Genomic DNA, 60,153 nt, shown 5'->3' on the forward strand with positions numbered 1-60,153 from the left:
TTCAATTAGTACAAATGGTATGAACAATGAAAGTCATATATCAATGGTTTTAACAACTCAGTGGTTCAAATGAAAAATTTTAAATAATTCAGTAATCATTTTGTAATCTTTTGAAGTTAAGTGGCCAAAACATAAATTTACTAATAATTTAATGATTTTGAGTTAAACTTATCTATGGTGACTTGACCCGATGGCCTGCTAGAAAAGTGAAAGGGCTTGGGTAAAAATATAGGCATGTTTTCTAAACAGGTCAGACCTGGAGTAAACTTTTTTTTTACCCAAGTCTATCCAAATTTGCAAAAAAAAAAAAGAAAAAAAGAAAAAGAACTACTACTTTTTTTTATTGTTTTGCAGTGTTTTTCATTATTTTGCTATTATATTGCTTTTATTTTATTGTTATTATTTGGATATTGTAAAACTCTTGTTTTATTGTTAGTTTTGTTACTATTTTAGTGCTAAGTTGTACTTATCTTAGTGTTATTTAATTTTCTTTCCATTTATTGGAAATCATTTATTTTAATATTTTTAGTGTATTTGATGTATTATATTTTAAATTTTTTTATATAATTTTTTTAATAAAAACAAGCTAGATTGAGTTTAAATTTTAATATTTTTATTTGAAATAAATTTAAACAAAAACTTAGACTCATTTTTCAAATCAAACTAAAATCAAATTTAAAAAACCAACTTCAATTTTTACTTACCTTGACTTGAATCCAATCTCACCCCATCTATAGAAAACTCTACTTTGGGTGCAGCTTACCCAACAAATTAATCAGTAAATTTTGTCAAAAATAAAGTGTGAAAATGCAATGATAAGAGTCATCATTCCACACTTGTCCACGGGAACAGGCTAACAGCTCGCAATAAATGTCATAATATTGCAGATCTTCCCTTCACCTTTTGGACTCTACCACTGTTTGTGTGGCCTGCCTCTACTTTTCCCACCCACTTTTTCTCCTCTATTTAAAACCCATTCCTATTCTACATTTTCCTCCAAAGAAAGAAAAAAAAAAGAAACTTTCTTTCCATCCAAAGAACATCTTTCTTTCTACCTCTGAAAATGGAGAGCGAAAGCAACAACAAAGTGAGCAATGGTTTGGATGGCAGCACAGGGGCAGAGAGCATGGCGAGAAGAGGGAATACGTGTGAGTTGATCCTGAGGGTTGTGGCTTTGGCGCTGACTGTTGCGGCAGCCATTGTTCTTGGTGTGGATAAACAGACTAAGGTGGTTCCAATTCAGATAGCCCCAACTTTGCCTACCGTCAATATTGCTGCCCAAGCTAAGTGGCATTATTTGTCAGCTCTGGTGTAAGTAATTATTTCACTTTGAAAACCTTTCAACCTCATATTTTTACTGAAATCCACAAGAAAAGTCAACAATTTTTATTTCTGTTTCCAAGCCAAAGGTTAAGTAGGAGAGAAAAAGAAACCCAAAACTGATTCAATCCAACAAGATTTAATGGTGCTTTTATAAAAAAAAAATATTAACTAAAACATTAAATAACAATTCAGGTAATTTTATATTATATATCATCTTTAAGAAATTATTTTTCAATTAATATTTTTATTAAAAAATAATTTGAATAAATGATTAAATTAATAAAATATATAAAGTTAAATTTATATTAATTTAAGGAATTTTCAATGTATTAATTGAATTAAATTTTGAATAATTATTTAATACATCTTAAAATTTAAGATTTTACCATATAATTAAAAAATAAAAAATTTATATTTAAAATAAATATATCAATAAGACGTGACAAAATCTCAACTTATTTCAACATAAATTTTATTTCGTGTTTGAGAGATTTTAAAACTAATTTAACTCAACCGTCAACTACTATTTTTTATTGGAATTAATTTAACCATGTATATGTTTTATTAATATTTTTTAAAAAATATGATTCTGAATAAATTATTATTTTAATAGTGAAAATGAGAGTATTAAAAATATGTTATAAATGGTGAAACCAGGTACGCAGTGGTAGCAAATATAATAGCAAGCATATATGCAGCAATTTCATTAGTAATCATGTTGGGATCCAGAAAAGGAAAGTCGAGCACAAGATTGGGTCAAATGGTGGGAGTGGTGGACCTTTTAATGGTGGGATTGCTATTTTCGGCCAACGGTGCCGCCTTAGCCATCGGGCTGATGGGGTACAAAGGCAACTCTCACGTTCAGTGGAACAAAGTTTGCAATGTGTTCGACAAATTTTGTGACCAAGTCGCTGTTTCCATTCTTCTTTCTTTACTTGCTGCCTTGGCTTTTACTGCTTCGGTAGCCATTACTCTTCTTAAGTTCCATAAGAGATTTGCATCTAAATCGTGAATTTCAGTTTATTTTTATTTTAATTGTTGTATTTTGTATGTTAACAAAAATAAAATATTTTAAATGTAATAGCATGTATGTGAATTATTGGCTGTCGTGATTTATCATTTTATTGCTATGGGTGGATTTTATTTATTTATAATAAATAAGCAATCGAGTTATCTATTCGAACTAAAAAAATTCAAGTTGATCTATTTAATTAACTTTTTATAATACATAGTATCAACAAAAGAAGAGAGAAGTTAGACGGCTAAAAAACTCATAGTATAATAAGGTTTTGAATAGAGAGAAGTCCGCTTATTAAATGATATGGGCAAAATACTAAAAAAAAGTCACTTTTTTTTTAAATTTATTGAAATGGGCCCAGTATTTTATTATTTACCGGAATGGGCCCTTTTCCTCTAAATTGTGTCCACGTCACCGCGAAGTCAAGGGACATGCTAGGAAATTGTGGCCACGTCAGCGCTCTTTGCTGACGAGGCAATAAAGCTCGTCCACGAAAGCGCGATTTGTGTGCATGTCAGGAAAGCGCGCTGACGTGGCCGTAATTTGTTGTCACGTAGTGCGCCTTTGGGGACGCGATTTGCTCCGTGCGTGAACAGTGCAAGGATCATTTTTTTGACCGTTACCCCCCAACGGTAAAAAAAATCTATAAATACCCCCACCCCTTATTTTTTTTCACAAACTAATCCTTTCTCAAATTTCCTCTCAATTTGCTCTCAAATTCCTTCCAAATTTCTCTGAAATCCATATTTAATCGCAATTTGCTCTTAAATTTCTCTTAAATCCCTATTTTTAAATAATTTTATTTTTAAAATTTTTTTTAAATCGTAAAAATTTGTACAATTTCAGCAATGGCCGAAGAATTGACTTGTCTTGATAAGCAGCACATATCCGTCAAACAAATGAAAATGGTAAGTGTTAAATTTAATTTTTAAATATTATTTAAGATTTTTTTATTTATGCATTTTTAGATAATTATTAATTTATTATTTGTTATAAAAGTCTGTAGATTGGATATTGGAATGCAATATCCGGAATATGCATGCTCCTCCATCACCGTTGGTAGAGAACTACCTGCGGGAAGCGGGTTTTTGGCACGTGGCGACGGTAGGCTAGGGATGCAAGGTGGACCCGAAACTTATCAGTGCGTTGATGGAGAGGTGGAGACCCGAGACACACACATTCCATCTTCCATGTGGGGAGTGCACTATCACGTTGGAAGATGTCAGTCTGTAATTGGTATTACCGGTGGACGGGTACCCAGTCACCGGGTATGCCCAATCTAGCGATTGGAGAGCGGTGTGCTATGAGCTTTTGGGCGCTATTCCGGAGAAAATAGACGGAGGTAAGATCGAGATGGGCTGGTTACGAGACACATTCCTGGATCCGGATGATGATTCAACTGAAGTAGAAAGAATCCGATATGCTCGGGCATACATTCTTCAGATAATTGGAGGTTATTTGATGCCAGACTTGTCACGGAGCCGCGTACATCTAAGATGGCTGCTGAAACTCGTTGATTTTAGAGCAATTGGTGAATTGAGTTAGGGGTCTGCCGTCTTGGCGACATTATATCAGGAGATATGCGGGGCGACGCTACCGACTAAAGCAAAAATCGGACGTTGCCTGTCACTACTGCAGTCACGGGCACGGTTTCACTTTCCATTTCTACGCCCTCAAGTGGACCACCCATATACATTCCCACTCATAACGAGGTAAATTTTATATTAGATTTTACAATTATTATGTAGATTTTAAAAAATAAAAGTATGCTAAAAATTTATTTAATTAGGTGGAACCATCCGGCAAGTTATGCTCGATTACCTACCTCTCTTGAAGATATACGGCTTCTATTAGACCAACAGTCGAAAGCACAAGTAAGTATTAAATAAAATTGATACTTCCATCATTCGCTAGTCGATTGGTATTTAGTATTTAGTAGTATATATATAACTAATATTTCTATCATGTTCATATAGTTTCAATGGACACCATATGAGGATCCGACAATTCGGACAGTAATTCCGGATGAGTTCTTACAAAATCCAAACGCTTGGCACGCGAAAGTCGCATTGATCAGCTATGCGACCGTGGAGATGCACCAATCAGACAGAGTGTTACAGCAATTTGGATGTAGACAACCGATTCCTGTGGCATTTGAGGTGTTTGATGATCACCACAAAATCGACCTACGACAACTGCATATGGATTGGCCGAGATATTGGTCCCACTATATCGAAATGTGGGAAGATCAGTATGAATATATACCTACTATGGAACCGATCATCGTTCCGGAGTTAGCGTGCGTGCCGGAATACATGTCATGGTTTAGGATCCATGGCAAGCCGTATTTACTGTCGGTAGAGGAGAGGCAGTGGCAATTATGTGTCCAAAGGGAAAGACGCGGGCTTTTAAATCCAAGACGACAGGATGATGACGCTGGCCCCACAACGAGGCCCAGACATTCACCCGGCCCATCATTAGCGGCCATTCAATCACCAGGCCCAACGAGATCATCGACTCAGTCACCCGACCCAGCAGTTCAACCGATGATACCCACAGCACAACCTTTTCAGATGATGCTAGGTGCATTTCTTAGCCCATTTATGTATCCTAACCCTTATATGTTTTCTTTTTCGAGTCTTATGGCAGGTTGCAGTCAATGGCCCTGTTCAGCTCCATTTCCTGTTACGCCGAGTGGACCGCCGATGTATAGGCCAGCGACGCACGAGGGATCGCAAGAGAGGCCGTCGGGGAGCTCTTCTTTTTACCAATTCCCACCACCGTATGGGTTTTAAACACCGTCGGCGTTGGTGATGCAAACACCTCCACATTCACTATTCTATCAAGGTGACTCATCTTCTCAACTCCGACAACCAGATTCCCTATCGGAAGAACCAGAATCCTCGCCGGAGGAACCACAACTGCTGCCGAAAGCTTGACAAAGAAGGAATCCAGCGCGTAACCGCCGACGGCTGCCATAAGGCACTGAATCCGGCGGGCACGGAGATTGAATTGTATTTTAATTTATTTGTACAAATATTTTGAATATTTTGATATTATTTAATGTAATAAAATAGAAATTTTTTTGAGTTATTACTTAAAAACCCTAAAATAAAAATTTATAAATTTATAATATATAATCAAATGCATAATTTAATTGACAAACCCTAAACCCTTAACTTAAAAACCATAACCCTAACCCTTAACTTTAAAACCCTAAACTTTTAACTTAAAAACCTTAAACCCTTAACTTAAAAACTCTAATCCTTGACTTTAAAACCCTAAACCCATAACTTAAAAACCATAAACCCTTAACTTAAAAATCCTAAACCCTTAACTTAAAAACCCTAACCCTTAACTTTAAAACCCTAAACTCGTAACTTAAAAACCCTAACCCTTAACTTTAAAACCTTAAACTCTTAACTTAAAAACTCTAAACCCTTAACTTAAAACACTAACCATTAACTTAAAAACACTAACCCTTACTTAAAACCCATAACCCTTAACTTTAAAACCCTAAACCTTAACTTAAAAACCCTAAACCCTTAACTTAAAAACCCTAACCCTTGACTTTAAAACCTTAAACCCTTAACTTAAAAACCCTAACCCTTAACATAAAACCCTAACCCTTAACTTAAAACCCTAACCCTTAACTTAAAAAACTTAACCCTTAACTTTAAAACCCTAAACTCTTAACTTAAAAACCATAAACCCTTAACTTAAAAACCCTAACCCTTAACTTTAAAACCTTAAACTCTTAACTTAAAAACCATAAACCCTTAACTTAAAAACCCTAACTTTTAACTTTAAAACCCTAAACCCTTAATTTAAAACCCTAAACCCTTAACTTAAAAACCTTAACCCTTAACTTTAAAACCCTAAACTCTTAACTTAAAAACCATAAACCCTTAACCTAAAAACCATAAACCCTTAACCTAAAAACACTAACCCTTGACTTTAAAACCCTAAACCCTTAACTTAAAAACCCTAACCCTTAACTTTAAAACCCTAAACCCTTAATTTAAAAACCCTAAACCCTTAACTTAAAAACACTAACCCTTAACTTTAAAATCCTAAACCTTAACTGTAAAACTCTAAACTCTCAAATTAAAAACCTTAAACCCTTAACTTAAAAACCCTAACCTTTAACTTAAAAACCATAACCCTTAAATTTAAAACCTTAAACCCTTAACCTAAAAACCCTAAACCCTTAACTTAAAAACCTTAACCCTTAACTTTAAAACCCTAACCCTTAACTTTAAAACCCTAACCCTTAACTTAAAAATCCTAACCCTTAACTTAAATATAATTTGATAATTTTACTAACCATTAATACAATTATCAATTAATAATTTTACATTCACATAATGTTAGATTTGAAAAATTGTTTTGACTGGTATTAACAATTAATAATTTGATATAATTTGATAATTTTACTAACTATTAATACAATTATCGATTAATAATTTTACATTCACATAATGTTAGATTTGAAAAAATGTTTTGACTGGTACTAACAATTAATAATTTGATATAATTTGATAATTTTACTAACAATTAATACAATTATCAATTAATAATTGAAAAAAATATAATTTGTTTACAATTACATTCAACTATTGCGGTTAGGGCATGATCAACTTATGTGGCCTGGATTCCTACACCATCTGCACAACTTCTGTTGACTGGCTGTTTTTTGGATATCCATATTGTTACGTATTCTAGTCGAGCAAGGTCGATCCTTTGGTTTGCGATGCAATTTTCTATCTGGTAACAGTTTAAAAGGAGCAAGAGATACGGGCGGCCACTTACGTTCATCTGGGACCGGTGGGAAAACGTGTCTCCAGACGTTGTACATATTTTCTAATTTGTACACTTCGTCCACATAGCTCATTGGATCCAGATGGAGATTCTGATAAGCTCCAATAACATGAGCGCATGGATAATGAAGTGCATCAATCATCCCACAGTCGCAAGTCCTATTTCGCAAGTGTACACGATATTGCCCGCCAACAACATCTTGGTGCGGCCTGTCAAACTCTGTCACACGAAACCATAAGTTGTCTCGATCGTGACACACTGTGTGCATGGTGTTCGCCCGCGCCTTGGCCTTGTTAATTTCTTGAACTACCTTACTGCACCATACATGGTGCCGCCAAATGAAAATATGTCTCTCGCACAACTGATGTTATCGGTAGATGGCGCGTTCCTTTTAGAATAAAATTTATGTATTCAGCCAGGTTTGAGGTCATATGACCATATGTTGCAAAGGTAGTCCGCGCCTTCTTCGTTAATTGAACGTAAATTTGCCAACATCTCGTGGAAACGGTCTTTATTTATTTCATACCCTACCAATATAAGTTCATAGCGAATATTACATACCACTTCTTCATTTACAACTAATTCAAATTGACAATTAAAAGAACAGAGATAGACACTAAATACCCATGTTGGTCACTTGTCGTCGTTCGCTCTTAGATGGATATTACCTGTAGTAGTTGGAAGCAACGTGCCTTAGGCAATATCGATGGTGTGTACGCTGCCATAAGCTTCCCTGTCGATCAAATGCAGCTAGTATACCAGAGCCTTGATCTGACATAACACAGATATCAGGTTGGGGGCACACATGCCTCCTTAACCTAGAGAGAAAGAAATCCCAATCATCAGGCGGCTCCTCCCGTGTTATTACAAATGCAATTGTAAGAATTCTCTCACCGCTATCCCGTGCCACTGCAAGTAATAGCCGATGAGTATACCTACCAAACATAAAGGTACCGTCAATTTGTACCAATGGCTTGCAGTATGGAAATGTGTCTCAACATTGCTTAAAGGTCCAAAACATGCGTTTGAACACTTGGCATCCACGTAGCAATCGACCGTTGTAGTACGCATGTTCCGTTTCAAGGTCTGTGATGGCACCTGGGACGTATCTCTCTAGCACTTGACACCATTGCCATATTTCATTATATGAGGCGTCCCACCCACTATGCATCTTCTCCAATACCTTTTGCTTAGCTATCCAAGCCTTGCAATAAGAGAGCGTGTACCCTATTTGGCTACGGATATTGGCAATTAACACCGGCACTAAAGTTCTGGGATCTGCTTTCACCGTAGGCAATATCAAGCTAGCTAACATAGCTGAATCCATCTTAGGATGATCTTGTGAAACACCTATAAATGGAGTACATTAAATAATGCAACATTACATAATAACAGTATTATTCAGAAACCATCAATACTGTACCTACAGCACATTGTATGGGGACTTTGTACTTTTTAATCTCCCACAACCCTGTCCTTTTCCTTAATGAGGAGTAGATTTTCCATGAACATGTGCCGTCTTGAACCGCACAGTTTGCCTTAAACTTATCAAATTTGGATTTAACGATGTGGTAGTTAACACCATTTTTGACGCTATGTTGTTTCAAAGTACCAATAAAACTATCCTTATTGGTAAATTGATTACCAACTTCATATTCACCCGAATCTAGCCCCGAACTTGTATGATCACGCAACTGGTGTGGTAGATTTGGAAACTCTAACGCATTATCTACAGATAGATCGACATTATGCATGTGGGCTGGAGGTGAGTATGCTCTGAATCGTGGATTTTCTTCTTCATCTGAACTCCTTTCAGCATCTTCAGGTTCTGTTAGAATAGGCTCCGGTTCAGAAAATAAGCCAACTTCTGCACCATCGGGCCCGAGCTCTCGAGGTGGATCCACATCAGAGTCATCTTCTAACCCACAATCATCTACAGCGTACAAGGTACCCTCACCGGTTGACGTCGTAGGGAGTACATCATCCCTTCTTCTGGGTATTTCATAACGTCCCAAATTGGATGTAAATTGCCAACCACTAGAACTTGATGCCGTTCTCCAGTACGTATTTCTAGCATCAAACATTGAGCCACAGACGTACATGTCCCATCCACCGACAAAGTGTCATGTAGGGGATGTGCATTTGACACCGCTACCAAACATGGGCTGTTCCGTGTTTTGTAACCCACTAACCTAGTGTCGGCCAGAAGTGTGTATACATTTTGAACACCGGTCGCAAGTACATCATTTGGCAATGTAAATTGTACATATAACTCAATATAAGGTGCTCCACTAGTAAGATGGGTCTGCACCATTGCCTCCAAGCTACGAGCACCTTTTATGTCGAGCGAGTCATATGTCACCGGATCAACAGAAGAACAAAATCGATACGTAATAGACATAACTTTCATTGACTTCGTTCCAAAAATTTTACGCCTAATTATTTTACGAAGTTTTGTCAAATCTATGTTCTGGTTAAAAACCAGTCGAACCGTATTCTCGGACAAAAAAATAACACCATTCTCAGTGTGGCAAACCTCACCATAATAGTAAATAACAACACTAATATGTTCACTAATATTTGAAACTTTAACCTTCTTAGCCTCTCTAAATTGTTTTTGCTGTGACTTATGCATTCTGAGAACATTTTTTTGCCTTATTTATAGCCTCAGCCAAAACATGCTATTGTAGCAAAAGCGCATCCTCGAGGGCGCGATTTCACAAATTCTTCTCAAATAGCATCCTGCTTGAAGCATTTTTTTTAAACTATTTGCTTAAAAACGTCAAGCGAAATTATTTCTTCCAGGACCTACTTAGTAAAAGCGCGTCCACGAGAGCGCGATTTCACAAATTCTTCTCAAATAGTATCCTGCTTAAAGCGTTTTTTTAAACTATTTCCTCAGAAACGTCAACTCGAAATTATTTCTTCCAAGACCTATTGTAGCAAAAGCGCGTCCACGAGGGCGCGATTTCATAATTTCTTCTCATAAAGCATCCTGCTTGAAGCATTTTTATACTATTTGCTCAGAAACGTCAACTCGAAATTATTTTTCATGACCTACTGTAGCAAAAGCACGTACACGTGGGCGCGACTTTAGAAATCCTTCTGATGAAGCATCTTGCTTTGATTTTATCTTAAAAACCCATAAACACGAAACGTAATCCAATTTTGAATAAATTATAATTAATTTAATTAGGAAACCCTAAACCCTAATCCCTTATTTATTTACTTTTTTCTCTAAAACACTAGAAACCATAAAAACCTTAAGCCCTAAACCTTAAAATCCAAAAACCTAACGTGGGAAAAATAGGGAAATTGCATCCCTAGGGGCGCGCTACGTGGCAACAAATCGCACTTTTGTAGACGCGCTTTGTTGCCTCGTCAACAAAACGCGCTGAGGTGGCCGCGATTTCCTGGCACGTCCCCTGACTTCGCGGTGACGTGGACGCGATTTAGGGGAAAATGGCCCATTTTGGTAAATAATAAAATACCGGGCCCATTTCAGTAAATTTAAAAAAAGTGGCTTTTTTTGGTATTTTGCCCAAATGATATATTGAGATATTTATAGAAAAATTGAGAATCTAATGGAGGGCCTAATTGAGCCCACAATAGGTGAGTGCCTAATGAAGGACTCAACCAGATTCAAATTGTGATAATGATATAACAATAATATCTTTTCAACCGAGAAATGAATTATAATAAAGTGATCATACCTCGATACCATCAATAAAGTACCTCTTCATTTAATAGCCATTGCAACGGTCAAATTTCAAGATTCAAAGTGAATTTTGACGGCACTCAAAATTTGCTCAAGGTCTTTTAAACAATCTTCACCTTCTCTTGACTTCAAGTTTGGGTTACATGTTATCAATTAATATTAACCCAAAATTTGAAAGTTCGTTTTCGTTACATTCCTAGATTGCTTAATGAAGCTATAAACCACATGGCAAATTATGCTTCTATTGGAGTCTCATGGTTACTATACTATGAAGAGCCTCTAAGTTTAATATGTGATTTTTTGCAAAGGGATATGAATAATCTTTCAATAATTTAGTCTATGATTAATATTGCAATCGCGTAACGATCTTCTTTCTACCAAAAAAATTGGGTTACATGTTCCTCCTAGCCGAAGCCATCAAAAGGGAATACTTTGTAATTTTGCCATTATTTTGAAATTCACGCTCTTCCCTTCTATATAAAGCCCTTTTTCACCTTGATCTCCTTAGCAACCTTAACCCTTGCACTCCCTTTGTGTAGCAAATCCTATAAGAAATTAACATGATTTTCAAAGGAGCTAACCACAAACTTTGCATCTCCTAAATTACTATTACACCAAGTCTTAATCCACCTCAATTTACTCATGAGGTTTAGGTATTTTCCAGACCCAATTGTATCACTAAAAGATTTCTTTACCATATTTCAAAACTAGTTTCATTTAACCAATAATTGGAAAAACGAAATGCTATTGAACTCTTCCAACAACATTGGATTATGATCTTGGAAGGACAAGCTGAATAACATTTTGACACATTTGTAACAACTCAGGATACAAAAGAAATCAATTCAATCTACTAAAAGAAGCTCCAACTTTACAATTACTCCATCTATATTTATGTCCATGCAAGGGAATGTGCATAAGTTTAACAAGATCTTATTTTATATAGTATATCATTTTTTATTATTTTCTAAGAATATTTTTATTATTTTTATAATTCCAAAATGAATCTGGATAAATGTGTGTCTCGATTCAAATAAACTTGGATAACCATTCATTCTAGTTCATTGTGTAATTATTTTAAAATAATTTTAAAATATTCTTTTAGAAATTTTGTATTTTCAATGTTGATGTGGATCGTCACATCAACATTTGTTAGCTGACATGGTATTAGTTAACAACCACGCTAGCGTTGCCGTTAACGGTCAACATTGGTCAAGTTGGTCTCATTGGTCAAAATTGTCAGTTTAGGGGCTCAATTGGGTGCAAAACATTGGGAATGACTTAGTTTATTTTTTAAAAAATCTTTGAAGCTCTTTTATACTATTAAGAAAAATAAAAAATATAATTCGATTGGGTTCAAGTAATTGCAACTTTTAGCTTGCATTTCGTAAACTATCCAAACATGTAACACCTTTTGCCAGACCCGACCACTGGTATGAGCTACAAAATGCTACACTAGTTACGGGAGAAACAACGATCAAATAAATATCTAATTCATGTATTTATACATTTAAGTACAAGCAAGACAGATATATGGTATAATCTACAATCAATTCAGGGACTTACACTGGCATATGAATACTCTTATTCTAGTCCGCACTCAAACTAAGACCAAATTGTAAAGTTCAAAAATTCATGGACTGACGGTGCGACTTCGTCATTCCCTTGTTGCAGCATTGTCATCTCAATATTTCACACTGCAACGTTGCTCTCTGAGATGACAGTGTTATCACATCAAGAGTCTGAGGTTGCGACGTGTGTAACACCCCTTACCCAACCCGATTGCGGGGTTCAAGTTATGGGATGCTACAATTGTTGTTGAAGCAACCATAAACATTTAATAATCAATTTACACTACAATACATGCATTCATAATCAAAACAACTCATACTTATGTTATACAATCTTTTTCGGGACTTATTCGAGCTTATTCGAGCTTATTTACTAACTTGAGCTTGAAAAAGAACCAAATTGCAATATTTTTAGAGTTTTCAGAATATGTATCGATACACCATAAAGTTATTTTTTACCATTTTCACCTTTGATGTTTCAAAAAAAAATGAATTAAAAACGCATGTATCGATACTAGACATAAAGTACTGATACCCTTATCAAGGTATCAATACCTTATCTCAGTATTGATATCATTTTTAAGTTCAATGTTTGAAAATATAAGAAATAACACCAATGTATCGATACCCTCGATACCATTTTCAAGGGTATCGATACCTCTGAGCCAAAAATGTCAAAAACTCACATTTTGGTACCTTCATGTCAACTTAACATTCTACACATTTGATGCCTACAACTCACACTTAGACCTACACAAAACCAGCCAAAATATATACCAAAACATGCACTTAACCTTTCTAATCAACCAAACCAATATGCCTTAAATTGGTACCAAATCATTTCAATTCAACCTATTCCAAACTCAACTTATAAAATATGCCTTTAAACCATTCAAAGCAACATTTAACAATGTCATATCAATATCAAATATACCAATTGAGTATTGAGAATCATTCAAAATCACAACATTTTACTAAAGCAAACACATATACACGTGAACATTATACTTTCCAAAATTAAACAATAGGTAGGGTTCAAACTAAGTTAACATCCAAACTAACATATATAAATTGTCACACCCCAAAATCTTAAGTTTAAGTTGGAATATGATTTTGGGTATTAATTTTGAAAAGCTTATAATTTGAGCGGGTTCTAGTGGAAAAAAAGAGGAATTGGCAGGCTGGTTGTGGAAAGGTTGGATTTTAACTTTGGTTCTGTTACATTTGAATTAGGAATATATCTTGGTTGTTGAACTTGAGATCGGTGAAGGTTGTGCAGGAGAATTATATAAGGGAGAGACATTATTCTCTAGGGTTGTTCTTTTATTTTTTGGTTCATTCTTCATATTATTCATTGGTTTGATTGTAAGAGAGAAAGATTAAAGAGCGGTTTGCATTTAGGAAATAAGCTAAAGTTTATGTATAAGTAACTGATGATTTATGAAAAGAGAAGAAAGCTAAAGATGTCAGTTAATCCATTAGTTCTATACTGTATCAGGTAAGGTTATCGATAGTCACTTAAGTGACCTCTGCATGTAATGGAATTATTGTCACATCCCAAAAATTGGGTTAGAAGAGATAGGGTTAGTGAAACCAAGAGTGGTCACGTTTAATTTCTAAATTAAGGTTATAGGGATTTTATTAAGTAAGTTAATCTAATTTAATGGATAGGTATTGTGCTTGTGTGTGAGAGGTTTTACGTTCAAATATTTTCCTTTGAATTTTTATTATTTTTATCCTAACCTTACCCTTAAAACGTTTGGCTTTTATATTATTTTCGCTCAACCAATTACAAGAATGAGCTTGTTGGTTTAGTGGTAAGGCTTCAACTTATCCTTTGGTCATGTGTTCAAATCATTGCATGTGCAAACATAAATAATTTTTTCTAATTCTCCTTATGCTGCCCGTATATCAGTGTTTAGGTTGTGTTTGAATTCTAAAACCTGATAAGGTGGTTAGTGGGGAGATTGAGTGTAACACCCTTAACCCTTATCCATCGTCAGAGCAGGGTTACAAAACATTACCAGACTTTACGGACTAAATACGAACATTTCATAATATTTAATATACATATCAAGAACCAATTATAAAACACTCATATTGTCCCTTGTATGAGCCCTCAAGGCTCAAAATATGCATTAAAAGTAAATTGGGACTAAACCAGAAACTCAAAGAATTTTTTCCAAAATTTCAAAATTCTGCTTAGGTGCAGGGAACACACGCCTGTGTGGCTGGGCCGTGAGCCAGAGACATGTTGTGTCTTAGGCCGTGTGGGCATACGATCTGAGGCACACGGCCGTGTCCCAGCACGTGTAACTCTTTGACTTGGGTTACACGGTCTAGTCACACGCCCGTGTGCTAGGCCGTGTGATATGAAATTAAGTGCAGGGGTCAACGGCCACGCCACACGCCCGTGTGCTAGGCCATGTTCAAAAACCTAGGCATTTTGTTTCTCAAATTTTAAAAATGCAGGGGACACGCGCCCAGACCACATGCCTATGTGCTAGGCCGTGTGTCACACACGATTGAGACACATGCTCGTGTCTCTACCCGTGTGGACAAAATTAGGCCATTTTAAGGCCACATTTCTCACCCATTCTTGATTTCAACCTAAACACTTCAAATTTCATACTTATAGGCCATAACAATGCCTTCAAAACAACCAATTCCTAGCTCCAATTTTGTCATATTATCACATACATCCTAACATTCTAATTTACCACATTAGTCAATTTACTTATATACCTATAAGTCATCCATCACCTAACTACCCCAACACATTTATCAACATGATTAATCCATACATACATAAGTTGGTTGGGAGTATAAACAAAATGTAACTATTAACTTTTACACAAACCAATTCAACCTTATACATGCCATATAAACCAAAATGTACATAGCAAAAACTACCGAAATGAGCTGAATAGTGTGACTTGATGTGTTGATCTGATCTCCTGATCTCACGTTAATCTACAAGGACATTAAACAACACAAGTAAGCTTAATGCAGCTTAGTAAATTTGATGGTTTTAAACATAAATCTTATCGAACATACTATAACAAATCATTTAAGTAAATCATTCAATGTACATTTCCTGCTAATCACAACTTCAATTGATGAATTCACTTACTTCATATCAATACCAATAATAACATTAAGTCTTCAAACATTAATTTCATGTCACTTGCCAATTCTTACCGAATCGAAAAACGACTTACGGATATAAGTACATCGTATTCAGAAGCCCGAAGGCTACATAGAAGCACATAAATGCTAAAAAAAACCCATAAGGGTTGAACGGAAGCTCATAAGAGCTGAACAAAAACCTATAAGGGTTAAGTTGAAGCATAAAAGAGCTGAACGGAAACCCATTAGGGTTGAACAGAAACTCATATGAGTAAACAGAAACTCGTGTGAGCTAAACGAAAAGTAAACACGAGAATTCGCAACAAATGCTGAACCTCAGTTTACTTGGGTAAATCGTCGTCAATTCATCCTTTGCTAACTTTCGCCACAGAATGATTGTATTCAATCTCGGGTTGCACTTGTTTTGAACATTCAATTCAATTTCATAATTTAACAATAATTTTATTTTTAACAATAGATATGAATAAATACATATTACCATTCATCAATTTAATATATAAACATTAAATTTTAACCATACGAACTTACCTGGGTTAATTTGTAAGATTTATAGTAGTTCAGGGACTATTCCGCTAATTTCCCTTTTTCATGATTATCTACGGGCTCTTGATCTAAAATATAAAATTATCCATCCATTAGCATATATTTCAGTTTCAATTCACTTCACAATTAATTCCTCTCAATTTTCAAAATTACACAATTACCCCAACTTTTACTATTTTTGCAATTCAGTCCCTTACTAATTAGTCTATCAAATGAGCTAATTTTTCTCAATTGACAATTTATCTAAATATTCTAGGCTATTATATATCTCTTGATATTTAGTTTCAACACCAAACCTAAATATTTAACCTTTTCACAATTTGGTCCTAAAATCAATATCTATCAAAATCACTTGATAAAATCATCATATAACAAAATTAAAGTTATAAATCCATGTTAATTCATCAAAAATATTTGGTATTCATCAATGGTAACTTTCTAAATTACCAAAAAAATCAAAAACAAATGAAATAGATAGTTGGACCTAATTGTAAAAGTCTTAAAAACATGAAAATTCCAAGAAAAAGGCAAGAATTGAACTCACTTGTAGCAAAATATGAAAATCAGATTCTTAAGGGTTCTTAAATGGTGTTTTTAGGCTGAAGATTGATGAAGAATAGCCTAGAAACTATTAAATCCCATTTTTAACTATTTTAATTTTATTCCATTTCCAATTTTACCCTTGTTTCACCTAATTTCATGATTTTTCTCTGCTTATGCCGCCTCAGCCATCCCTTGTGTGCCTAATTGTCTTTTTAGTCCTCCCCTATTTACCATTTAAGCTATTTAATCACTATTTATTTAATTAGCAAGTTTTGCACCTTTTTCAATTTAGTCCTTTTTAATTAATTAACTATCAAAACGTTAAAATATTCTAACGAAATTTTAATATGACCTAGATGACATTCTGTAAATATTTAACAATTAAATATTTAGGTTCAGTTTATAAAATCGAAGTTTCAATACCTCGTTTTCTAAATCACTTATCCTACTAAATCCTCATAAAACACAAATTACTAATTCAAAAATCTTCCTATAATTACATTTGACTCGTAAATATTAAATAATAAAATTTACGAGCTTACCTATCAGATTTGGTGGTCTCGAACCACTATTTCCGACATCACTAAAAATCAGACTGTTACATTGAGTGGGAGTGTGGGTAATTAATATCTGTTTTAGAAAAAAAATTAAATTAATTAAAAAAATTATTTTCTAGAAAAAAATTTCTCACGTTTCTTTCTCAAATTTTCACATCCACTTTTCCTTTCTTCCCTAATTTCTCTATTATCTTTTCAGTTTTTCTTTGTTATTGGGGCCAAACTATAATTTTTTTTCTATTATTTCTTCTTAACGATTCTTTGTGATATTGTAACCCTCATCCTTTTCGTTTACTGTTCCTAGTTCTAATTTAAGTCTTTGGTGCATTTTGGAGTTTCTGGATTTCGGTAAGTGTTGTGGAAGTGAGTGTTTTGTTTAAGTAATTTTGCTCATAAGAATGGTGTTCGTAAGTTGTTTGAGTAACCTTGGTTGGTTTTGACGGCATTTGAAATGTTCTCTTTTGTGTGGGAATTTGTTAGGTGAAGGTTGTGAGTTGCACGATGTATATCTGGCAAGTTAGGAGGTTTTGAGAACTACTTTTACTGTTTGGGTAAGTATTGGAATGCCGCGAAGCTAATTTGCGTTTTGGTTATGGTCTTACAGTTAAATGGTTGTGGTCGAATTTGTATTTGGATTCTTAGTGATTCATGTTAATTAGTCATTTTCTGAATGTCGTTTAGGAGTTTGGTATTGTGTCGTGGTATCTGCACTAGAAATTAATTAGGTGTATGACTCAAACTTGTAAAAATAGCGAACGACAAAAAGCTGAAAAACTCACTGTCGACGTCACATGACCGTGTGCCAGATCATCGTGCATGTCGCATAGTCTGGGTTAACTGAGCCGTGTGGGCCCATTTTCTAAAATTTTATCCTAGGCCCATTTTTTATGTGCGATTCGTAATAAGACCCTCCGTAGGGTCCATACTGCTTAAATAAGACTTAAAAACAAGGTATACGTTAATGTGCTTCTATATGTGATGTGTTTAAGGTATGTGAAATATATGTGTGTGATTCGTGTTTTGTCAAATCCGATGGCATGTATCTTTGTTGTAATGTTGAGTATGAGTATATGATGTTTCAATATGTTAAGTTGAAAATCTCTGAAGTAGTTATCTGACCATGCATGTGACATTGTGGCTGTTATCGTTAACGTGATTCATAATATCTGTTTACAAAGCATAAAACCCATGGTTACTAGTTTCTGTTAAGAATATGAATGCATGTTCAACATACTTATCATTTTGGTTCTGTATTTGCATGCCATGTCACATTGCATGGGGTTGGGGTAATATGGTAAGGAGAAAGTTCTGGCAGTTTAATGATCTACCTTATTTGGTGGTTTATCCACATTTCTATCTAGCAGCTTGACTGTAACTATAGTGGCTTGACCACATATATCTATTCTGGGAGCTTGGCTGTAGCATGGTGGCTTCACTACATATATTTGATCTGATAGTTTTAACTACAACTCTGGTGGCATTGTCCACAATTATCTGCTGGTGTGATTTGGTTGGACAAGTTCTAGGGAAGTCTATTTTGGTATTTAGCGGAGTTGGGTAGGAAGTTTTTGAAAAATCTGCATTATGATTTTTGAAAAATACCTGTAACACCCCCTACTTGTATTCGTTGCCGAAATAGGGTATGAGGCATTACCGAATTTTACCGAATAAATTTTTTGTTATTACGAGTTAAATACTATTCATTTATCGAAACATGTTATGACGTCCCTTGGATGGGCCTCCGAAGCCCAAAACATACATCGGGACCAAACCGGGATTAAATCGAAACCATAAGAAATTTTTTTCGCAAAATCCCAAAGTTTTTTTTTATGAACTCAATATAACCCCTTTATAAATATCTAATCTTCCCTGCAATTTTAAACCGAGACCAATCCAACACAATCAATCCATTTCAGCATATTTTCAAGATAGATTTAACATATTCATAAGATAACCTCATCACATACCAAAACCAAAATTTGTTAGCCATACCAATGGCTAACCATACATTCATTTCACATTAAAATTTACTTTACTAGCTTATACATGCCATTGATTTCCAAAATAAAGTTTCTTTATATACCGAGATCTTGAGGTTGATAGTGTGATGCGTCTCCGACCAAATTCGACCTCCGAGCTCTTAACACTACAAAACAGGGGAAAAGGAAACAAGGTAAGCACTTTGTGCTTAGTAAGCTCATGTAACAAGAATTATACTTACCTAATATTTTCAATACAATGCAATAAACATTCATACATCCATTCAATGCATTATTCCCTTAACATGCACAAACTCAACATTTAAGTTAGTTCAATAATTTCCATGTATCAATAATATATATACCATGATTGATGGGCTCATCAATTCCATGATTTTCATTCCCTTGTTATTTTTCCATATTTATCCCGTTGAATTTCTCAGAATTTCGATGGATTTTCAGAGGTACACTTTAGTGTACAATTTCGGGTCCGTCAATTCATATTCATGTGTGCACATTTCCATTTCAGAGAGCACACTCCCTCGAACCTCATCCTTACAGCGGGATTACCAGTCCAAGCTAAATCCCCTGTAATATAAACTCATAGAGTATTGTCGGGATTACCAGTTCAGGCTCAATCCCCTGCAATGACAATTACTATAATGAGCTTGAATCTGAATTACCAGTCTAGGATAAATGCAGACCCTAATTCGGATTACCCGTCCGGGCTAAATCCATTTTCCACATATTCTTCGGGAGGGCTATATCAGGATAAGATCACCCTTCCGTGCTAGATCCGTTTTACCGTCAATTCCTTTTCAGAGATCCATCAAATTTTCCTTCCATTCAACTGAGATTTCTTCCCCTTTTTATCAAATATATCAATGTTTCATCAATTTTCATATAATTAACATTCAAATCATATTCACATCAATAACAAACATTTCAAGCATTTCAGAATATAATTCAAGTTACACGAACTTACCTCGATACTTGTTCGTATGCAAAAATATACTAATCCCAAACATTTTCTTTTCCTCTATCTAGCTTCGTATTTGAATTTTTTGGATTTAAATAAATAAATTTAATCATTAATTTAATACATTTCATGTTCATATGTAACATTCTCTATAATCCCATTATTATTTATAGTTCATTCAGAGCTGTCTCCTTGAGTCATAGTCACTAAATTATTTATATCTTGAGCTATGAAACTCCAAATTAAGATTTGCTAATTTTTCCCGAAAATAGACTCACATATCTTCTTATCATAAAATTTTTAGAATTTTTGGTTTATCCAATAAGTACAGTTTATTCTTTAAATTCATCCCTATTTTGCTATCTGACAGTTTTGACCATTCTTCACGAAAAATTAATTATCTCCTAGTACATAATTTCGATGATGTTCTTGTTTGTTTCTTTTAAAAATAGACTCATTAAGGATTTTAAAAATATAAATTTAAGCCCATAATTATTTTTCTCCAATTTTTTATGATTTTCAAAAGTCAGAACAGGGGAACCCAAAATCATTCTGACCTTATCTCACAAAACCTATTATATCTCATTATTTACAATTCCATTGCTTACATTGTTTTTTCTATAAGAAACTAGACTAAATAAGCTTTAATTTCATATTTTATTCATCCTCTATTTTGATCTATATAATTTTTGGTAATTTTTCAAAGTCAGACTACTACTGCTGTCCAAAACTGTTTTATTGCCAAGTGTTGATTTCCATTTTACCCCAAATTTCACAGTTCATGCAATTTAGTCCTTGCCCAATTAACCCCTCAATTAAGCTAATTTTTCTCAATTAATAATTTACCTAGACATTATAAGTTATTTCACAATTATTGAAATTTAAAATTTCCACATAAAACCCTAACTTCAAACTCTTTTACAATTAGGTCTCAAACATTCACTTTCTATTCAATTCTTTCAATAAAATCAACATATAAACAATTTAAAGCTCTAATTCCATGCTAAATCATAATATACTTCCAGAACATATTCATAGAAACTTTCAATTTCATTCATAAAATCAAAAACTAATGAATTTAGTAATAGGACCTAGTTGTAAAAGTCTTAGAAACACAAAAATTACAAGAAAAAGGCAATGATTAACTCACTTGGTGCAAAAATAATGAAATTACAGCTTGAATAAACTCTTAGGACATTTTTTTCTGATTATAATGAAGAAAATTCTAGATATTACAAGTTGGTCCCATTTTTATTTTAGTAAATTTTGTTATTTTCCCATTTTGCCCTTATTTCACCAATTCTCCTGATTTTTCTCAGCTTATGCCGCCCAAAATACCTCCTTTTGGGCTTATTTTCAATTTATGTCCCTCCTCATTTAACAATTGAGCTATTTAATTTATCTAGTAACTTTTACACCATTTTCAATTTAGTCCTTTTCACTTAATTAACTATCCAAACGTAGAAATTTTCTAACGAAATTTTAATACCATATTACTAACACTTCATATATGTTTACAAAAATATTTTCGACTCGGTTTTAGGAGATTGAGGTCTCGATACCTTGTTTTTCCCCAATTTCTTCAATAATTTCTTTTCTAACTAACCACTAAATTGGTAAAATTTTTTTATCGATATTTTCATACGATTTTCCTATCATATCAATATTCATGCAAAAATATTAAAATAAATTTCTCTTTAAATCGGATTTGTGGTTATGAAACCACTGTTCCGATAACCTTGAATTTAGGCCATTACAATACCGCATCTACATAATCATGCATTATCAATTCTGTTTAATTGATCATTATGAAATTTTCTATGATACTCTGATTTGTATATTGTGCTATGAGTGGTCTCTGTTGGAATTTAGTTATACACTGAGCTTTATAGCTCACCCTTTTATTTTGTTTCTAACTTGTCAGGTAATCTTTGAGTTTAGGATTGGACGGCGGACGGGAGCTCGAATTGTTTCTCAATTAATGTAGTATGATGGTTTACGTTTTCACTTTTCTAGATTTTTGGACTGTAAATATGTTTTTGGGCTTTGTTTTGGTTTTTATTCTATTTGTTGGATTTTGGTATTTTCAATGTTAAATTGCAAAATCATTTGAATTATCAAAACTAAACTTTGGTTTTCAAAACTAAAACTACGAAAATTTTTGCAAGCGACCACACATAGCACAATATACAAATCAGAGTATCAAAACTAACACTTAAATGCTTTTTCGCAAGCAAATAAATAGTTTTTAACGAACGTTGCCTTAAAACAAGAAATGATTTGCCAGAATTAATACTTTTAAAACACACAATTTCAAAATCAAATTCTGGGTTTAAAATAGGTATTTCTGAATTTAAGCTTTTCTAAACATTTGTGAGAGTTTTTTTCCCAAAAATTATGCTTTTGAAATGCACTCTAAGTTTGATTAAGTCTATAGTTTTAAAAAAGTTCATGTAATTTTTCAAAATCTTGTTATAACGTCTAAGCTTGGTTTGTGGTGTTACAATTATGGTTCTTATAATGATGAATTGTCTTCTTTAGAATTCTGAAATGGTTGTTATGTTTTGTTAACTAAGGAAACTCATGTAGCAAAGGAAAAGCTTAGTAGAAGGATTTAGCGTCAACCTTCAAGTGAGTTCGAAAACTCAGGTGTTGGATTGTTATTATTTATTTTCAGTATCATGTGCTAGGCATGTTAGGATGAGTGTTGTGCTAATGATGAATTACTCTATAATTGAACATTGATATATTGTGAGGCATGTTGTGTTAATATGAAAATACATGCAATGTTTGGCGTAATGTGCATGGTGCATTAACAGTTGTATTAGTTGACTACTTGTGTATGAAATGCATATCTATAAATGATATACAGAGTCATGGAGGTTTGTCAAAGAGTGTTTGAGATGGAAGTCGGAGAAGGAGAATATGATATGTTACAAGTTTTGCCTTCAGTATGGCATAGGAACGCAAACCGGAATTGGCAAATGATATCGGCCTTGCGGGAGAACACTTATGTGTTCAAATTAAAAATGAGGTTTTATGGAGGTTCAAGCGGACTGTATGGAGATAGGTACGCATCAATATATGTGAGCCCTTTATGGGACGTATGAGAGCCTTATATGAGACGTATGAAAGTCCTTTAAGAGTGTTAAAGGACTCCACGAAGTTAGATGTAACACCCCTAACCCCTCTCTATCGTCGGATTAGGGTGACGAGCATTACTAACGAATCAAACAATTAATTCAATCATAATCAACATATAAACTAACCAATAACATTATAATATACAAGGTCAGGTCACGACAATCTAATACTTTCATGCTAGATTCTCATACACTCGAATAGTAAATTATGCTATGCATTTCTAAACTTGGTCTTCCACTGTCTACACTCTTATCACTATTTATCCCTTCTAGAATGTCAGCATTCGAATACATACAATACTATTCCAATTATTAGCGTCAAAGTATTAGGCCATACTTCGTCTACGATTTTCATTTTAATTTATTTTCGATGATATTAGTGGAATGCACTTAATTTAGGTTTGCTAATTCACACCCCAATTTAGAGTAAAAGTTACTCTTACAACCCCTATTATGAGTCTACGAGACCCAAAAAGTAGTTTAAAAATAGGTAGGGACTAATTTGAAACAAATTTGGAAGTTTACAAAATGATTACAAAAATTTTGATTTCAAGGGTCACACACCCGTATGGCCAGGCCGTGTAACTCTCTAACTTGGGTCACACGCCCATGTGTGTTGCCCGTGTGTGACACACGCCCGTGTGGCCAGGCCGTGTGCACCCAAAAGTACCTTAAAACTCAAGTTTACCATTTCCTACTTACTTGGGCACTAAGCAACTCAATTACCAATCATTTAACCTATCCGAATTATGATCAAACATACACCAAACATGTCAAAACAATTATCTTAGGTGCCTTACCAATGTACCCTTATTGGTACCACAAGTTATATCATCAAAACATGTCATAAAAGCATCATTCAAATCAAATGTTAAAACATGTCAAAATCACTCAATTTAGCTTAGCTTATAACTACCTCAATATCAAGCTTAAGTTCACATACACCTAACAAGCATTGGTTCAAAACAATATGCCAAATTATGGCTTCAAACACAAACATGTATTTATATACTCAAACCAAGCTTATACTTATAACCTCATTTACAGTCCAACCAAAAAATAACTATTAACTACAACACCCTAGGTACATGCCATCACAAAAGGTAAACATCACCACATTTGAGATCCGGATCATTGTTGGGTGCTAAGTCGGTGATCAAAAGAGAAGTACTTAACCTGCACACGAAAAACAAAACCGTACGTTGAGTAAAACTCAGTGATATTTCTATAATCCAAACAATTAAAGACATAATGATACAAGAATGCATAAGTTGAATTATACAAACATACTAATGTCTAAGCTTACAATTACCATATACCATCATTTCAAATTCATGCATATTACCATATCATTTCATACCATACTCAATTTTCACATGCTATCATATTTGATTTGTTTAACAAATATCTCAATTCACATCACTTGCTATATAAATATCTTTTCACATATCAATTCACATTTCATTTAAACAATGACATTATCCATTCTATATTCAATTCATGAGTACAAAACTCATATATTCCATTTGTTCATAACATATTTCACATTTCATTTTCAATCCACTATCTCATTTCCATTTCACATACCATGCCATTTCAATATCAATTATAGAACTTTATTATATATTTACCCCTATTAACACAACTTGGACTTGGACGGATACACGAATCTAACTAACACACCAATTTGGCACCTAGTGCTTCATTGGATATATCCGAAGTAATAACTGCGCCCAACGCTATACAAATTGACACCCAGTGTCTCATCAGTTAAACTGAAGCAAATTGGCACCCAATGTCTTATCAACTCGAAGTCAAAGAAATCCTCGAACTCTTCCTATCCTATGGTATGCCATCTATATCCGGCTCAGCCCGATATAGTTAATAGGGATTCATTTCACTTTTCAATACAAGCAATGTCTCAATTTCATGAATATATATCATCACATATAAGCATATATTCAATTTGATAATAATCATATTTTTCTCAATACACATATATTCATAATTGATATATTTCATAATATACAAAATCAATCCATTTCATTTCAATTCAAATAACCAACACATTCATAATGTATATACCAATTCAATCCATTTCAATCAACTATAATTTCAATTCACTATCAAAGTGCCAAAATACTCACCTCAACCACTTGCCATATGCGTTAAATTAAAATACAACAATTAACAACTAGGTTTGAACTATAGAAATACAAATCGTAGATTCTGAGCTATTCGACGTCGATTTTATCTTTCCCCTTTTTAGTCGAGGATTTCGGTATGATGCTAGCTACAGAATTAAAATAATTAAAATACATCAATTCAACACAATTCAATTTCACATTGAATATTTCAATTTTTATTCAATATACCGAGACTAATTTTTATTCTTCCCAATTAACTCTATGTTTTCATACTCATTTCACTTTAAACTAAATTTAACTCCCTATTTTCAATTATATCCCTAAATTTTAAAATTTTCACAATTTAGTCCCTATTACTCAAAATTTAAAATTTGTTCTACGATTGAATCCTTTTCTATTTCTAACTTAAAAATCTATCAATTAAATCAGTAATACTAAAACTATTTAACAATAACAATATCTAAAATCTTAATCAATGTTAAAATTTCAACATGAGTCGAGTAGTTCTAAACACCAGGATTCCAAAAATATAAAAATTACAAGAAAAAGATACTAAATTGACTAACCAATTTTGAATTTAAACCTAAAAGTCCTTAGCTTTGCCGCAACTACTTCTCCCTTTTCTATCTTTCTTTTTCTTTTCTTTAATTTGCGCGGAATGTTTCATATCATTCCATTTATTTTATTTTATTACTTTCTAATAATATTATTATATTATAAAACATATACACATACATTAAATATTTAAGTTATTAAATATTATAGCATGTATATAATATATATTACGAATGCTGTCCACGACAACAAGGTAAATGTATATTTACCATTTTAGTCCCTCTATTAATTTTAATCTATAATTATACTTCTAATACTTATGCAATTAAATCCTTACACTCAAACAACTTATAATTCATGCAAATTCACTTAACCAAAATCAAATTAACTACACAACTAACTTCGTAAATATTTTTAATAAATATTTACGAGTTTGATTTACGGGAACAGAGTCTCGGAAATACACTTTCCGACACCCTTTGACTATAGGATCGTTACATCGGAGGCTTTAAGCCGTATGGTTGAAGGCAAGTCAATGGCCATGGTAAGATTCAATGGAGGTCTGCGAGATAAAGTCACGTACATGAATCTTTATATATATGTTTGCATCTATGTCTTCACAAGCTTCATAAGTCCGCCAAGAATAAGATCGTTTACTTGTAATATATTACTATGTGCGAATTTAAAGGTACGAGCTATCTACTTATGCGAGTCCATATATGAAAGATATGATAGCCTGTCGGGATTGTCTTGCATGTATGATTCCGCTAATAGGGGATTCACTCTTAAGAATCCACCTACATGTGATATGTTTCTAAGAGTGGACCACTATGAACGGGTTACATGTTATTGTGAGATAGAGGCAAGATACGACGGTCCGCTAGGTTTGTCTATTGGATTGAGAAGAATAGATCTTCTTTATTAATCCGTAATGGGGATCTTCTTTATGAAACCGTCGATATGTTTTGCATACTTGAGTCTGAAGCAAGAATCCTCATTGGTCGTACTACGAATCTGAGTTTGTTAGGATAAGCTATTAATAGTAGTCCGCAAACAACAATGTTCGTCAAGATTTATCTTAATTGGTTATTAGGATTTATTGGTACAAGATGAGCTATATGAATTATCTATGAGTTTTCTTTCATAAGTTCGAAAGTAAGAATCCAGAAGGATTTCTTCTTTAAGGAAATAGATGCATGTGGGTCCACAAAGACAACTAATAAAGATAGAATTTGCAGGGATAATCCACCAAGAGGTCAGACGTTTATCTGCATTCTAATACTACAATTATTAAATCACATTAGTGGAAGCTTTATGTGTGCAAGGTTTTGTATAGTCGAATATGAAATCTTTTGTTTTCATGTCGTTAGTAGTAGACCAAATACAGACGAGTAAGATGAACTATTCTCTTTAATTCTATGAGAAAAAGGAAACCCCAGTTTAGCGATGACCTTGTCTACTTTTTCTTCGCTCAGCCTCGTCTTTACCAACGTCATAATACACTGTTTATGCTCACGAATATATTCCTTCACAATACGATCAAACCTCGGATGACCAGCACCCTGACAATTCCAAAAAACGATATTACAGTCCATAAAAAAATCACTACTGCACCTTCCTTAATCATGGATCTCCACCATGGACTTGGTTTCACTGGAAACTTCATCGTCTGTATCAGCACCCATAGCATCATCCAAGTTATCTTCTTGTTGTTCCAGCCTATTAAGGATACCCTCGATAGCTACACCCATTGGTAATGCGCGATTCCTGTTGTCTTTAATTCGAACTCCCCGACTCAGGATGTCCTTCCTAACATCCTTCGACTATACTGATTTTTGATTGACCCATGAGGACGCTACATTGCCATTTATATTATTGTATTCCATTGGTCCATACAAAGACGAATGGCCCGCATTCCTTGTGGACCCATTTCCAGCCCAACCATTAACACCCCCCCCAACAATACTCTTCCCCTTATCCCTTCTCGGTCCATTATTATTAGCTGCAACACCCTTATCTTTCAGATTTAACCCAGAGCTGGCCTCCCCCGATTCTCTCCTTTATTGTTGTCTGTCCCTAAATTAGTGGGATTTTCATCGTACACCCTTATATTTCAGATTTAACCCAGAGCTGGCCTCCCCCGATTCTCTCCTTTATTGTTGTCTGTCCCTAAATTAGTGGGATTTTCATCGTCCAAATTTGTTAGTACGTAGGTGTGAGTATTCGATCGAATCGAGTCGAATAGAGTGAAAATATTTTGAGTTAATCAGGTTGACGGTCATATTTTATCATCCTAACTCAATTTAGAATTTTTTTAAATCAATTCGAGTGAGACGAAATTTGAGTCAAGTCGAATTGAGTGAAATTGTTTGAGTTAAATTAAAAAAATTAAACATGTCAAATTAAAATCTTGTTACAGTATAACTAATTTCATGTTAGAGCACATAAATTTGAAACTATATATATTTGAAAACTTTTTCAAAGCAAAATAATAAAAAAATATTTTAGTATGATAAACTTGAACCATTAATTAACTTATTTAGGTTTCAAAATTATTATTTTAGAAAATTTTTAATTTTTTAACTTTCTTTATATATTTTTTAGAATTTTTTTGAAACTTTCATAATTTTTAAAAAAAATTTAAATTTTGAAATTTTTATAAATATTTTAATTTTTAATTTTTTTTTAATTTTTGAAAATTATTTTGAATTATTTTGTAATTTTTGTTTTAAGAGACTAATTTGCTCATTTTCAAATTTGATAGGGACCAAAAAGATATTTATACCAATATGTTATTCGAATTATTCGAAAGGTAAAATTTTCAATTCGAACTCAAAACTCGAATTACTTATTCAGTTTACTTAAATAATTTGAACAACTTAGATTCGATTATGTCGAAATTCTAATTTTTTTTTTCAATTTTTTAATCGAATCCCAGCTAGTATGTCAAATTTAGAATTTTTAGAATTAACGGCGCGACTCCGGCTTACCAACTTTGCATCCCTCCTAGCCGGTCGTCTTCCACGTTTCTCCATCACCATCCATGAACCAAAATCCTCCTTCTCTACACGCTGTTGTATTGTTGGTTCTGGTTCATTCAACACCTCTTGTCCAGTAGTTGCCATTTTATCCGTTGTCGTAGCTATAAATCTCTCCCTTGTATGTCCATAGTGTCCACAATTGTAGCAAACGTATGGGAGAGTTGATACCCCACCCCTTGTGTATGGTTTTCCACACTGATCTTTAATACCAAAGACTTACAGCCTTGGTTCAATGTAATGGCATAACCATTACAGCTCAATTCTATTGGCCCACCACAAACCCTTATTTGGTTCAATGGAATGTATATAACAAGCCTTGCTGTTTAGTTTTCTATTCCCGTTCATCACTTAGGATGAGTTTGGATGGATGGTGCATTTAACTACGATTAGTATAAAAACAGCGGTAGCGATGAGATTAGATATTGTAACGATAATGTAGCATGTGACAAAGAGTAAGCTAAACGCACCCGCAAGTAGCTAATCGCCCATCCAACCACCCGTCTAATCGCCCATCCAACCACCCGTTAATAGAGGATGAATAGCATTCTTTTCCTCACCGTCTGAGTTGCCATTCAGAGCACGATAGAAATGCTGAGAGATTACCTTTTTTCCATCCTCTACGTTCATTACCTTCTCCATTTATAAAGCCCTAAACACCATTGCCCCTCACCAATTTTTTCAATCTTTTCCTCGTAGCAATCGAGATCTTAGAAATTTCCCAATTAAAGGCAAAATCTTCAGCAAGGAAAAAAATCCAGACTTAATTGAAGAACACATTAGCTTCTGGTTTTGATTTCAAAGCGATTCAAGACAAAGTTTCTTTTCATTTAAGACCTTGGCATCGTTCATTTCAATTCTGGGTTCGAGCAGTTGATATTTATACGGGCTATAAGTTCCCTTCTTTATCTTCTTCTTCTTTATCTTCTTCTTATTGTTGTTAATTTGATAGTTTTACATTGTTGACTAATTGTTGAAATGATAGGTGTTTCAACTTCGAATAAGTTTTGTGAAGGATCCACAAAAGCAATAAGCAATGTGGGATAAACAATTTTTTTCTGTTTTTTAGTTTCTTTACTGTTTGATTCTTATTGATTGATTTAGCTGTTAGTTCTTTAAACTACGGTCTTCGCTTTTGTGCTCTTTCAATTCAATTAAAATGGGTTTGTTTGTTTTTACTTTTTTTTTGTACTATTTGATTCTTATTGATTGCCCCTTTTGTTGATTTTGTTGTTCTTGGCTCTTTGCAAATTACAGTCTTTGCTTTTGTGCTCTTTCAGTTAAAATTTAATTGGGTTTGTCTGTTTTTACTTCTTTTTTTTTTTGTACTGTTTGATTCTTATTGATTGCTCCTTTTGTTAATTTTACTGTTCTTAGCTATTGGCAAACTGCGCAACATTTGCTTTTTGTGTTCTTTCAGCTCAATTAAAGACTAAATTTTACCTGTATATATGTTCAAATTTATTTATGTTCCTTTTGAAATCCTATTTTACTTATTGATATTTTCCTTTTCACTTTGGTATTAAATACTTTTATTGGTAAATATACCAAATGATGTTATTCAACTTGTTTTAGAGAAGGAGTTTGGTTGAAGCATGGGTGAAATTTTTGAGAATTTTGATGTAAATCCTCTCGGTTCAGCTTCGATCGCACAGGTATTACTTTTTCATTTCTTTACCTCGTTTGAAGTTTTATATGAGCATGCTAGGAAAGGTATAGGATTATATGAGCATGCTGGGAAGGGCTGGTACATGCATGTTACATGATTGTTGGCTCAACTTTGTTTTGATATTTGAGATTGTGAGGGTTTGGTCCTTGGCCATCAGAGCTATGAGTTAAGCAATCTACCAACAGACGACATGACCATTGGCTTGACTTGGTTTTTGATATTTGAGATTTTTGGGTTTTGATGCTTGGCTGTTAAACTATGATTCAAGCAATCTACCGACAGATAACATGATTGTTAGCTCAATTTGTTTTTATATATTTGAGGTTGTGTGGATTTGATCCTTATCCATTAGAATTATGAGTCGAGTATACCATGAACCTGCTAAATGATTTCTATCTCAACTTACTTTTTGATATTTTAGATAATCAGGGTTCGATCATTGGTCATTAGAAGTATGGGTCTAGTTCTCCGAAAACCACATGATTGCCGGCCATTGAGCTCAACTTGGTTGTTGACTTATTGAAGCTAAATATGTTGTGTGTTCAGACCAGTAGTCAGTAATTGCATCAGCTAAATACAACCATGAAAAATATATAAATATGGTTATGATGTAATGCATTTTAATAACTTGTGAATGTTCACAATCGATTATTTGGTTTGACAGGCTGTATCTTTTGTGTTGATAGCCAGATATTAATTGCCTTTTTATTAGCTGTCAGAAGTGTCTTTCCTCTGTAAAATAGTAATAGTTTTCCGTTCCCTGCAGGTGCGCTCTTATCAGGTAGCGTTGAAAGTATTTAAAACGGAAGACGCCTTTTCTTTACTTAGTTGAAGCAGATAAATTCTCCATATTGTCCACACGTCATTGTGTTATCTGGTGCAGAATAATGAACTTGGTCAGACTTCTGAAAGCAGTTTGTGCCCGCCCCTCCATTCGTGAAATAATGGGGCCTTTGCAGGTCCAGGCATTTCAGCATGATTTCGTTCCTAGAGATCCCAATGCTAAGTCTAAAAGGTTCAAATACCCTCAAGTTTATGATCCATATGGCCCAAGGCCTCCACCGTCTGATAAGGTTGTTGAACTGGTAGAGCGAATAGCATTATATTCTGTAGTTTAGGACTTGGTGTTGTCTTTATTGGTTCGATAGACAAGCATAAAGGCTGTAATTATTCTAACATGCGGAAAGTTTGTGATGGAGTAGAGGAAAGCATTCACTATTGTAGTTTTCCTCAATAAGAAGGAAAGGTATTCTTCATCTTTGTTGTAAGGAAAGCATCCACTATTGTAGTTTTCCTCAATAAGAAGGAAAGGTATTCTTCATCTTTGTTGTAATTATTCATCAGTGACTTATTGATCAATGCTATTTGTTCCAAAAGTTTTCTGGTTGGAATTATGTGGACATTTTATTATCTTAATTATAACTTGCTCAAAGCCTGCAGGTTTATCTTCTATCAAGAGACTATTATTGTTTGAAGTTGGAGTTTGAACATGGAAATGGGCAGGTTTGTTTTGGTTATGAAGAAATGGCTGCATAATTGGAGATGGACTTTCAAAATCTGGTTCTAATTGATCTGAAGCATACATTTCATGTCTTCTTTTTGCAATGGCATTCTAAGGATGCCTTTTTTTTCTTATTCCTAGAATGCTTATAAGTTATGACTCTTTTCGTGTACCAGAATACAGTGAGAAATATGTCAAGCCTGAAGATATTGTAGGAGCAGAAGAAGTGAAGTCAAGTGACGAAAAACTGAGTGAAGATGAATATGCTGCCTCGGAGGATGAGGAAATCACCGGAAAAATAGATCTTTAGGCACATATTACGCCCTGCATACTCGCTATGAAAATTATCTTGTATTGTACATGATGTTCAGCTCCAAGAAAATTCGAACACAACAGAACCGGGGAATATGTGGAAAAATTCCTACTTACCCCTTTTTGTCATTACTTTCCATGGATGTTTGTGTAGATTAATCCATTGTTGTTCAATAATTCAAATATTTATCTACTGCTGAGACTTTAAAAAGCAATTCTCTCATATGCTCCTACTCCTTATGTGCCTGCATCAATTGTACTACCGTTTATTATGCTTTGTTAGTGTTCATTTATACATTAGTTGATCTAACTTTGGTGATGACAGCCAATGGAATTTATATCTCCCATGTGTCCAACATTTTATGGTGGAATCCATTTTGCATGGCTTTTGATTTGGTCTACAAACTTTTGGTTGGCTAGGGTAGTCTCATAGAGAAGTTAAAACATGAGTTTGTTTGATGTATAAATGTTTGATATTTTTCATATATATAAAAATGAGAATAATTATTGTTGTTGGATCAATATTTGTAATTTTGACAACTACGATCCCATGACATTATGTTATGATTTTTATTATTTTATATTTTAATAAAAAATATATTAAGAATGTTATTAAATTATATATTTTTATTTTTATTTAATTATATTTAGTAATAATTATATTAAAACATGATTAAATTATTTATTATTTTAATAATAATCTTAGTAAAATTTAATAACAATAATTATGTACTTAAAAAAATCTATTAAGGGTACTCTCGTCATTTTAGCTTTTTTTTCTATACTATTACAACATCATTCCATTCAACCAAATACAAGAATACCATTACAGTTTTATTCCATTCTATTCAACCAAACAATTGAATGACTGATTACAGCTCTATTCCATCACAGCGAACCAAACGTGCCACATTTAGATAAAATTAATAAAAATGATTTTTAAAAAATATATAAAAAAAGCATAAATAAAAAACGAAAACATATTTATTAAATGTGAAGAGCCAATGCTGTTTGAGTTAAGCTTCAACCAAAGTGAATTTTCTTATTGGCAGGTTTTTAAATCAATAATGGTGAATGAAATGGAGTCTCATCAGTTTCTAGTTGAAGCTTTAGCTTCTCTTTCCTTCTTTCTTGATTGTTTTGCTTTTAAGGTCGACTTGATTTCCAATTCTTTATATAAAAAATGTTTTAGAATTTTCTTTTTTTTTTAAAAACAGAGATTTTTCTTTTGGTTAAACTATACTCCAAATTTCTATATTTTTCGTAGATTTAAATTTTTATTTTTTTATTTTTATTTTAAGAACTTTATATTTTTATCTTTTGGTTTTCAAAATTTATTTTCAATTATTAATTTTTTTCCATTAAATTTGTTAATGTAATATTTTAAAGTTAAAAGAAACTTATATGCTAACCGTGTGACAAAAAGAATGATGTTCTTAAGAATTGAACTTATATTTTCAAATATGAAAAGTGCATGAATTCCTTAAAATAAAAGTAATAGGTTAAATTTTAAATATACAAAAAGTGCTGAAATTTGGAGTATAATTTAACCTTCTTTGTAAAACTTGGACATAATGGAAGAAGTGTTTTTTAATTTTTTTTTAAAATATTAACATAAAGATTTTAGTTAATAATATTATTCAGTATTAAAAATAATATTGTACTACTATTACATATAAAATAATATTATACAGTATTAAAATTTAACAATATTAGTTTTTAAAATATCATACAAATTATAAAATATCATTTATATTAATTTTGTTATTAAAATATTAAAAACAAAACATCGACATGCATGTGTCACGGGCCGCAAATCAAAATCCGTGCCAAATGCGCAAAGAGCATCCCATGGAGGTCAATTGACTAAATGGGGCTCATTTGACCTACTTGAACTGACTTGATTCGTGAAACATGTAGAGAAACCCATCTACTTGAAGCCTTAGTAGCCCAGTGAAGCTTAAGGAAAATTAGGGTTGCCATGGCAAATATGGAAACTTATCTTAGAATATGTGATATCTTAGAAGATTTAATTTTGTAATATTAAAGGATTACGTAAACCTCTTAAGAATCACAATTGTAGGTAGGCTCTAATATCGATCGTCAATGTAACCGAATCTGTACCATTGGTTTTTGGGGAGCTCAAATATAAATAGAGGTCTTCCCCCTCATTTGTATTCATCTCATTCTTTGTATTCTTTCTGGAGTAATAGAATACCTTGAGAGTATTTACTCAAACACTTGACGTGCTTTGCTTTCTTGTGGCATTTTCTGCTTTTTCGTTTTGAGTTACTTTTGCTTTAATTTCAGTGCCTTGGAAAATTTCTATCAAGAATTCTCATTTTGTGAGACCTAGACTGACTTAGGCAGATTTGAACTCAATCAATTGCTTAAGGCCATAAGGATTGTGAGACTGAAGTTCTAGCCCCGTGACACAAGATCATAGATCAACTATCCATGAAGAAAGATTGAAAATCCATTAAGAAAATCACACACACACACACACACACACGCACACACACACACACACACACACACACACACACACATATATATCCTAGAAATTTTATCACATGCATATGTGTGTGAAAATCATGTATTTAGAGCATAAAATTGTGATTAAAAGTAACATATAATAAATAATAAGAAGTATTGGTTTGGAACTAATTAATATAATCACATGAAAATGTATGATATTAAAATGAAAAAAATTAGATTAAATTGTGGTAAAACTAAGGCTCTGTTTGTTTCACTGAAAATGACTTACTTTTTTGGAAAAGTTAATATTTCTGATGTTTGGATGGATCTGTGTAAAATACTTTATATTGTTTGGCAAATTTCCTGAAAATATTTCAAAAAATTTGTTTTCAATAAAACAAACTATTTGAGATTTTCTTGACTTTTTATCTTTTATTTTTTATTGAGTTTATTTTACTGCTATAAAATTACATTTTGCAATGTTTTTGTGTATATATATATTACAATGTTTTATTTTTTATAAATATTATGGTCGTGCAATTTTTATTTCTTTTATCAAAATTTGAAACGTGAAGAATGACAGGCTCACCTACATCTAAAGAAGCTATATTTGATGCTTTAACCAAATACACAACATATGGATCTTTAATCTTAGCAATAACTGCTTTAATTGCACATGAGAAAATACTCTCCACATCAGAAGGTTTGTTTACAAGACAACAGTTCTATTACAATTGAAAACTATACTCTGTCTAACATATAGCAAAATGTATACTTTTGGAGAAAGCATTTCTTCAACACTAGTAACCTACAAAAGATAGAACATGACAATTAGGTCCAAGAAAATATTTTTTATTGTCTTTATAAGGCTAAAAAACATGCCAATATTATATTATATTATATTATATTATATAAAAGGCTCAAAATATTATGATGAACCAACCTAGAAACAGATTTTGCACAACCATAACATTTGACTAAAAGATAATCTAGCCTTTATTGGAATTTTAGAGCTTTTAGTGGAATTTTAGGGGCAGTAGGTTTCTTGTGTACTTATACATTATTACGTATAACAGCATTAAAGTTTTCTTTACTCCACCTCAACCACCAAAAAATTCTTATTAGTCCTACTTTTACTAGGCAAGAACTCTTTATCCCATACAATTAGTACTCTTGCATCTTTATCCCATACAATTAGTACTCTTGCATCTTTCCTCTTATGATTGTTTCACTATTTGGTTTTCTTTTTAATATCTCTACAGTAGGGCATCAAAGTGATATCAGAGTGAACTTATACTAATTTTGAAATATTTTTTTTGGTTATAAACATCAACTACTTGTAGTAGAGGACGTGGAAGAGGACACCAATCCAACAAACAAAATTAGCTGAGTCAAGGAATATGAGCAGAGCAAACTTTATAGTGACAGGAATACATGAGATTAGTAAAAAATCCAAAATGCAACCATGATCTTTGGAAAAACCAAAAAGTGGTCTTTCGATGATGATACCATATATGGATTGGAAGCAAATAAATCATTTCAAGATGTCGGACCAACAAATCCTGTTGTCCATGTGAATTAGAGTGGAGTTATTTATTTTGGGTAATGACTTCTAGGAAAATATGCATGCAACGAAATGTAACAACTTGCCAAGAGAGCAGTCCACAAGTTCCTTATATCACTGCACTAAACATGTAATACTACAGGTATGCTTATGCCAATGAACCAATGTTTAGAAATTTTGTACTAAGCCATAGAAGCTAATATGCACTTTACTGTAAGTGCAGAATAAACTTTCATTCAACAATCCAATTAATGACTTCCATTATGCCACAGTTCAAGCAAACCTTAAAACTTCATGAGCAAAAATAAGAAAGAAAGGTTTATTGGATTAATGACAACTAGGAAAATTTTCAATCGAGCTTTCTCACTCTGGAAGTGGTGTAACAGTGTCAACATTGCTACAGCTAAAGCCCTCAATAGTGATGTGAACAATTTAACAATTTAACTAAATAGCAGCGATACCAGTCCACTATTTTCGCTAAACCAATACCTTTTATGATATGAAACACAATAACAAACAACAATACATAAAACAAAAAATCAAATACAGTAGAGTGATACAGAGGTAGAAAGCAGAAAATTAAATCAAACCATAACTAAAAAATTTCATTACTCAATTCTCAAGTAGAAAATTAAAAATTTAAGGCCAAAAACAAGTAGGAAAATTTTCAATCACTATAGAACCAGGATTGAAAACCCAGTCAATGTGAAGGAAACCTTTTCCATCTTCTTAAATATCTATATCAGACCTCTTCGACCAAAAAAATAAATGGATTGGCTTTTACAGTTTTTCTAAAATTCATTAAATTCACTTAAAAATTAAACAGACCCATTTTGAGTGAAGCAACCTTGAAAAAAAACAGATAGTGATATACCTTGATAGGACTGGAAAGCCAAAATTTTAAGGTTTCTTCAAAATACGTACTTGGTAAGGACGACGGTCAATCGACAGAGATGACGAGGTAGAGATAAGGAGGTGAGGCCAAAGAATAGAGATGATTGTCGCGTGTGAAATAATATGTGAATTATGCAAGTATACACGTCGAATCAAGTAATAAAGTGATAACTGAGGTCGTCTCCATAGGGATTGGATAGGTTTAAATTTTTTTAAGTTATTATAGTAAAGAAAGATTAATGCTAATGCAAAAACAGTAATAAAAATGCAATGGCAATTAGGAGAATAATGATGTATAAAATGTACAGAACAATCAAGTAAACAATTAGAGCTGTGAAAATAAAGATGCTATGACAAAGATTAAAGGATCTACGATGTTGAATTGAAAAGCTGGGATTATTAACATTCTACCTTTATTAACCAATAATGTCTCAGCAAGATCAATCTTATTCTACTGCTTGGAATAATTCTACCGTGGTTTGCTTTTTTAGAAAGGTAAACCTTGAGTTACCACACCTAGAGCACTATATGTCTATAGGCTTTGAGTCTGGTTCCTACTTCTATTCTTCTTCTTCCGTACGAAATGTTGTTCGATGTCTAGAGTTTACTATAAGTATTTGATCAAACACTTGCTCATATCATTCAATTTCGATCTAACTAACCTAACCTTGTCAGTATTAGATTAATTTCATAAACATGTTGCACATTCATCCATGTCTAGAGATTATACACATGAAATTCATAAATACCATTGAATGAAACAGTAAATCAAAACTAATATAAGCTTTAGCCATTAAGGGAAATAAATGTTTCATCAAGCAATCCTAACCCTATGAGATTAACTCATGGGTTGGCAAATAATATCCAAATTCAGAATAACATTCAACATCATTCTCTCTTGATTCAATTTCAAAGTAGTAAATAAAGAAGTAAAATAAGAACATTAGGAAGATAGCTTTCGCCTGTCCAGCCCACAGCTTTAGTGTTGCAATATCTAGTAGTGGCCAAGAGGGACTGCCTTCCTCTTCCCCTTTTCTATTCTGCCTTGTTCTTAACTGCTATCCTCTATTCTTGTCCAAGGATCTTTTCTCCAATTTTCTCTTTAATCGTCCACTCCAAAAAATCCTCCCCCTTTTTAGTTTTTATTTTTAAGTTTTATATTTCTTCCTTTAGAGTAGGCCCATCATCCCATGATCCTATAATTTTTTTCCTCCTTTTTAGGTTGATTATTCTCGTACACATAGAACAAGGTTGATAACGATTAAGTGTTGACTAGGTCTCTTCTTGGCATTGCCACGACATTTGTGTTGGCAAACTGTTTAACCTTTTGCCACGACAAACCTTCACTCATTACTTATTTTCATCATTTTGCACCTGTCACTCAACAAACAAGTCTTTCCCGCAAACAATTAGAAGTAACATGTAATAACATTTAAGCACAGTCCAAGCCTTCTAATGCAATTCCTTAAAAACAATAATGGAGAATACTAAAATGCAACTAAAATTACCTAAGTACAAGCAATTAACCAAGTCTAAAGGCTTGAAATATAACTCTTCTCAGGAGTTATCAATGACGATGAGAGGCAGAGGTTGACGGACAAATAAGAAGGGAGAACCATTGTGATGAGAGTAAAGAGAATAGAAAATGTCTTACAGGAATAAAATTGGTAAGACTTTTTCCATAAGAAAACATTTGGTTTACTTGTATTTTGGAGAATGTTTTCTTATATGAATTCATTTTCCACCAACAAACACCATAAAATAAGGAAAATATTTTACGAAAAATGTTTTACTAGTAAAAAAACGGAGCTTAAATGTAAACACAAAAACACATAAAATTAAGAATACTAAATGAATACAATTGTTTATCATTGTTTTGTCCAGTGTCAATGTAACACCCCTCACCTGTCCTCATTGTCGGAATCGAGTTACGAGATTCTATAGTACAAAAATAGAACAATTATAAACAATTAATAGTCCAAAAGTTTAATTATTTTAATCAATTCAATCGTGAAATACCATTTAAAACTTTTCCTGAGTCTTATATGAGCTTACGTGAGCTCTAAAGTGGACCCTAGAACTAACAAAGATCAAACTGCAATACTTTCAAAAGATAAAGGCAATTGTGAAAAACATGAGGCACACGACCGTGTGTCTAGGCCGTGTAACTCTCTGAAGCCGTGTGTATAAAAATATTAAAAATTCATCAAAAGTCACATGGTCGTGTGGCTGGGATGTGTAACAAACTAATGTCGTGTGAAATCTAAATGACCAAATCTACAATACTCACACAGGTGTGTGGACAGCCCGTGTGACAATTAGGAACTGTATGGTACAAATGCTTCCTAGTTTCCAATAAGCATACGATTGTGTCACCTAGCCGTGTGTCAGCCTGTGTGGTGCAAAAATAGGTCATTTGATGCTTGTTACAAATCTAACTGTTAAAAGTGACCTAAAATGTGTTTTTGGCCATTATGAACATGTTCAAAACATTTCATTACCATGCCAAAACATACCATACAACATTTACTAAACATCTAACCAATATGCCACATTTGACACCAAATCACAATAATGAAACATGGTTTCATACCAACCATTGCACCTCTATATAACATGATATAACACCTATACAATTCATACCACAAATTAATTCATATGCACATAACCTATCATATTTGTTCACCCAAATTTGCACAACCATAAACCAAATATGAACATAAACAATTCATCACATTCATAATTTACCATGAAAGCTCAAAATTCAACCATGCCACAATATGCCACAAAAAATATTTAATATTACAACCAGTTGACCATCCTATGTACATGCCACATATAACCAAGTTAAATGACCAAAAGTATACTGAATCAGGAGATGGATAGTGTGACTTCTTGTAGATTCGATTGAAACGTTTCAAACGTCCAAAATCTACAGAGAAAGTAATGATAATGTGTAACAACTTATTTTCTAGTGGTGTTGAAAATAGTGATTTCGGGATCACAAATTCGACGAATGAGTCTGTAAATATTATTATTTAATATTTAAAAGTCAAATATAATATTATATAGAATTTTGATCTGATATTTTTTTCCATTTGAAGATATAGTTAAGTACAAGTGGTTTATCCCTAAAGACAAGTGGTTTTAGAAAATGAGGTATCGAGATCTCGTTTCTATAAATCGAGCCTACAAATATTTTATTAAATATTTACATAGTGATTATATAGGTGTGCTGAAATTTGGTTTAGAAATTTTGACGTTAAATAATTAATTAAATAAAAAAGACTAAATCGTAAAAGTCACTAAAGTTAATCACTATTAGTTTAAAAGGGCTAATTGAGAACAAAAACATAATTTGAATAGATTTATATGGAAATTTAACCATATTCAAGATATTAGACTATATGTGTATGTGTTTTTAGTTTAAAATATGAATGATTAATGGTATTTTGGAAATTATTGTAAAAAATAAAAAAAATGTAAAATAAGTAAAAACTAAGTCATCATCTTCTTAATGTTTTTCTACCACTGAAAAAAAAACCCCAAACACCATTGAAGAGCTTGTAAGTTAGACTAAATAAAATTAATTCATGTAAGTTAATTTTGAATATATTTTTAATGATTTTTATGTTTTTGAAATTGTTGCAACTAGGTCTAGATAACTCATATTTCTATTTTCAAAATTGTTAAAGATTTGAAAACTTGTCGTTGATGTTTTTGAAGCCTTCTTGATTTTAATGCTTTGTTTTGAAGCTTGATGATGGATTTGAACTATCTTGTAAAGTAATTTTGATATGTGATGAGATGATGATTCCTGAATTTTTATTATCCACTAAATATAAGGGAGTCTAGCATTTGTTGTGGACTATTGTGTTATATTTACAGTGATTCTGGCATGTTATTGAGGGTGGATGTAAACCCTACGAGCTAGGCACTTGGTGCCTAGGCGTGTTCTCAGTTGGTTTGGCTTGTTTGAGCTTTCTGGCGTGTCTTGGATAGATAACCGCATATCTGTATCTATTTATATCATTCATTAGTCTGAATTTTTAATGGTTAAATGACTTAATGATGATATGTAACTGATATTTGGTTATGATTTCTTGCGAAAGACTTTTACATGTGTTCATGGTTTTTGATATTATATTGTGACTTAAGAATGCTTGACACTGTATAAATGAGCTGATTAAATGATTTGTATTTACGAAACTAACCTTTTGAATGCTTGTGATTGACAGGTTAAAGTTAGCTATTGCTATTGTTAATTATAAAACTGTGAATATACGATAAGTTATATCATTTCAGCCTGTGAACTTACTAAGCTCCTTGAAGCTTACGTGTGCCATTTCATGTTTTCTTGTAGATATCATTTCACGAAACTGGGCAATCGGATCATATTAAAGATCACACTATCAAACTATCTTTCGGTAGACTTTGAAAACATTTATTTTGGGATATGTGGCATGTAATAGGAGTGTCTTGTAATTTTTATATAGGTGTTCATTATAAGTGACATATTTTGTACTTGTTTATAAGTTGAATGTTTGTGGCAATAATGTGGTTGATCATAGCTTTATTTAGAGATTTAAATGTGATATTAAAATTGATATGTGGTGGATTTAGCTTGATGAGATGAAATGCATATAAATGTGTTATATTATGATAGGGAATACTTGAATAGGTAAACCGTCGTTGGAGTTTGATTTGAATGGTACAAAATGATTTGTGCCTTGTCTTTTCTTATGGTAGACAAGTTTATAAAAGTGTTTAGGTATAGGTATATTGCTTGATGAATGAATTATGACGTTTTGGTACTTTAAATAGCCATGTTTTGTTAAGTGTGAATTTGATAAAAAATAAAGTTGATCATTAGATTTGATTGTTGTTTTTGATGGCGCCTTATGGCATATTGGTTAGAAATAGATAAATAACATGTTTTGGTATGTTCTTTTTATTTGAATTGAATAGGTTGAAAGTTTGATTAATTGGTTGCTTGTGGTTTAAGTAAGCATGAATTGGCAATCTTGCATTTGAAGGTACATTTAGGCACACACGGGCTGCCACACAGTTTGAGACATGGCTACATGCCTCACACGAGCATATGACACAGCCGTGTGCTCTTTTGGATTTTGATAAAAATTTTGTTCACACAGTCACAACAAGTTACACGACCTGGCAAAACAACTGAGTGACACAACTTACACGGTCTGGGTTATTTCACATGATTAGATGGCACGACCGTGTGACCCTTGTTTCCTGTTTTTGCCTTGGTTTTATGATTTGTTCCAAATTAGTCCCTGGTTATTCCTAAATTGCTTTTAGAGTTTCTTAGTCTTGATTTAAACCTTGATTTTGATTGAATGGCATGTTTATTGATTGATTGCTTGATAATTATTGTTTAAATGGAAATTTTTTTGGAATTGTAAATTCTTGTCTCGTTAATTATCATAGCATCTCGTAACCCTAATCTAGTGGCGGTGACGGGCAAGGGGATGTTACACAATGGGTAAGTATTACGAATACTTAGTAAGCTCATACAATATAAACAATTAACTTACCTTAATCATTTAACATATACAAATCATTATGCAAAAACAATTTCACCTAACATGGCATAACACAACAACATTAGTAAGGTGAGATTTAATATATGATCACACTTATAATTCTCAAATGGTAATATACCAAGTTGAAACCGATATACTTCCTTCACATACGAATTTCAATTCATCACTTGCCTATATCGATATCTTAGTTCCACATTTCATATCTTTTATATTACCCGATGAAACATCATAAAAGAACTCAATACACAGGTGCAATTCACATTTGATACTAGTTCAAGCTAATCACATACATTAATGTCAGGTTATCCATCCAGGATAAACCTTTATTGATGCAATAAATAGCCTGGCCAGGGCTGTATATACATGTGAGGTTACCTATTCGGGCTAAACTTATAAAACGACATCAGGTTGCTTGTTCGAGCTAAATCCGTGTCACATGCATCTTCGAGTCTGCAAAAAATGCTGGATCTTGGAATCATAGGAAATCAACTTGTAATCATGTGTACGATACTTTTACTAAGTTCATCGAGACTATCTCAACATTTAAGTTCAATAATATCCTCTTATAGTATAATTCAATTACAACTTAAGTACCAATTTATAAATAATCTAAACCTTCAATTGAACTTATATCTATGCATTTAGATACAATTTAACTATGACTTAAAATCATTTATATCATATTAACTTACCTAGCAAAACAACAACGGATAAGGCGTCAATGACTATTCAACAAATTTCCCTTTTTCGTGTATATCCTTTGGTTGTTGTAAATCTCGATCTAAACCATGATTTAATTCAATTTTTAATTTCAAACATCATTTAACAACATACTAAATTTATGTGACAATTCAATTTCATCTATCGAATAATCCTTCAAGTTTTACATTTTATTTAATTTAGTCCTTAAAACCAAAAATGCCATAAGTTTCAAATTTGAGCTTCGATTTTGAAATAGATCTCAATTTCATCCTTCTGTAGTCAATCAAAACCTATATTTATAGAAATTTTATGCCAAATTTGAAATTATTACACTTTAGTCCGTATGTTTAAAACTAGCAACTTTTACTTTACAAACTAGTCATTTTGCATATCCAAGCTTCAAATCTAACCAAATAACCACAAAAGCTTAAAAAATGCATCAATGATAAATTTTTAAAACTTTAAAAATTTTGCAAAATAGTCCGCATGCTAGGTAAATCAAGCTCTCAGAATTTCAAAAACATAAAAATTATAAGAAAATAACTAAATTGAGCTTACCAATCAAGGACTTGAACTTCAAAGCCCTAACGACGATTCTCCCCCTTGCATAAATGGTGTTTCCCTGAATGAAGAAGAAGATGAGAAAGTGCTTCTCTTTCTTTCCATGTTTTGTTATATTTTATTACTTTAATTTTTTAATTTTAAAACATAAAATAATAATTTTATAAGTTAATAAGCTACCAACCGTCCACTCACCATCCGAAAATGGTCTAATTTATATTTAAACCTTAATTTATTTACTAAATAAGCCCTTAAGATAATAAAAACCTATAGCGATTTAGTTTTACCACTTTTACGATTTAGTCATTATGCCTTAATTGATTATCTAATCAAATAAATTATTGTACCAAAATTTAATATATTACTAATATAGACTCGTAAATATTAATAAATAATATCTACTGATTTGATCATCGAAAAATGGGGTTCCAAGACTACCGTTTCCTAAACCATTGAAAAACGGGTTGTTACAGATGAAGCTAAGGAGGGCTAATAGGGACCCTAACTCCCCTAAAATGGAAATTTTTTTATTTAGGCCCCTTTATAATTTATAAAATTTTAAATTAGTAATGGTAAAATTGCACTTTGGCTCTGAAAAATTAATTTAATCCTTTAAAAATTATAAAGATATAGGCTATTAAAATGATAAAATTGCATTTTTAATATCGTAAAAATATATAATTTAATTCTGATCCCAAGAAAAAAAATTATCTTCACCCCTAGTTTTTTCATCAATCCTGATTTGGTGTCAAGTTAATTTGTGACACTAACTCAATCAATATTATTAATATAGATAAATATATATAAAAAAATTTATACGAAATATATCCATTAAAGTTTCATATATAAACAAAGAGAAGGGATTGCATGAAACTGTGATTCCAGGGGATTGTATGAAACTCTGATTCCATTTCATCATTATCCCTTTCCAATAGGAGAATGACAAATCAGATTTTTCCTCTTGATTTTCAACTTTTTCCTCCTAAAAAATTCAAATCCAACTAAAAATGCTAAAAATCAGGACAAAAATTTGATTTGTCATTCTCGTATTGGAAAGGGATAAGGATGACATGGAATCACAATTTCATATAATCCTTTCTCTATAAACAAAAAATTACTTTAGTTCAGACCTTTTATGTTCAGACCTTTGCTTACTCTCATAATATTTTGTAAGTATTGTTGACACACTAAAGTTCAGACCTTTTATGTTCCATTTATATATAATGTATTACAATAAAAGGAATGGAGAATATATTAAAAATAAAGTTGAAAAAATAGATTAGAAAACCATATGAAAAATTAACTGAGAAGAAAAAAAAATCTGATCTTGAAAATAAGAGCCCACAATCTGGCTGAAATTGGAGTTGGAGGAGCTTTTTTTACGTATTTTAAAATTCACGGAAACACATTTTGTAATTACCCATCTGTTATACCTTTTCCTCAACTTGTATAACAGTATTGATTTTATTTGACAAAACTGTCTTGCTTAACCATCCATCTAGATTGGAGGATTGTCAATCTTTCATACCCACCATAATCCACTTGATAGTTCTCTTGGCAAGTCATTTCACCTTTTTTAGATACAACAAGCACCCGCTTTTTAGGTATGAATAGTTTTCAAGTTTGAACACACCCTCAAGGCAATAGGAATCTACTTGGGCATAATAATCTCATGTTGATCAAAGACATAATAGAATGGATCCAACGAGGCATGTCCTTCACTGACAACTTCCTTCATAACAACTTATCACGTCAAGTTAGTGGACAAGAGGACATCTCCAATAAATACCCCTCCAATAAATATCACGTCAGGTTAGTGGATAAATTTATTTTTAAAAAAGTTGTATTTAATGAAAATTTGGATCAATCAAATGAAAGTTTGCATGTTTGTGAGAATGATGAAATTAATGATCTAAATGAGCCTAATGATGTGCCAAATGTATCCGATATTGAAAATCTTGATCTTAATGAAGAACAAATAATTCCCTCTTTGAATATTTATGATTCTAAAAATTGGGCTAATCTTGATAACAAAATAAGGGACATTTTAGTTGAAAATGGGCCTATAAGAGAAATGAATCTTGATTTTCCTCTCAATAATAATAATAGACATTTTTCATATGCTTTTTTTCTAAGAAGTTGAGCAATGGTGAGATTAGCGATAGAAAATGGTTGGTTTATTCCAAATATGTTGACAAAGTGTTTTATTTTTGTTTCAAGTTGTTCAAATCTATTAGTAACAAAAGTCTGTTAACAAATGAGAGTTTAAGTGATTGGAGGCATATTAGTGAGAGGCTCATATAGCATGAAAATAGTGTTTAGCATATGTAACACCCCAAACCCAGCCTAGATGTTATGGCCTATCTGACAATGTCACACGATAGTGTTTTTGAAACCTCGTTGTTACGATGAAAACATTTCATGCTATTATCTTTAGTAAACCTTTGTTACAACTTAGGAAGTCGTCTTTATACATTTAAAACATTTGTTTTGAAATATCCCTCGTTGTGGAAGCTTTAATAAAACAGACTAAATGATCATGCGTTTAGAAAATACTTTAACTTTTTGAAAACCAAATTTCCTACGATCAGCAGGTATAAATCCATAAAGTAAAATAAATAAATAAATAAAAACCCAAAATTTAAAACCAAAGTCCCAGAGGGTCCTAAAATTACAACCCAAATAATCAATAATAATCTATCACAAATCGTAATTGAAAACCATGAAGTCCAAAAATTACTGTGGTCACCGCTGAGTCTTCCGTCGCATCGATCCGTCTAAGTCTGGGGATTACCCGTGCACATTAAATAAAAAGGGTGAGTTTACGTAAACTCAGTGTGTAATCCCGCAGAAACAAACAAACAAACAATCAGTATTCATAGTGCACAGTTAATCGTCTTGGGCCGAAGCCTTTTTCAATATCAGTGACAGTTTGGGCCTTAGCCCATCTCAGTACAGTGTCAAAAATACAGTAGGGCCTTAGCCTATCACAGTATCAGTAGCAGTAACAGTTATACAATAGCAAAATCCTACCCAACTAGTATCTATACACCATCTCTATCCAACCCTACACTCCATGTGGGGATATAATCAACCCATCCATCCCTACACTCCAAGTAGTACCGAATGCGGCACAAAACAGAAGTTTTTAGCTGAGCTGTCAGTAAATTAGGCTTAAAGCCTTTCAGTATACTTCCTCCAAATAACAACCTCCAACCCAATGCAATGCAACGCAACATACCATGGATGATATGCTATTATGCAATTTTAGTACATATATTCAGTTTAGAATTTAACATGCTCAGTAAAAATATTATTCAGTAAATTTCACACATTTAGGGGTCTAAGTAGCACTTACCGACCTTACAGTAGATTCACAGTCGACTTGGGCGACCCGTACAACCTTAGAAACATTGTGGTAAAGATGTGCCCACATGCCCGTGTGTGCCCGCATGGCCTACTCGGCCCAAATTGGCCTTGGCCGTGTGATCCATTTTTAATGTAACTCATGCTACCTAAATATTCATATATGTTTCCACTATTTAGTAATATGATCATCCAGAGCTGTCTACTTGAGTCATTGTCACTAAATTATTTATAACTTGAGCTACAAAATTTCAAATTAAGATCTGCTTGATGTTTTCAAAACTAGACTCAAATACCTTTCTATCATAAAATTTTCAGAATTTATAGCTTATCAAATAGGTATAGTAAAATCTTCAAAGTTATCCCTATTTTGCTGTTTGACAACTTCAACCCTTCTTTACTAAAAATTATTTGTCTCTTAGTACAAAATTTGGATGATGTTTCTGTTTGTTTCTCTTGAAGGTAAACTCATTAAGGATTTAAATTTATATATTTTAGCTCCTAATTATTTTTTTCAAATTTTGATGATTTTCCAAAGTTAGAATAGGGGAACCCAAAACCGTTTTGACGTTGTCTCACAAAATTTATTATATCTCATAACTTACAATTTCATTGCTTCCACTGTTTCTTCCATGAAAAACTAGACTTAATAAAATTTAATTTCATATTTTATTCAACCACATACTCAATTTCCACTATTTTTTATGATTTTTCAACATTAGAATACTACTGCTGTCCAAAACTATTTTAGTGTAGAATGTTGATTTCCAAGTTTATAACACCCTTATTTCCTTTCTCTACAATTTTTCGTATCCTTTTCTCTTATTTCTCTTATTTCTTGATAGCAAGCAATTTTGAATTTTCTTCGAATCCCATTTTTTGCGTTCCCGGTACACACTTGGTATCGATTCGCTGTGCAAAGTAACCCGAGCCTTCAGAAACCTATATTTGACCAATATATCCCTTAATTAATCATTTGATTCATCAATAAACCAAATATTCCCAACATAAAACTTGAGAAATGAAACCAATGACGATTCAAAAACTTACCGCGATGAATCTGATAACCAGTCGTCTCCACACACTGAAATATCCGCTTAAAACCTTTGAACAACACCTAAATGAGAGTAAAACGAACCCTTTTTAACTGCCTAATCGAAATACGATAACTAAGGGGAAAAATTCATACGGGCGTGTGAGCCACACAGGTAAGGCCATTTTGGGTCGTGTGGGCCCAAAATTTAGAATTTTTCCCTAGGGCCTTACATGTCGTCCCAATCGATTATGGGCCTTCTGTGGGGTCGGTATGTGGGTATATAAGGTATAAAGCATGAACTCTATTTATCTATTAGTATGAAACTTGAAGTAAATAACATTTAAATTCATGTATTGTGATGAGATATGTAAGATCTGTTATGTATAAATCATGTTCTACATCTGTTAAACGAGCATTATGATAAGTAAATTTTGGTATCTAATATTTCTATTATTTACATTTATGTCTGATTATGGGGTGGGACATATATTATGTGGAGGAAGTGTTCTGTGTGAGGCGATATCTCGCCATTATACTAGCAGCACTACAGCAATTATTCTGGAATGTGTCGTAAGAACACTAAGTGGTGTGTAGGGCTGGGTGGGTGTTTTATACCGCACATGGTGTGTTGGGATGGTCGGAGTTGGTGTGTGGAGGATAGGGGTAGGATTATATATATCTACATCTGTACTACTCTGATATGATTTTGATTCTGTATAAGATGTATGTCTATACCTGTTCTACCATGTGATTATTGTTGGAACATTTTCAAATTTTTATTGTGTTCCAATAACTATAATTGAATGAGTGTAATTAATCAAAATATTATATTTATTTAATTTTTTGAAAAAGAATTATAGCTATTTAAATAATATTATTTGAATAGTTATAATATTAAATGAATAATTATGTGTTTATTTTAAAGACATTATTATTCAGAAAGACACCAATTGATGAAAGATGTCTCAATGGAGAGACATGAAAATTCCTATAAATAGGAATGGGATTTCATTTGGAAAACACACCAAAAAATTCTAATATTCTTTCTTTCCTTCCTTCATTTTCTAATATTATTAGATTATTCTATAAAGTATCACTGTAGAAATCCTTTGTAGAAATTGAGTTTTCATTATACATTGCTCAGTGCGTAGTGGACTATTCTCGTCAGTGCAAAACGCAAATAGTCATTGGCTTCATTGTATCATCGAGGGTAATTTTCTTGGAACTTATTTGCACACCGAAGATAGGTGGGGGTGAATATAACCTTAAAGATAATAGCTTGATACACGCCTTGAAGCCTTGTCTTATTTCTTCTTTTTCTGTTCGAGTTCCGTTCGTGTGTTCGAGATTTTCCTCACCGGAGATTTGTATTAACAATTTTAAGGTTATATCTCATGATGACTACCACAACACATGAAAGTGGAACACCAAGGGAGTTGGCTTCTAACTTTGTCAAACTTGATCGATTTGATGGTGGCAATTTTCGATGATGGCAGAAAAAGATGCATTTCTTATTATCCACTTCGAAGATTGTTATGTTTTGGATACTCCAAGATCTGAAGAGAATGAAAATGAATCTGTTGTTGCAACTCTAGAAAGACAAAAATGGGACAATCCTGACTACATATGCATGGGTCACATATTGAATGGTTTATCTTAGGGGTGAGCATTCGATCGAATCGAATCGAATCGAATCGAAAATTTTCGAGTTAATTGAGTTTTCGAATCTCATTTTATCATCCTAACTTTATTTGAAGTTTTCTCGAATCGAGTCGAGTGAGATGGAATTCGAATCGAATTGAATCGAATATATTTGTTCGAGTTAAATTTTAAAAAATAATTTTGGGTCCCTCTAACCACTGTCACCCATTGTAAAAAAATTTGTCCACCTTAATCAAATTTTTTTATTAACTTTCATCACCTCATAATTTATTTATTAATTTTTTATATATTGGTTATCTTAATCAAATAAAATGTGAAATTGATACCAATATAAAATGTTAACACGAATATTTTATGGCATAATTAATAATTCAATTTTAATATAAATATTCAATATGATTAAACAATTTAATAATATAAATAATATAAAATGTGAAATTTAATTTAATAATATAAATAGTAGATATAAATAAAATTATTACTATTTATGTTTAGTGATTTTTTTGGATAATTTTGATTTTTTATTTGAGAGTAAATGGTGAGAAGTAAAAATATAGAAGGAAAATAAAAATTTTTGGGGAATAAAAGTTTGAGGGAAAGTAAATAGGGGGAGTAAAATTTTGGAGGGAAAATATTAAAAAAAAAAATTGAAGGGGGGAGGGTTTGGGATAGATGGGAGGTGGGATGGGAAGGGAATAAAAGTTTTAAGGGAAAAGTGGGAGGGAGTAAATATTTTGGGGGAAAATAAAAGGTTTTGAGGGTTTTTGGGAGTAAAATTTTAAGAAAAAGTAAACGGGAGAGTAAAATTTTGGTGGGAAATTGATTTTGGGTAGATTAGGGGGTTGGGAGGGGAGGGGAGTAAAAGTTTTGGGGGGAAAGTGGGAAGGAGTAAAAGTTTTGAGGGAAAAGTAAAAAGGTTTGGGAGTTTGGGGTAAAAATGTAAAATATTATAGTTTGATATTCGAATTATTCGAGTTATTCGAATTCGAAAACTCAACTTGATTTGAACTCGAAATTTGAAAAAAAAATTCGAGTTGATTCGAATAACTCGATTAACTCGAATAACTCGATTCGTTTAACTAGAAATTCGAATTTTTTTTCAATTTTTTCGAATTGAATCGAGTTTTGCTCACCCCTAGTTTATCTGATGGTTTGTTCAACACCTACCAAAATGAGGTCATTGCTAAAGAATTATGGGACAAACTAGAAACAAGATACATGACCGAAGATGTTACATGTAAGAAATTTCATGTCTGCCATTTCAATAATTATCAAATGGTTGATGGTCGTTCTGTTATGGAACAATTCTGTGATATTGAAAAGATGTTGAATCAATTCAAGTAATATGATATGAAAATGGATGAAATGATTGTTGTATCCTCCATAATAGACAAATTTCCTCCATCTTGGAAAGACTTTAAAAGAAGTCTAAAACATAAGAAAGAGGAAATATCTATTGAGGCTTTGGCAAATCATCTTCGTATTGAAGAAGAATATTGAAAATAAGAACAGAACCTAAATTCTGAAAATGCCAAAATGCATGTTATGGAGGAAGTACAAACTACTAAACCATTCAAGAGAAAGTTCAAACAGACTAATAAAGCACCTAAGTTCAAAAAGAAACAAAAGGGCTCATGCTATCATTGTGGAAAGCCGGGATATTTCAAGAATAAATGTTGATTTTTAAAGAAGAAATCATCTTCTAAGGTTGATAATAACGAAAATTTTGTTGCAATGACATCTAAAATTTATATGGCACAAGATGATAATACATGGTGGATTGATACCGGAGTAACCAAACATGTGTGCAAAGACAAAAGCATGTTCACAAAGTTCACACAATGTGAAAATGTCAATGTCTTGTACATGGGAAATTCTTTCACCGCAGCAATCAAAGGAAAATGATCTGTTGAACTACAGTTCACTTTTGGAAAGGTTTTAACCTTAAATGATGTATATTATGTCCCAGAAGTTAGAAAGAATTTAGTGTCTGGAAGTCTGTTGAAAAAGTTTGGTTTCAAACTTGTTTTTGAGGTAGATAAGTTTATTTTGTCTAATGGAGAAATTTTTGTGGGAAAGGGTATATGTATGAGAGTATGTTCAAACTCAATATTATTAATAAGAATAAAAATAATATTTCTACTTATATGGTTGAATTTTTTTGTTTGTGGCATTATAGATTAGGTTATTTGAATTATAGAAAATTGAATGACATGTATAAGTTAGATTTAATTCCTGTTTTTAATAATATTATTAAAAATGTAATACATGTATGTTGACTAAAATTACAAGAAACCCTTTCCCTAAGGTTAAAAGGAAAACAAAATTGCTTGATTTGGTACATAGTGATTTATGTGACATGCATAGTACTCCTACATTAGGTGGAAAGAAATATTTTGTTACTTTTATTGATGATTGTTCTAGATATTGTTATGTATATTTATTGCATTCAAAAGATGAAGCGCTTGATAAATTTAAAGTTTATAAATCTGAAGTTGAACTTCAGTGTGAATCATTTATCAAGTGCTTAAGATCGGATAGAGGTGGAGAATACTATAATCCAAGTTATTTTGAATCCACTAGAATTGTCCATCAAGTTTTAGCATGTTACACACCACAACAAAATAGTGTAGCTGAAAGGAAAAATAGAGTCTTGACTGAAATTGTAAATTCAATGTTATCATATTCAGGTCTTGGACAAGGTTTTTAGGGAGAAGCTGTTCTAACAGCTTGTCATATATTAAATAGAGTTCCTAATAAGGACACTAAAATAACCCCCTATGAAAAATGGAAGAAAAGGAAACTAAACCTTAATTATTTGAAGCTCTAGGATTGTAGAGCAATTGTCAAAGTTCCAACACCTAAACGTAAAAAGTTAGGTGAAAGATGAATTTAATGCATATTTATAGGTTATGCACATAATATTAAGGCATATAGGTTCATGGCAATTGAACCAAATGATTCAATTTCAATTAATATTGTTATTGAATCAAGAGAATCTATTTTTGATGAAAATATATTTAATTCTATATCAAGACAATTACAGCCACAACAATTGATTCATTCTTCAAATGAGAATAAGATTCCATTGGAACAAATTGATAATAATGATGAATCTTGTCAATAATTAAGAAGAAGTAAGAGGATTAAAAAGGTCAAAGATTTTGGACCAGTTTTCATTATGTTTCTTATAGAAGGAAAATGTGAAAGTATATGCAATAAGATAACTTATTGTTATAATATGGAATCTGATCCATTACATTTAAAGAGGCAATAAAATCTCAAGACTCTACTTTTTGAAAAGAAGCAAAAATGATGAGATGGATTCAATAATAGGAAATCAAAATTGGATCTTAGTTGATCTCCACCAGGTTCCAAACTAGTAGGCTATAAATGGATCTTAAAAAAGAAAATGAAGGTCGATGGAACCAATGATAAATTTAAAGCAAGGTTGGTAGCCAAAGGTTTTACACAAAAACAAGGTATTGATTACTTTGATACCTATGCTCCAGTAGCAAGAATTGCTACAATTAAACTCTTAATATCACTTACCTCTATTTATAATTTGGTTGTTCACCAAATGGATGTTAAAATTGCATTTTTTGAATGGTGAATTGGAAGAGGTAGTGTACATGGAGCAACTAGAAGGATTTGTTTTTCCAGGACAAGAGCATAAGGTATGTAAACTTGTTAAATCTTTATATGAACTTAAAAAAAACACCAAAAAAATGGCACCAAAAGTTTGACAAGGTTGTTTTAGCTAATGACTACAAAATAAATGAATCCGATAAGTGCATATATAGAAAATTTGAAAATGGAAAAGGTGTCATAATTTTCTTTTATGTAGATGACATACTCATTTTTGGCACGGATTTGGAACAAATCGAAAACACAAAGAAATTCTTGCCAAACAACTTTACTATGAAGGATATGGGTGTAGCAGACATTATTCTTGGGATTAAAATAACCCGAGATGAAAGCACTATAGCTTTATCACAATCACATTACATTGAAAATGTGCTTAACAAGTTTGATCTTTTCAACTTTATACCAGCATCTACACCCATGGATCCTCAAGTAAAATTAGTATCTAATACTGGTAGGAAAATTGATCAATTAAAATATGCAAGTCTAATTGGTTGTCGTATGCACATAATGACTTGTACAAGACTAGATATTACATATGTTGCTGGAAAATTGAGTAGGTACACAAGTAATCGAAATAGTTTTCATTGGCAAGCTTTGAATAGAGTACTTAGGTGCTTAAAGAAAACTATTAACTATGGATTGTGTTATAATAGATATCCTCCAGTTTTAAAAGGGTATTCGGATGCTAGTTGGATTACAAGTTTGAAAGATCATGCATCTACTAGTGGATGAATCTTTATTCTTAGTGGACGAGCCATTTCTTGGGGTTCCAAGAAACAAACATGTATTACTGATTCCACCATGGCAGTAGAATTTATTGCATTAGCTACTGCGTCTAAAGAAGCAGAATGATTAAGAAATTTACTTTATGATGTACCTTTATGGCCTAAGCCAATTTCACCTATTTCTATCCGTTGTGATAGTGAGGCTACTCTAGCAAAGGCATATAGCCAAGCATATAATGGAAAGTCTAGACATATTGGATTAAGACATAGTTATGTCCGACAATTAATGTCTGATGGAGTGATCACTATTAATTATGTGAGGTCAAATGAAAATTTATCAGATCCTTTGACAAAAAGTCTTGCTAGAGATGCAGTAAAAAGGACCTCAAAAGGGATGTGACTCAAGCCCATTAATTAGAGTCACCCATGATGGAAACTCGACTCAACGCTTGGTATAGCATCAAGTCTTGAGTTCAATGAGACAAAGTACATCATTAGTATGTGACTGTTGGAACTATAAATAAATCCATCCTAAGATTAAAGTGCTAGGTACCCGTAATGATAAGAGAATGATGAGTAATGTACTCTTAATGGACCCATAACATAAGTATTGTAGAGTGTTATAATCACAGGAACACTCTTAATGAGATCTACCTATGTGAGTGGAAGTGTGGCCACTTCTAGGAGCTAAAGGGCTTGGGTCTGACAGCACTCATGAAAGAGGATACAGACACATGGCCATAATAGTGTCCCTTGATACTATGCATTGACCGATGTTGAAATCATTGTGTGAGATGTGTTCGGTTAATCAAATGGAATAATTTGGTTCAAAGCTTAGTCTACCATGCAATTTCGATTAACTTTAACATATATTCACTAAGTGAAGGTTCAATCGTAAGATACCTTCATTTATGCAAATTGATTTCCAAGAATATCAAAATCTAAAATATTTTGAAAATGGGGGAGATTGTTGGAACATTTTCAAATATTTATAGTGTTCCAATAACTATAATTGAATGGGTGTAATTAGTCAAAAGATTATATTATTTCATTTTCTGAAAAAGAATTATAGCTATTTAAATAATATTATTTGAATAGTTATAATATTAAATGAATAATTATGTGCTTATTTTAAAGAAATTATTATTTAGAAAGACACCTATTGATGAAAGATGTCTCTATGGAGAGACATGAAAATTCCTATAAATAGAAACGAGATTTCATTTGGAAAAAACACCAACAAATTATAATATTCTTTCTTTCCTTCCTTCATTTTCTAATATTATTAGATTATTCTATAAAGTATTACTGCAGAAATCCTTTGTAGAAATTGAGTTTTCTTTATACATTGCTCAGTGCGTAGTAGACTATTCTCGTCAGTGCAAAATGTAAATAGTCATTGGCTTCATTGTATCCTCGAGGTTAATTTGCTTGGAACTCATTTTCACACCGAAGATAGGTGGGGGCGAATATAACCTTAAAGATAGTGGCTTGATACACGCCTTAGAGCTTTGTCCTATTTCTTCTTTTTCTGTTCGAGTTCCATTCGTGTGTTTGAGATTTTCCTCATCGGAGATTTGTATTAACAATTAAGTTTGGAACTCTATTTTCTTTCGAGTTACACACTGAGTTATAAAACTCACTCTCTATTTGTCTGATAATTTCAGGTAACCCTCAGGCTTAGGCGGATTGGTGCGACGAGAGCTCGGTTATGTCTAATCCTCCGTAAACTACTTATACTTAAAATTTGACTTATTTAAAACTCTGTTTTGAGAGTTTTGTATATTTTGGAATCTCTGAAATTTTGGTATTTATTTTTGGTTTGGATTTATTTTGGGATTTCTAGCATGACGTTTGATGAAACAACTTTATGAAAACTACTATTTTTCTGCAATCAAATATTTTTGAGAAAACAAACTCAGTTTTCCAAAATGCAACGTTTTAAGAAATTCTGCTACAAAATATTCGATTTAATTAAAAGATGTAAACAAACAACGATTTTTATTAAATAAGTATGACAACATGTTTTCCAAATAAGAAACGAGTTTTCTAAGTAGCAAAGGTTCACGATGTTTTTCAAAAAGTGAAAGTTAGATTTATAACTATTTTTGTAACAGTTCCAGATTCGACCAAAACGTCTAGGCTGAGTTTGGGGTGTTACAGTTAAAGTTATTATATTTCAAACTCCCCAACTAAGATTGGCTTTGTCGGAATTATATGAATCTTGTGATGATGCAAAGTCAAATAGTGAAGCGGAGAGTTTGGTTAATGCACTTGAGAGTTTTGAGTTTTTGCTTGGTATGATAATTTGGTATGAAATTTTATTTGCTATAAATATGGCGAGCAAGAAATTGCAATCTAAGTCTATAAGCATTGACACCACCATAAAGCAATTAGAAGGTGTATTGTCATATTTTGAAAAGTATAGAGATGAAGGCTTTACTTCTAGTATGAATATTGCTAAAAGTATTGCACATGATATGAATGTAGAGCCTACCCTTCCAACAAAGCGTCGTGTTTTTAGAAAAAAATAATTTGATAAGAATAACCACTTAAATTATTGAGTTTGTCAAATCTACACGTTGCTATCTGAATGTTTCAATCGCTTATAGAATTTTTTTTTAACGATCCCTGTAACTGTGGCATCAACTAAAATTTTTTTTCAAGGCTAAATTTAATCAAAATATACTTAAGGTCATCAATGTCACAAGAATGATTGAATGGTCCGGCAATTTTATCAATCGGGAAGGATTTTTTGGAAAACATTAATGTCAATGTTATCATTAATGATTTTGCAGCTCAGAATACTCGTAGAACCCATTTTTATGATTTTTGTGTTATTGTAGTTGAGGATATTGGAGTAGATTGAATTTAAAATGTTTTCTTAATTTTTTTAGAAAATACCTTATTTGCTTAATTTCATAAAACGTATTATTTTAATGAAATTACTAGTATATGTTTTTATTTTATTGTATTATATTTTATAATTTTTTAAAAAGGTAATTAGGAAACATATAAGAAACGTTGATGATTAAAACGACATACGCCATTGAATATAAATTTCTGTTTTTCATTTTTGCTTTTGCCATGTGTGACGACAAAACATAACAAAAATACATATTTGTAAAAGTTATTGGATGTGATGCACTGTGTTGGTTTATTATTCAAACACATTGTTAAAAGAGAGAAGTATTTTAGGGAATTTTTTACCCTAATATTACATTTTATAATATTAAATTCAAAAAATGGGCTGGATGCGGGATTATTTACGAGAATGGTATAAATTGGTTGGTGGAGGGTGGTGCATAGACAGCACCACCCCTAAATTCTAACAGCTATTTTTAAAAAATATATATTTTTTAATAGGTCATATCTTGTAGATAGGCGGCACCAAATAAATACGGGTCAAATACGACTCGTATACGACTCAAACTCAACCCAACCCTGTAACGTAAAACACACAAATACAAAGCGGGTGATGCCACATAGGTAGGCGGCACCAATCATGCCTCATTGGCAGATGACACTGGAGATTTGGGGTACCTTATAACCATGGTCCCCCTTTTAGAGAAGAAGAAGAAAAACAGTTAAATAAAACAACAATAGTGGAGAAAAAAAGAGGGAGAAGAAAGAAAGAAAGAAATGAGAAGAAAAAATAAGGATAAGGTATTTTTATTTTTTTCCTTTAAATAAAAGGGATTATGATGAGGATAAATTAGTATTGTGTAGTTTATTATTATTATTTTTATGTTGTTTTAAAATTATTTAAAAGTTATTTTGTTAGTAATTATTATAAATAGTTTGTTTAGTTTAATGTTTATTGTGATTTGTTAGGTTATGAATGTAATTTTTTTATTTTTAATTTATTTTAAAGTTATTTTGTTAGTAATTTTTGTGATTAGGTTAATTGTTTGTTTAGTTTAATATTTATTGTGATTTGCTAGGTTATGAATGTAATCTTTTATTATTTTTTTAATTTATTTTAAAGTTATTTTGTCAATAACTATTATAAATTCGAAAAAAATTATTTTCTGTCATAGATATTAGTAGAAATGACAATAAATCTCATATTGCCTGATGAGATAACAACTTCAGCACAAAGGGAGAAAGTTGATAAGATTATGAGAGAATTGCTAGATTATAGAATAAAACCAGAAGAAGACATCATTCAACACCTTATTACCGTAAATCAAAATATGCAAGTGTTATGGAAGGGTCATGAATTGACTAGAAAGAATAAAGTGCAATACTTGACCCTTAGAAGGACATTAATAGAACGGGAGCATCAAATCATTTTAGACCAACTTTGGAAGATATTGGTACCACGAACCTATTGGAATATAGGTATATACTTCATGAAGTTTATAATTATGGGGTAAGGAAAATAATGAGAGAAAGTGTAGGTTTGCGAAAGTTGACCGGGAAGCAAAATGTCTTTGACATGCCATGGATGGATAAATTAGTTGTTGGAAAATTACCAATAGAATTTATAAATTCAATACTCGTTATAAAGATTGAAGAGGAAAAAGATTCTGAGGAATTTCTAAATTGGATTGTAGAAGATGAATTTGAAGAGAATTTGGAATTTAATATAGAGAATTTTTTGGAGGAAGATACAGAATCAGAGATGGAAGAAAATGTATAAATGAGTTTAAGTGGTTAAATGTAAAGATAAAGTAAACGTTAGAGAGTAGAGAATGTGAAAAAATGAGTAAATATGGTTGTACATGTACGAAATGAGAACTGAAAAAGTCTGACCTAATGAATGAAAAGTTTTGCATATTGATATAATGTTGGGGTTTATTTTTCATTAAATTTTTTATTTAAGTAATTTTTTTGATGTTTGAAATTGTATTGAGAATTTTATTTCTTTTTTAAAAAATTTAGTATCGAAGATGGATAATCAATTTTTCGTATATGTTTATTACGATGGAGTAATTTTTACAATAATAATTGGATGTATATTTTAATGTCATCAATAAATAGCAATGAGATTTAATAGAAATGTCTCGTTTGATGATATGAAGGAAAGAATTAGTGAAAATTTTGCTAGATTTGTGGGAAAAGGATTTCGAAACTTTTCTAAAAGTTTCCAGTTTTGACAGATCCCATCAAATTCACCGAGATGGAACTTGTAGACGATGAAGACGTGGAGACAATGGTTACTCTTTATTGTGGGAATTGAAGCGACAAAATGCACCGATTTAGTTATTTGCTGAGTTAGTTGGTGAGGAGCCAACTGAATATCTCACTCCATTAGGTGAAGAACATGGAGCTCAAGAGTCATGTACTCTGGCTCGATTTCAGGTTTAGGCTCGGGCTCTAGCTCTGGCTCATATGCCCCAAGTTAGTGCATGTGCGGGGGGACTACAATCGATTGCCC

At 32.5% G+C, this 60,153-nt stretch overlaps 1 protein-coding gene and 1 long non-coding RNA gene across 3 annotated transcripts; both read left to right on the forward strand.

Annotated features, from left to right (window-relative positions):
• The first annotated feature begins 849 nt into the window (after positions 1 to 849).
• LOC107913652 (CASP-like protein 1E1) lies at positions 850 to 2,422 on the forward strand. Its single transcript, XM_016842303.2, has 2 exons — positions 850 to 1,311; positions 1,981 to 2,422. The coding sequence occupies exons 1-2, from the start codon at positions 1,064 to 1,066 to the stop codon at positions 2,333 to 2,335; spliced, it is 603 nt and encodes a 200-aa protein (XP_016697792.1). The 5' UTR covers positions 850 to 1,063; the 3' UTR covers positions 2,336 to 2,422.
• A 26,584-nt stretch (positions 2,423 to 29,006) lies between these two features.
• LOC107913653 (uncharacterized) lies at positions 29,007 to 32,790 on the forward strand. 2 transcript variants are annotated; one of them, XR_001688595.2, is made up of 3 exons: positions 29,007 to 30,740; positions 31,521 to 32,314; positions 32,432 to 32,790. It is a non-coding gene; the product is annotated as an uncharacterized lncRNA (long non-coding RNA). The 2 variants fall into 2 exon arrangements; XR_001688596.2 differs by having other exon boundaries at positions 31,521 to 32,257.
• Positions 32,791 to 60,153: the final 27,363 nt, after the last annotated feature.

The sequence above is a fragment of the Gossypium hirsutum genome, chromosome D10 (genome assembly GCF_007990345.1).
Source record: "Gossypium hirsutum isolate 1008001.06 chromosome D10, Gossypium_hirsutum_v2.1, whole genome shotgun sequence".
Lineage (NCBI taxonomy): Eukaryota > Viridiplantae > Streptophyta > Magnoliopsida > Malvales > Malvaceae > Gossypium > Gossypium hirsutum.

Bases quoted from the DNA above. Each gene is read 5' to 3' on its own strand.
- LOC107913652 (XM_016842303.2), top strand. From the start codon at position 1,064: ATGGAGAGCGAAAGCAACAACAAAGTGAGCAATGGTTTGGATGGCAGC. The intron at 1,312-1,980 runs GTAAGTAATTAT...TGGTGAAACCAG, and splicing joins CATTATTTGTCAGCTCTGGT to GTACGCAGTGGTAGCAAATA.